This window comes from Phaethon aethereus (genome assembly GCF_964289735.1).
Source record: "Phaethon aethereus genome assembly, chromosome: 1".
NCBI classification, from domain to species: Eukaryota; Metazoa; Chordata; class Aves; order Phaethontiformes; family Phaethontidae; genus Phaethon; species Phaethon aethereus.
The window spans coordinates 191175246-191243550 of record NC_138575.1 but is presented as its reverse complement, the minus strand read 5'-3'; the positions used below and the strand labels follow the sequence as shown (position 1 = coordinate 191243550).

The following is a 68305-nucleotide window of genomic DNA, read 5'->3' as shown; positions in this document are numbered from 1 at the left end:
CTAGTCTTTTCTATCAAAGCAGCCTAGCTGCGTTGTGTTCCTTCTATTTTGTTGCATAGAAAATACTCCCTTTTGTGGCATAATTATGCTTCTATTCAAACGTATGTAGGACAACAAATTATGCCAAGCCATTAGAAAACACTTTTCAAGAGGAAAGGGAAAAAAACAGTAGAAAACTGTGGGCTCCCAACAGGCAAAGCCGTGGAGGATTTTGCCACAGGGGTTTGTCACGATTGCCACCATCAACTCCGCGGCAGCGCGGGCAGGGTGAGCTGAAGCTGCCTGAGCTGCTCAGGTCTGCTTCAGGGTAGTATGTTACTGCAGACTGCTCAGGAAAATTGCCTCCTGTTAAGATGCAGAGTTACGAACTAGAGCAGCTTTGCCCTTTCCCGATTCTGGTTTGCGTGTACGTTATCCTGCCGCAGAAGCGGTAACGGGCAGGGCTGATCTGTGCTGCTGGCTGGGACCCAGAGATCTCCAGCTGCCGCTGCAGCAGCATGAGCAGCTTCTTTTTCAAATGCATTCGTAATGCAGCTTTCTTAGCAGCATACAAGTTTACAAAGGAACATAGGAGCTGTTTTTTTCCAACATATTGGAAAAAATTTTTTAAAAAAAAATATGTTGGGGACATTACAGCCTTGTGTATCACACCTAAGAATATCCAAACCATGATGTTTGTGTTTTTAAATGAAGGCTAAAGTTTTCACTGCTCTCTGCCTTCACCCGTCAGCAGTAAAATCGGGTGAACGACACCATGCAACCTTGGAGGAAAAATGTCTTGGAGGATTTAGGTACCTCGCAGGAAGACTCTTCCCTGGGCACAGTGAGGGAACTGCAGGAGGAGGTTAGTTTTCCATTTGCTCAATGTACATGAAGTAGGGCCCAGGGATGCAGGAAGATGCAGAAGATGGATTAACCATCCTCCTTAGTAAATGGGGTCCTGCAGAACACAGTGGTGGTTGGATCTTTCTAAAGTGCTGAAATGAAGCATAAGGGAGCTCATGCCTCCTTCCTAATTATTTGCAAGCTGACCATCTTTAGTGGCCTTTTTTTCCTTTTGTTTCTGTTTTTAACCCTATCTTGTGAACCCAGATGGTCCCCTATACAAATTCTCTGTACATGAAAAGGGAGCATGAAACTGAAGTATTTTGCCAGTGGCTTCAGCAAGTTCAATTCTAGATTTGTGCAGGGAGATGCTTAGGGAAGCTGCACTTCTTGCCCTGGGATTAGATCCATCACTGTTCCTTTCCTTTTGATATAGTTTACAGCTGTTTTCCTCTGCACTTCGTACTTCTACATCCTGGTAGGTCTCCCTGAAATCTAGATACTGCCTGCATTTTATAATATTGAAAATAAGGGATGAAGTCCTTCTGTTCTTCTTGCTGTAGTGACCCTAGATTATGGGATAAATGACGGCAGGGAGGTCTGTCCCTGTAATTGTGAAAGAGAGCATTTGACATTAGTTCTTTGGAAACAGTTTGTGGGGTCTTGGTTTTTGCTCCTGGGAGCACAGCAGCACATGAGAAATCTCAGGGAATGAAATGTGTGTAGGGGAAGTATTTGGACTTGTCAGATTCTCGCATTTAAATTAAAGACATTCAAACTCTTCCAAAAATGTGTAGCTTCCTCAAAAATGTAGTCTTCCAGCTTTTGCATCCCTCAATCCCTGTCATTTTTTACGTCTCTGAGTTGTTGCCTTTACTGGTTTAGAACAAATATTAAAAATAAAAATGAAAAAAATGAGAGTTTAAAACCCCACCTTTTTTCTGCATGCTTGGAAGTGAAATAAAATGGTTCAACTGCTGATGCCTGCATCTCACAGAAAAAATTCTGTCCAAAGGGCTCGTTTGTGAACACTTACCAGGAGCTGGATATGCAGACACTGCATCAGACACTTAGCAATAATACTCACTTCCAGCTCTGTCTGTAATCTCAGCGTTTCAGGGCTGTGCTGAAATGTTTAACCCTTTGCTAAGAAAAGGGCGCAGTCGAAGGGGAGTATTTGGCAAGGTGGCATCTTGCTTCTGCAGCAGGAGCATTTCCTACTCCTCCCGCTATCAAAGCGCTGGGTTTTTAAACCCGACCTCATTGTCAGCAGCACGGAGCCAAGCGTCTGCACTGAGCTTTGCGTGGCTATCGTTATCCAGGGAGGTGTTTTTAGGGGAGCTCAACCAGAGGTCTGTGCTTGAAATATTAAAAACTGATAGAAAGAGAAGAAATCACTATTTGTAGCAGTCACAGTTTTCTCTGTATTTGGTATTTTAGTCTGCGTCTGAGCTCTTGAAATACTCCAGGAGTTCCACTGACCTAAACAGTTGCATATTAGCCTAAATTTAAGAGCAGAAAGATTTGTCCCTTAACGGTGGGAGAGAAAATTTGAAAACGTGAATCCTACAAGTTCAGAAACAGAAGTTTACTAAACTCCGTGACTCTTCTTTTCATAACCTGGGGACTGCTTCTCATGCTCCCAGTTGCAGGAACACTGCAGCAAGTATTCCTCAGAGCCCTTGAGCCCATCAGTTTTTTGCTCTTACCCTAACACCAATTGCTTTTTCAAAGAGAAACACTGCAAGCATTAAAGTGCTAACCATGAGGACTTGGGGGCTTTTTTCATCTCCCCTCTTAGAAATCATCAAAAGAACAGGTTGCTAACCTGCATCAATGTTCTTCCCAAGCCAAGTTTGTGTGAGAGCTAAAAGTGGTGGCAGAGGGGCAAAAGCTTCTTGCTGGGCAGGTCTCACCGCTGGCTGCGGGCTCCATGCCCGGGGGCTGACCTCCCAAGTCAGGCTCTTCCCCTCCGTTATGCCTAAGAAACTCGGGGTGCACATAACTTGCTCCTGAGTTACTCGCTGCGTAGCTGCTCGGAGTTGCGGAGCAGACGGCTGCGTGGAGGCGGGCTCACTGCTTGTCCCTGGGAACCGCACAACTGACCCGAGGCGGTTTGCTCCTTAAAGGGCTTTCGGTGGCAGTTTGCACCTCAGAGGAGGTGGCTGCTAACTTATAAGAGGTTAAAAACCGTCCCATTGCAACATCTTATGGGGGTGTATCGCCGTGTGAGTTTAGGTTACCATCACCACATTTAGGCCGGTGATAAAAGCCAAGTCAGGAGTTTAGCCGGTCTCAGCTCATGCAGGACTGCTACAGTCAGAGCTCTCATGTGCACTTCTGTTCATTTCACAGATGAAAAGCCTGGGAGAAGTAGCTCAATGACCAGCTGTGTGCCATTGGGACAGGAGGTCTGGCTGTCAGCTGCCTTCCTTCTCCGTGTGACCCGGCCCCTTGGTTTCTGCTAAAAAACAAGGAATAAACTATTCCGCCTTTGCTGGGGGTAAAGGTGGCTACTTGACAGCAATGGACTGTAAAGTGAAGTCTAGCTTCCCTTTTTGTAACCTGCTGACTGCTAATCAGCAAGTATTGGAGCAGGGCACCTTGCACCCAGGGTGTCCTGGAAATCGCAGTCTCCGTGCGGCAGCCTGAGCAGATTGGGGAAAACCCCACACCTCAATATACGTTATTTGAGTACATTTGGGTTTCTTTCTCATGCTCCCAGCAGAAGGGAGGTGAAGAAAGTGTTTTGGGAAGCTTTGTACAGTCGGGCCTTGGGTTTGAGGGTCACAGGTGAGGTCTGGGGCTTCCCCTGGGACTCCTCACTAGGGGAAAACTCCTGGTGGCATCTCCATACACATATTTGAAAGACTGCCTGTCCTGGCATCTTGCAGCTCCGTGACATATGCTCCCGCGTAGGACAACAGCAGGTTGGGACACTTGCCAATGAAGTCCTTGGCCTCAAACACCACATGGTGCAGTGCATTGCCCCATCACCAAGGACCTGCCACCTTCTAAAGAGGCCAGAAGTCTACCTCAAGATGCAACAGCTTTCCTCCAGATCTGCAGGGATCACCATGGTTATCAATGTGGCTTCTGGAGGACATCTCCAGCTTTCTAGCACTGCCACCTCTGCCAGAAAGTGTCTTTTCCATCAGCTGGATGAAGAGGTTGGAGCAAACTCCCACAAGAGATGTGTCCTAGCCTAGACGTCACCTTCTACCTAAACTCAGAGTTTAAAGCCTCTTTAGGTATAATGTCAAAAGAAAATGCTGAGGGGAGGCTTAAATATACAAAAGGCAGCTGCAAAGCTGAAAGGAATGGATTGGTCTCCGTGCCCACTGGGAATAAGACGAGAAATGAGCAAATTGCAATGAGCAAAGGAGTCCAGGAGGGATGCTAGAAAATCTACAGGTAGGGAGAGAGTCACTAGAGAAACGCACAACCTTTATCTTCCACCCTGTTTGAGGACAAGTCAGTGAAGTCCCATGGGAGGGAGCGGGGGAGTGACCAGCAGACCTGGGCCTGACCATGCCTTCTGGTACCCTCTTGCCTGGTGGGTACCAGAAGTTGCGTTTTCCTGGGGCGATGGGAGGTGAGGCCAGTGACTCCTCCAGTCTGGCACCAGACTGTATGAGCTGGGCAGAGAACGTGCAGTTGTGGCCTGGTTGCTGGAGAACAATTTATTTCTGAGGGATCTCCAAAGTCTATCATCGATCTGTCACGCATATTATAGTCATGCCTTTGGCATTCCTGTACCCACAGAGCAATGCCCAAATTTTCTAAAATGGTTTGACGTGCTCAGGGGAACACCACTTTGCAGGCTGCAAACCACCTCTCAGGCAAGAGCTTTGCGTGCTCGCGGCAGAGCCGAGCCCCTTCTCCCCGCTACCTCCCAGCCACCCTGGTGGGAGAAATCCCAGTGCCGCGATGGAGAGCAGAGAGCTCTGTGCAGCCCCGTAGGAAGTGGGGGGATGTGGGACAGACATGTCTGGCCCGTAGCGCAGCAGTGTGGGTGCACAGCCACTTCGGAGGCTTGCAGGGTGTCTGGCTGGAGGCTTGACCACTCCAAACCTGCAGGGCACGCTGGATGGAGAGGTCCCCTTTTTTCGGCTCCTGCATTTCACCTCTGTCTTGCAAAAGGAGCTTGAATTTTTCCCCTCTTGCAGCAGGCAATTCACAGTGCTGCTCCGTTCCTGAGAACACACAATGCTGTGGCCCCAACTAGGTATAAATAAACCAAAATCCAGACAGGACATGACAAAACCAAACAGTCTGACGCCCTAAGTTTCTTGACTCTGCAGTTGATGACTTTAATGAGGCAGCCTCGTTTGGGTGTAGCTTTTGTTTTGCAGCTGAAACTTCCTGCACTGTTCCTGGTTTTTAGGGTTTAGAGGTTTGTTTTTCTTTTTTTGTTGTTGTTTTTAACATGTATTATTTACATTGCTACTTTATCTTTGGACACGCTCCAGCACATCAATGTCCTTCTTGTAGTGAGGGGCCCAAAACTGAACACAGGATTCAAGGTGCGGCCTCACCAGTGCCGAGTACAGGGGCACAATCACTTCCCTACTTCTGCTGGCCACACTATTCCTGATACAGGCCAGGATGCTGTTGGCCTTCTTGGCCACCTGGGCACACTGCCGGCTGAACATGAGCTTCATAACCTTGCCACAGTTCAGTTAAAAAGCAAATATTGCTCCTATGTCCAAGGCAAAACGGAGCATTACTGCAGAGCCGCTGATCACCAAGCGGTTTTTGTTCGTGCGAGTGGTTGTGGCCTGTTGAAAAAACCCGTGTTGCCACATCTAACTGTGGTTAGTCAGCACAGGCCAAAAAAAAAAAAAAAAATCTGAGGCCTAAGGGAGAATTTAAGAACAGTTCATCAACTCTGGGAGCTCCAGGGAGACAGTTTCTCACAGCAATTAGCAGACAAGACACTGACAGTGCCGGGCAGAGTTAAAGCATTCGAGCTTTGGAGGCGACCGTTGTTGGATTGGGTCGGAGCAGAGGTTTACACTTCTGGTCCAACCACAGAGAGGCAGGCAGGGGCACGGGCAGAGGGGGATGCGCTTTCCGGGTCCGGGTTGGCATCGCCTTTCACAGCGGTTGGCTAATTTATCTTTTTTTTTCTTTTTTTTTATATCTTTTTGCAGGAATTTTATACAAGCCGCATTGTGTGAAGTACGAGGTGGGGGGATGATGTGTTCCCAGCTGTGGAACGCCAGCCTTCACCTGGCATTTTTAACAATACCTGGACACCAAGCTCAGGGCTGCGACTCAAGCAAATGCATCATGAAAAAATCAATTATCAGAGAGCTTAGATGAAGGCCAGTTAATTAACCCTGTGAAGGCTGTAATGTCTTGAATTGTAGTTTGTCATTTGTCTTAGTCATAATTGCACGACTGGTTTTTAATACCATTTGGCAAGGGTATTCATTTATTTTAAGAGGTGGCGTCACATGTGGTTTTACTCCTTGTTTTTTCTTGGTGAGTTATATGTGGTGAATTTTTATAGGTGGTATTTCAGGGTTTCTTTAAGAGGAAGAAATTAATTTACAGCTGTTAGTTGTATTAAAGCAATAATTGAGACATTCCACTGCATTATACAGCCTGTCTCCTAACAAAAGGGTTTTGCAATCTTTTTTTTTTTCATGTTGTATTTGAAAACAAAGCTTTTCTTAATTTTTTAAAACTTCTTAATGACCTTTTTTCCCCCAGGCCTTTCCCAGGTCTCTGGTTGCTGCCCTAACACTCTTCTCCTGGTGTTACAGCCAGTCACAGCTCCCTCTTACGCACCCCGTGGTTGCCTGTTCCTTCTTTAAATAGTTTATTGGCAACCGTTCATGCCCTTGCCCTGCACCCCTGGGATTGTCTGGTTCCCCTCTGATCTCAGGACCTTCAGCAAGACCGTGGTGAAACGCATTAGAGAAGCCCCATCAGTAACTGTGGGGCAAATGCCATGTAGGTCCATCCAAAAACAAAGAAACAGTGGAAAGAGCAGAAATCAGCCAACGTGGAAGTAGAAACCATTTTGTGTCAAGGATTGGCTGAAATATGGAAGTTGTGGAAAAAACAGGGAAAAGGTGAATCGTCCTTCCTGTACTAGTGGAGAGAAGAGGAAAAGGTGACTCATCCTTCCTGTACTGGTTTTTAACATTGGTCATTTTTTTTTCCAGCTCACTGCTTTCCTTGTCAGAAATTAAAAAATAAAGCTGTGCTGGGTTCATAGTCATGAAAAGGTTTTGTTGAAGCTGCTTTAAAAACCAGTCCCACAGAAAGGTTAGTAAATCAGTGAGTAATTAGCTGTGTCCTTTCATAAACAGTGTGGTAGATGACCAAAGTGTCTTGGTGTCCTCGAAAGAGGCAGCAGGACCCAGAGGCAGCTCCTGCTGCAGTGATCCCTGCAAAGCAGAGAAGGGATGGGAGGTCCTAGGGCTGGAGGAGCTGATGGCCCTGGACAAGGACGCTGCTCTGACAGCTCCAAGCAAGGGCAGATACTTACCAGTATGGCTTTTCTCGGTGGAGTGGTGACTGGGAAGATTGTTGGGCTGTTGAACCTCCACCCTTGGCGATATTCAAAACGGCTGCACCAGGCCTCGAGTAACCTGATTTAAGCAGGGTAATCAGACCAGATGTCCCTTCCAAACCTTGCAATCCTATGAGTCGGTCACTCTTGCTCACATTTAGCTCATAACCACCAGATTAAATATGATGGAAAAACAGACCATATTAACAACTAAACACTGACCAGGTCAGTAAAAGAAAGCTGATGAAATTGTAGGAAGCTACTAGCAAAGTCTGGAGGTGGGATGCAAGTTGTAACAAAGGTGGTGGGGGAAAAAAAAGCAGTGAAACTATTCCCAAGCAATACTTTTCCTTTATAAAGAGAGCCAAATAAATACTTGTTGCTGAAAAAAACACCAAAAAGGAAATAAAAGAGAACCAGCCTGCTGTTCCAAACATCTCCTTTTGGCTTTGAGACAGCCAATGTCAGGGATAGCAAGTGGATCGACTTAGCATCCAGAAAAGCTGCTTTATCAGCTCAAGGAATCTTGAGCAACCAGAGTGGGCTCTGAGGCCAATAGCCCAACGGATACTTCAAATTTGTGAGGAAACTTGAACAAGAAAGTGTCTGAAGTATTCTTCTTTTGCCTGCTACTAAGAGAGAAGCTGTGTTAATTTAGAAATCAGCACAGAGGCTGTGACACCTGTCACACACCCAGGAAGATGGAAAAGGTAAGTTCGAGAGTGCCCTCCTGGCTGGAGTCTGTAACTGGAGATGTTTAAGGGATTAACACCCGTCCATGTGGCAGCGGCTCTCCTGCAGAATTACCAAGAAAAAGAGGCAACAAACTTCCCTCCCTAGGCCTGGCTTCTTCCCGCAAACCTCCACACTGCTCCCTTTGAACTGGGCAGGAGTTTTGACATTGAAGCATTTAAGTGCTACTGGGTGACTGTCCTGTGAGCATTTGATTAGAGCAGTGCAGGGCTCATCAGGTTGACTTACTTAAAGTTTTAACACTCTTTCCAATGCAGGAGAAAAGAGAAAATAATTAGAAGTAAACTCTGTGTTGCTGTTTCAAATATTATGACCCAGCATTGTTTTGACAGTCTCTAACAATGGCTGAGTAATGTGACCGAGCGTCTAGAAAAGCCTTATTCCAGAAAATAAGGATGGTAAATCACATGATGCCCCATGAGATGTGGAATTTTGCCAAATTACCATTTCAGGGGAAGTGGGAGCACTTTCAGTAACCAGGATGTTGCTTCATCAGTTTCAGGCATTCAGGGTTCCCACTGCCAAGATCAACCCCTTCTTCCCCACCTCCTAACTCTGTATTTTAATTCTTAATTGGTGATATCTACCAAAGGCTGGTGATTACCTCTATTTGCTGCCAGAGGAGCCTATTTTTTCTCTTTAAAGGGCTTAAAAACACTCATGGGGAAATGGGAAGACTTCAGTGCCTTTTCAACCACCAGCAGACAATCCTGTAGAGTCAAACGCACACATCAAGAGCCAAATAAGAGTAAAACATCATCAGGACAACCCTTCAGTCTGTGTTGAGTTTAAACTATTGCTGATCCCCCACCCTAATGTACAATACTCAGCTTTGCCCCACATGAGATGCAAGGACGAAACACCAGCGAACCAAAAGAGAATTTTTTTGGCATGGCGATACGACACAGAGCTTTTTTTGTTGTGCCTCTAGGACTGGTGTTCAGAACAGCTGGATGGGCCCCTGAGAAGATGCGGCTTTTTCATGCACTGGCAACCAGGTCAAATAGATGACCCGAGTTCGTTCATCTCTGTCTAGATACTAGCACATGTACTGTCTCACAAAAACTGCTTGGTCTACCTCTGACAGTCAAATACCCAACACGTGCATTGGAGAATTGTGTGTTAGAAGCAAAAGACGACCACCTACAACAAGCCCAAGGCAGATAACATGCTTATGTTAACTGCAAAGAGTTAAAGACGTGATTTTGTCCTCATTACCACACACACAGCTTTGTCAAATAATTCATTATATGATTCAGTGCTGTTTAAATATACTTATAACCAAGATCACTTAGGCCATATCAACACTGGAGTACTATTTTATAGCATAGAATAGTTCTTATATGTTAACACAGATACAAAATGTGACTTTCTCCACTGGGAAGGATTTCTGTATTGAGACCTTCCTATAAATGTCATACTCTGTTTCTTCGACTGTTTAAGCCTTGTTTTCCAGCTGCTGCATTCTATGAAATGAGGCTAATAACAGCACCAGTAATGGCTGGATGACTAATTCCTTAACAACTGTAAAATGCTCTGGTATGAACAGAAGATGATTTCACCGTGTATTTCTCCTTGGTGTTTCTAGGTTGAATAAGTTCTTCCTTGAAAGCAGCTGCCTTCTGCTGTCTGAAAATTTTGTGTCCTTTCTCTCCCCTTCCCTCACCACTTTCATTCATTTCATAATAAAGTAGGGACTACTATGACATTTCTTAATTTTAACCCCAAATAACAGAATTTTGGGTGCATGGAGCCCTCAGGCACACATTTTATAGGTCTTTCCAGTGGTAGGTTCAGCAGGATCAGACAAAGACCATCACTGCAACAAGGGACCTGACCCCACTGTGAGCTGCCAGGGACATTTCAACTGCTCCAGACACAGCTGAGTGTGAAGAGCCCTTTGGTTACCAACCTGCCTGTGCCCATAGGTGTCCATAGGTGCCCATGGTTACCAATCATTGCCCATAGAGTGGTTTCATCCAGTTTCAAAAAGTCTGAGAGATGGGTCTTTGTCTTGGCTGTTCAGGCCATCATGAGGATATTTAGAGGTTGACTGGCCATGCAGATGTGTTTCCAAGCATCTAGAAGTCAGATTTGATCTCTTTATATTGAAATATAATCCAAGGAAAATGAGGTACTGCTTTCATATAATCAGTATTTGATAAAAATAACAAATGGAAAAGAAAGACCCAAAACAAGAAATGCAGAAATTAATATATACCCATCCTTGAACTGCATTATGCCATCCCATCCTGACTCGTGTCCATGGCTTGAAGATTATACCCATGTACCCATAGATGCTGCATTAAATCCAATTAGGTGTCATCTGTTTGAAGTCCTGCGGTTATGCTGCTCCAGTTCAGCCATTCCCTTTTAGCAGCTGCTGCTTTTCCAGCTGATACAAAGTGTGATTTGAGCTGAGTGAGAAGTGGCATGGGGCATGTTCAAACACCTGCCCCGTGGGGATCACCACATCAGGATAGCTGCATCGGCACCAGGAGCCGCAGAAAGAAAATAACCCCCTCTGTCCCTTGTGTGCATCTCTGGTATAATTTCTATTGCTCTGGAAAAAAGCATCACTGCTGAAGCACTGGACACACACACAATGGATGAGCAGAGCCAGGCAACTTCAGGACAAGCTGTGGCCGGCGATGAGAGTCCAAGAGATGGAGCCAAAAATGCTCCACGGTGGGAGTTTTGCTCAGAGGTCTTCCTGGCGGGCTTTGGTGGCGAGTGGCTGGGTGTTTTTCGGTGTGGCATGTGCCAACTGCAGATCTGCTCATTTCAGGGAGCACCTGGAGGCTGGGATCCTCTGCGGCAAACCTGTGGGCAGCGATGAATGGGAAGGATCCATCTGAAGTTCAGGTTTGCCCCAGGGCTTGCCTCCTCTCCGCCAGCCCTGGGAGGGGCTGCTCTTGGGACAGGGAGCTCTGTTCCAGACCCCGCAGCAGCTCTCCCAGGACAGCCAGGGCTTCCTGCAGGCCCTGTCCAGTGTGGGCGCTGCACCCCCGGAGCACCCAGCGCCGTCCCACCAGCCGCCCCTGCCGCAGCCTCTCCCCCAGCTCAGCGGGAGCCAGCGCTCCTGGCACCTCCTGCTTGTTGGCCAGGAGAAGGACAGGGACGCCAGCCATGCTGGGGTGGCTCAGCGCTTCCTCCAGCGCTGCTGCTGCTTCAGGCAGCCGGGCCGTGTCTGCGCTGTCGAGCACGAAGATGAGAGTGTTGGTGTCCTCCAGGTAGTCAGGCCAGCTTGCCCGCAGGCTGCCTTGTCCACCAACGTCCCAGAGGGTGAAGGATACATGACAGGGCGTTTGCAGAGACTCCACGTTGAAGCCCACCGTTGGGCAGGTCTCCACAGCCTGGCCGCTCTTCAGTTTGTACAGAAGGGTGGATTTGCCAGCGAAGTCGAGCCCCAGCATGACAACTTGAGCATCTCTTTTGCGCTGGCCTTTGGAGAGCAGCTTCCCCATCAAGACGCAGTTGCAACCGTGGCAAAAAAACTGCAGCCAAAAAAAGAAAGCAAGAGTATTTCCTCAATAATGTTGGTTAATAACAGAGTGCTCAGTTTGCCTCTCCAAGAGAGCACCTTAGGTTTGCTGAAGAAAGACACAGGCAGCTTGCTTTTGCCTCTCTTTGTAGCTAAAATGAGGTGAGAGCTATTATTTATGAGATGTGGAACAGAGCCAGGGAACACCGTTGGAAACAGCGGTTTCTATACCCCAGCTCAGCTGCCGCTAACTTCCATTTTCATTTGCGACCTGAAGTGATCAGTGCAAAAGACAGCCAACATTTTGCAGGAAGAGGTGGGGAGATGGCGGAACAAGTTTCCGCCTCATCGCATAGAGAAATAAATTAGCTTTTGTTCATTGGCTTCTCTAGGGGAAAACCACCCCCGGCAGGACAGGACAAGGAGGAACCCGGGTTTCAGACCAGAGTTACTCTGGGAATCGGCTGAATCACAGCTCAAGGGTGTGGATTTAAACATGAACAACAAGACTGCTGACAATTTTTCTGCCAGTCTTACAGTAGAAAGTACAAAACCAATCTCTGCAGCATCAGCTTTCACTACCTGTTGCGCAGATGGTAACGACAACGATTTAAAAAAATGCACATAAGCATGTTTTTTTAATGTCTCATTGAAATATGACCAGTGAAAACACCTTCCCTGGGGTGAAAATCTATAAAATTCTTTACATCAAGGTATTTACTACATTTTACCTTTTGTAAGTGGAGAAAAGTCAGTCCTCTGTGGCTGAGTGGGTAAAAAAGTCCTTTAAAAGAAGGGAAAAATGTTTAACAAGACAGCACCATTTGAACTTTACACGCCAGGGGCAAAAATGTGCTGCTGAAACAGCTCCCAGAGTCGCTTGTGCAAGAGCGGCTGATGGCAGCCAGGCAGAGGCCCAGCAAAGCCGGTATTTACCTTCTTTATCGGTTGGGTTTTGCTCCTTAAAAGGCAGCTCAGAGGCAGGCAGAACTGAAAGCTGCTGTTAATCTCACATTGCAGCGTTAACGCAGAGCCACTCTCCAGCCACCTTTATTCAAGGATGAAGAAGGAAATGTGATTCATCTGCACTTCCCCAGGACTGCGGAGGACTTCCACATGTCTGTGGGAGACGCAGTTTCCCCAGCGATGATCTCTGCATGACGCCTCCATGCTGCAAGCCACCATTGCTGGGGATGAAGTTTAGCCCATGGAAGGGACTATCTGGTCAGTGACCAGGTCACCCGTGGCCAAAGAGAAACGTATTTCTTACCCTGGGGGCAAGCTATGTCAGTTTACCATCTTTTAAAGAAAGGAAGATGAATGAGAAACAAAACAAAACAAGGAGTCCAGCCCAGATGGGCTGCACAGGGTTGCAAGGGGTCCTACAGACCATGTTTGCAAGATATTTCTGTGATCTGTGTCTCTCCCATAGTTAATGCACAGAGCTGGTTGGCACCAAGAGTCTCCACGAGCTTTGTGCAGCTTGTGGATATGTAAGATGTGTTGCTATGGTCAGGCTTTAGGTTAATTTAAAAGCTAATGCTTATTTACAGCAGTTGTTGCAGAGGATCTAAGAATATAAATGCACCACGACGCATGTGATAAATCATGCAGTATAAGTTCATGTGTGATCTTTTCTGAAACCAGTCTATAAATGGAAAAAGGGCAGGAAGCTCTCTAGATGGGAATAAAAAACGAGAACTATGATGTGCAGCGGATCCCAATCCTTCAGGGAACTGTTTGCACACACTGCACTGCACGCTGCTGCCCAACAGTTACCCATTTGTCTGAGTTCTTCATTTTAAAAAATGAGTTAAATTGTCGTCTGGCTCCTTAATCTGCTTGCTCTACATTTTGGGAAAACCTTCCTCCCCATGTTGCATTGTACTGCAAGATTAATGTAGCTGGTAATTTTTTGACATACCAGTGGGTTGAGTGAATGGTCTTTTGATCTTTTTATGTTTCTCCTGCCTTTGCTACTGCTTGTCTTCTCTGAGACTTGATAGGTGGCAGTGGTAAACATCTGTTCATGGCACTGTAATCTCTTTTAAGAAAACTAAAATACAGATACAGGAAGCAAGGGTGGAGATTCTATCATCCGATGAATAATTGAAAGATGATGTCTTTATTGCATCACAATCTAACATGCTACAGAAGTAGGCTGTTTCTGAAAAAAAAAAAAAAAAAGAAGAAATAAAGCCAGAATAAAGAATGCAACTAGGGTATAGTTTTATTGAAGATTGCTTTCAGGTTTTCTATGGCACAGAATAGAGTAATTCATGGGCAAATAGAGGCAACTCTATATTCTTTTTTTTTTTACATTCTCATACCCTATGTATTCAACTGCAGCCTATTTTCTTTCTTCTTGCCAATTATCCCAAATATGGGGTGAAAACTGTGCCTACAGAGTCTGTTCCATCCACAGCTATGCTATAAAAGCATAGTATTTCCAATAAATAATACATAGGAGCAATTGCAAGTCTGTTAAAGAAAGAATGAAAGAAAAGAAAGTAAAAGCAGACGAGATGAGCTGAGTGAGTCTATTGCTGGAGCAGAAAGGCCATACGCTAAATAATTCAGAAACTGTGTTCAAAGACAAGGACAACCCCTACCCCAGCTATGTCTTACGTGGGCAGAACAAATGTTCTTGCCTTGTGTTTCATGTCTCTGAATTCACAGGAGCAAAGCCAGTGGTTGTTAATTCCATTTGTAATTTCATAGAATTTCAGTCAATTTATTTGTTTACTGTTTTTTAAGCTTGCACTTCCCCATTTCCTAGATATTTATCACAAAGAGCAATAATCAGGACTAGTACTATAGGAAAGAATCCCCCCTCCTCCCCATGCCCTAAATATTCCAGTAACTGGAATTTTATCCTGATCACCATATTCACTGTCAAAGCACTTTGCCCTCACTCCATGGGGTGCAAACAGGAGGAAGAAAGAGACTTTAAACTGCAAGAAGTTTATACTGGGTATAAGGAAGACATTTTTCACGGTAAGTGTGGTGAGACACTGGCACAGGTTGCCCAGAGAAGTTGTGGACACCCCATTTTGGAAGTGTTCAAAGTCAGGTTGGATGGAACTTTGAGCAACTTGATCTAGTGAAAGATGCCCCTGCCCATGGCAGGGGGGTTAGACTAGATGATCTTTAAAGGTCTCTTCCAACCCAAACCACTTTACAGTCCTGTGATTCTATGACATGAGATGTAGGCTTTGGAGAACAAGCCAAGAGTTGATAGTTCCCTAGGAAGACCACTTCATCTCAGGGTTAGACCATGACACTCTTAGCATGGCTGTCAAGGTAGTCTTCATGGCTGTGATGCCGTATACCAAAACAGGATGAACTCTGAAGTAGGTAGGTCTAATTTTAACCAATTCACTGGAAATCAGTGTTAATTATGTAGCAAAGATGTGGCTGAGTCCATCAGAAACAGTTCTTGAGAAGGCAGTGCCCCTTATTACACACCCCTAAATCAAGGCAGAAACTTCCAGGAAAACTGTGTACTGATGCTTCCTTTTTATTAGCACAACAGACTTCCCACTAATGGCCTTACAGGCACTGCGCAGCTGCTGCTCCGTCTCTTCCGTTAGACATGCAGTGACCTTTGCATCAAAGAGGTAATTAGAGGCATGTGAAAGCTTAGCTCCCCTTGCCACTGAAACCAAAGGATTGTCTTCACTAAAACTATAAATGGTTTTTCATCATAAACAGTTTTTCATGTAAAACTGAATTTCTTTGTAGATAATATGATAATACCCAAATAATATTCACAATATTATTGTAGATAATATGATAATACCCAAATAATATTCACAATTATCCATGCGAGTATCAAGGCACTGAGGGGCCTCATAGGCCCTAACCAGCTTTCCTGGGGGTGTCCCCGCAGGGTCCCTAGGCACCGTCGCCAGTAGTGATGCTGTGGAGCTCAGGAAACAAGTGCTTTACCCTCAGCACACCCCTCCGACTGGCACAGCCTAGAGGGCATGTCCCTGCCCAGTGGTGGAAAGTGCTGCGGTGGGGTTTTGGTCCAACCCATGTCACCTCTTTGGAAGGCAGCTCTGGGGGACACAACCCTAAGCCTGGAATAACAGTAGATCTGGTCCTTACTGTGAGTGTTTGTCCTAATGGCATCTGCTTGGAGTGACAAGTAGATCTCAGTCCAGCAAAGGCAAAGCGTGCCTCCCCCTCCAGACTTGCTTGTGTCTGAGGAAAGCAACCAAAGCCACCTTTCACCCAGCCTTGCCCATATTTCCTGCAGTATCTCCTCACTATATCATACATGGAGGGCATGTTCAGACTAGCAGCTGGTGAGAAAGCCCACTGGGAGCTGAAGGAGGCCCTGGACACAAGTGGATGTGTTGACCTGGAGAGCTCACCTGTCTACCTGCTGGCAGGCACCTTGAAGGGGACTTCTTCCAAGTTTGGGCTGTGCAAGCTCCTTGTGGATCTGCAGAGGACCACTGGATTTGACCTACCCAGGACCCCAAGCTAAAGCCACGGTAAAGCCAAATGTGATGGTTCGGGCTTAGAGAAGTTTGGCCTTTTTCTTTTCTGCATCCTGATCCATGCCTCTTGTTCTGCCACAGATTTCTGGTGTGCCCCCAGGAAACTCACCCAGTGCTCTCCTGCTAATGGACTAATCCTGGTTCACTTGGTATGTGTCCTGGAAGCTGCCTGTCCCATCAGTGTCAATGAGTAGCTGTGAGAGCTGGCAGCTGAAGGCAAGCTAATTCCTCCAGAGATGAAGTTCCAGAGGCTTGAAAGCTGGCTTAGCGTACTCTGAAAGCTACACCATACAGGCTTTGATGTGCCTTAGAAAAGCCTGCCTGTGGTGATGTCTCTTGCCAACATATGATTGGTCGAAGTTGTTGACCAACTCCCAAAAGTTCAGAGTGAAAAGATTCACATAACAAAACGCACAGCAGATGTTAAGCACCTGCCATTCAGCTGCCCATCAAGCACTCTGAGAGAGATGCTGGTACCTCCTGGTAGAGTTGGAAATCGGACATTGTTCTCTCAGCCCAGGTCATCTCGTAGTCTCTGTTTTGCCCCTGTTCTTGGGACAAACTTTTGATGAAGGAAAATGCTTCTAGGCCACTAGGACACAAACATGCCCACAGGTATGAGGTCCTGCTTCCTGGTCAACACAGTTGGATACCATGAAAGGGGCTGGATGTTTGTTTGCTTTCCATTTTAGAGCACCCTGCTGTCAGTGAGACAGACAAACTGCAAAGAAAAAATATAGCTTGTATGCGTATCAGTTGTCCAAAGGTGTTTTGCCAGGAGCACTGAACTGGCCATGGTTAAAGTCTCAGGAGAAAAGCTTACTTCTGAGCTTTGCCTTGCAGAACAACTACACAAGTTTTACCCCATGTCACAGGTTTGGATTTGAAAACTACAGGATGGGAAAACACAGTCAAATACCTTCGCTACATGTGGCTATGGCCTCCAGCAGCCTCCTGCTTGTGATGAGTTCAGTGGCATGACAGAAGCTCAGCTCCTTCTGTTGTTGGGCTCAGTGTTCACACCAGGTTGAATGGACACAATGAGCTGGTCCTCATACCTGGAAATGTCAAGAGTGCCCAGGACACATCCAAACAGAGTCTCCATTTGAACTTCCATGAGCGATGTTCTTCTCATTGTGACTGACCAGCACTGCCTGAAACAGTGTCAGCAATGACATGGCATTGATTTGTCTTCAGCCCTCCTGAAAAGACATGGTATATGCTCCAGGGTATCTGGGGAAAGGTTTGATGCTATTTTTGGTGTTGTTTAGCAAACATTGCCCTGTTGTTCAATTTCTGTATGCCTCAGATAGCTGGAACAGAAAGTTGTTGAGAAGATGTCAGGGCCCCAAGAGCCTCAGCCCAACCCCTTTCTCAGGAGGGTGCCTGATGCCCAGGGCTGGGGCTGTCACTGCATGCCCCCCAGCCTGTCTCCTCTCTGGCTGGGGACAGTGGGACAGGTCCTGGCTGTCAGACCCTGCCATGATGCCTCTTTGGGAGCCCTCATTGCACCCTGACAGTGAGGTAGATGTGGAGAAATATGGCACAGAGCAAAGACTTCTCCTTCATGTTCTCATCCCTCAGCTGGCAGGTGTTGCAACAGCTGATGAGGAAAGGAAAAGTACTTACCGTGCTTTGGTTTCTGTTTGAACTACTACATCTTCTGTATACGACTGTAAAATATTTTTCATAAATATTGTTACTCCAATCTCTGAATTTACAATTTCCAGAGCTGTTTAGAATTTTACCAGGGTGGAGGTCTTCTCTGTAGACTCATTTATTCAAGCGCTACCCAAATTGTTTTGGTTTTTCCCAGGTAAATTGGCAATGTTCTGTACTCTTCTGTGTATACCACTGGAACTCTCACTCCAGGCCCTTCTTCTTATGTCTTAAATTCACAGATATTTTCCTCCTTGACTCCTAACATCTCAGAATTCAATTCAGAACTGAGCTGCTTAGGCTTCCTTACCTACCCTAACACCATCACTCTCTTTTCTGCAACTATCTGTTACCTCTTCCTCTCACAGCTGGCCTCTATCCCAGTTTAAGTCAGTCATACATTTGTCTATGCTAGATACTGCATACATGCTGTTTTCACCTTAGAAACTAGTTAAAATATAGCTCGGACTATCTTGAAATCGGCAGTAAAATTACAGCTTCGAGGTATGCAGACAAAGCTCAGCTCTCCAGATTAGTCCAGAGGAAATTCTGCTTTACAATGTACAAATCCAGTTCCCCTTAAGGGGCCTGTCCTTCATTTCAGTTCCACAGGAAGAAACGTGATTAAAACGACAATGTAAGCATGGACCTGAAAATGCGCTTTGTACAGCTTGCAAAGTCCCAGAGGACTAGCGGAGTGTCAGTCTCGGTGCTCCTCAGATTTAGGGTTTTTGGGTGCAAGGTTTTGTTTGATCATTGGGTTTTAGTTTTCATCTTAGCTTACATGTTTAGGACATTTTATAACAATAAAGGAAATGTAATGAAAAGGTACCAGAAATTATCAACAAGAATGAAAGCTACAAACTGTTCTTTACTACCTTTTTCTCTGGTAAAACCGATGAAAGCAAAGAAAACCTGTGAAAATTCAGAAATTGCATTTTATCTGTCTAGCCACGGAGTGTCACTGTTCTCCCACACGTTTCTCAATGGAGAGCCTATCTCCAGAGGAATCAAATGGCTCCTGCCAAACCGCAAATGTCAGAGCTCCTACTTTGATTAGAGGGGACGACTTCCTTCTGTAGAGCCCTCAGGCCTTTGGCACCCTTTTGCAGCAGGATCACTTTGAAACAGGTTTTGCTGAACAACAGCTGTACGTATATTTTATGTATCTGTTTTTTTTCACATCCATAGAAAGCCAATGGTGAGGACTGCAGAACACATTTGGAATAAGATGCTGGTTATGTGCAGGTGACATTTAGCTCCAGATTGTTTTTATATCAGATTTAGCTGGCATTGTATTCTAGTACTCTGCACTCTGAATGAAAACATTTAACTGACTGATGGAAAAAACAACGCTGAATGAGGAGGAAAATGCTTCAAAGAATTTTCTTCTTTTAATATCCTTTAACAGGTCACTGACAGTTGCCATCATGACTCTTCACTATGGTCACTTATAGAGCTGCAGATACAGGACAGACCTTTTAATCTACAACTGACAAGTTTATAAATTCTCCTAAACTTAGATTCGTCTGACTGTCCACACCTTTGTAATCTCCAGTTTCGACAATGTATACCTAAGAATGAAACTGCTGATTCAGGTTACATTAGAGCTCGGGGTGTAATCCCATGCCATGCTATTGTCCATTTCAAATCTCAGATAATCACTGTTTGGTTACTTGAGAAAAGCACTTCATGGTCACCTGCTATGGATGTCAAAAGAGATGTAAGATGAGACTCTCAGTGTAAGAGAGAGGGATTGGCATCTGAGCTAACCCAGCAAAGTCGTCAACAAGTTACACGTTATCTATATACTGTCTTAAGCAATAATTCATTTTATTCTACACAACTTGTCTCTGAATATCATTGCTTTGCCTGGTTGACCTATGTAATGCTTTCATAACATTTGCAGTCTGTCATAACTTTTCCAGGATGGATAGAAGGTTTCATATCCCTTTTCCTTCTAGAAGAAAAATAATAGGGGAAGGTTGCTTTTTGTTATTGCTTTTACAAAAACAGGAACTGAAACTAGATATTCGTGAGATTATAAAATTACTTCTGCTCCATACAGAGGACTTTTTTAGTGGTTTCAGCTTATTGTAAAGCTCAAACAGTATGAAGTGCCTGCAACTACTGTTTCAGGACTTGCTGTACATCGTAAAAACTAATTTGTGATCACTAACAAGTAACAAGAAACTTAAACCCACATGAATAAAAAACTTGGGGGCTTATGTTCCAGTACTTTTTAAAACAACTGAGTTTCTGTATAACTAAGCAAGTCTTTTCTACAGTACAAAAAAGGATCAAGGTTCTGTTTACACAGCCCCACCTTTGCACCATTTCCTAGCAGTGTCAGGAAAGGCAGTTGTTCTTGACAGATGATTCCTCTGCGGAGCCACGAACACCAGCAGAAAATAAGTGTTGTGTATGCTCCCTTTCCGGCTCTTTTAGGGCTTCCCACGGAGGCTCTGATGACACTTTTCCACATACCTTCTCATTTATGCCTTCTCTTTTTGTTGCTCTGGAATATGCACAATCTATTCAGCAGTGCCCTCCTGATGCCAGCTAGTCACTCAACAGGGCAGTAAGCAGAAACTTGGCAGGGAAAAATCTCTTTTTACCCTGGACCTACTGCTGTGCTTTCCCCACCACATATTCCAGGCCAGAATTTCTTTAGCATCACTGACTCCCTCTCAGAGCAACCCATCCACATTTGATTCCCTGGGTACTGAAATTGATTTTTCTTTTGTTTTCCCTTTTTAAAATTATAATTTCTTCTTTAAACATCTTTCTCCTAAACTGACCACCCTCAAAGACAGATTGATACTTCTCGTGGGCTCTACCCTACTGCTTTAGATTTCAGATTGATCAGCTCCCCACTTACTGCAAACCCCAGCTGCCTTCTGACCCTTGCACACTGTCAGGAAAATAAGTAAATTTAGGAAAGGCAGAAGCCATTTCCTGGTGACAACTTTGTGTAACAAAAGAGCTCTCTTGGGAGAGCTGGTCTCTGATGTGCCCTTTCCCGGATCTTCCCCCACAGCTCTGCCTCCTACTTGATCTGCGGGTATAGACACAGAGCAAGCTGTAAAGAGACAGGATTATGTCAATGATAAGTTCTAACCGGTACTTACAAACTGCACAAAAACCTTTGAAAGGAGAGAAGCCTTTATGCGACTCTGTGAGAAGCCCGTTAACACTATCTCTAGGGACCAGCTGCTTTCAGACGTTACAGGCAATAGCCTGGCGTATAACCAGCACAGATCCTGCCACAGCCTGCCGGATTCTGCTTGACTGCAGCCAGGGCGGGAAGCTGGGGCTGGTCCCCAGCCGGGGCTGGTTGCAACCCCACCTCGTCTTCCCCTCGGCTTCACGCCAGTGAGGATGCGGGGACACAAAGGTGCTATCCGCCCCTGCCGCGACCACTCCGCGCGAAACCAGACCTCGCAGCTGCTCGCTGGGCCCGCTCGGCCACGGAGCCCCGCTCCGAGGCCTCACGGGAGCCCGCGGCGGGACGAGCCCCTAGGCCCATCCGAGGGCCCGGCTGGCCAGGAGTGGCTGTGCCGGAACAGGAGCCGCAGCTGAGGGGTTAGGAGGGCCCTGTGCGCTCTCGGGCAGGCCCGGGCACCAGGCGCCACGCGCTCCCAACACAGCCCAGGGCCGCCCCAGCGGCGTCCCCGCGTGTGAGGAGACACCGTGTGGGCGGAGGGAAAGTCACGTGGCGACGCTTACAGCGCCCAATGGGCGGCGAGGAAGGGGGGGGAAGAGCCACCTACCGTCGGTCACGTGGCGGCGCGCGCGAACGGTCAACCGGGAGGGCCCCCCCCCGCGAGCATTGGCGTCATGTGACGTGCTTGCCTCACCGCCCCCCCCGACCCCGCCTCTTCCCCGCCTCCTCCCCGGCCCGCTGCTGTCACGTGCGCGGTGCCGGCGCGCGTTGCACACCCTTTCGGCCCTTTGACGTGCGGCGCGCGCCGGCGGAGCAGGCGCCGGGCGCTCGTTTAACGGTCCCAACCGCCGTTAACGGCAGTGGCTCTGGAGAGGGTCGCTCGCGGCGCGAGGGCATCTTGGAGGCAGCGGGAGCGCCCAGCCCATCGGGGCGGAGGGGCCGCAGGGAGCCTGCCGGGGGATGATGTCGCAGGGGCCGGGTGAGAAGCGCTTGGCACCGTAGCGTGTGTGTGGCCGGGTCGGCGCTCCGCCGTCGCCGGGCTCGGTATCCCCTGCGTGGGGCTGCGGGCTCCTCCCGCCCCTGGCTTTTCCATTAGGGAGCTGTGAGGGCTTGCGGTTTGGCGGGGGTGGGGGCCGTCGGCGGTGGGGAGCGGCTGGGCGGAGGTGACCGCGGAGACCCTGGTGAGGGTCTGTAAGGCTGCTGCTGACCATCCGGAGGAGTAAAGGGTCCTTCTCACGTAAATGGGGCTTAGTTAGGGGTCCTCTTCCGAGTGACTTGGCGAAGGTTTCTGTTGGTCCGCCTGTGAATTTCTCCCACACGGCTCTTTGAAAGTCTCTCTTCCTGCTTGGCGTAGCTCACAGTGTGTTCTTACGGTTGTGGTTTTTTTTCCTGATTCCTGGTTTTTCAGTTAATCCTTCCTTTTGTTGTCTGCTTCCTGAAGGATGAGATCTAGCTTACTGGAAAAGCAGGGCTCTCAACAATACTTTTTTTCCCTCACTGGGCTTTACATAAATAATTAGCGTTTCTTCAGTTTTTAATACAGTCCTTCTGAATTAAATATTAAAGGGATATTTACTTTTTTTAAAGGAACTTTCAGAGTTCTACTTCAGACAGTTTAAGTGATCTCTTTTGGAAAGCACATTGTCATCTACTGACAGAAGGTAAAATGGTCTTTAGTCATTTAAACTAGGGGTGAGGTTATGAGAAAAAGATATTAAACATCATAAATGGAAATGTGTTTGGAGCACAAAGTTTTTTAGGAAATACAGTGTTTGGAAGATGTAATTCTTTAGAGCCTTAATATGAATGTTGTCTTTTGAATGCTTATCTCTGTATGCATCAGATTGAAATATAGGTATTGCTTTTGAAGATGTCTTGTCCAGAGTGCATAGCTTCAGTAAGTTGCAGTAATGGCTCAGCTTAAAAAAAAAAGAAAAAGAAGGCATACTGTGATTGTAATTTTGTTATGGTGAGCGGATGACTGTTATTCTACTAAGGAATTTTTCCTATGGCTAAAAGTCTTCTGTTCAATAGTATTCATGTACATGGTGTTTTTGCTTGCTTGTATCTCCTTCAGCTGGTTATTCTAAGCAAATAGGAGGTCTGGTTGTCAGTTCTTAGATCAGCAGGTTTTTCTTTCCCTGTATTGCTCATAGAAGGCATCCAAAAATAAGTCATGCAGAGGTTTGAATACACAGATTTTGTCATAGAACTCCTGCCATATGTAAGGTCTAAGGAAAGTAAGTTAAGGCACGTGATTTCAAGGAGTGCAATATCTTTTTAGTGGCAGGGAGAAAGCTGCAATAGAATCACTTAGTTCATGCATCTGATTAATGTCAATAGTATGTATTGTTTCCCTGTTCTTTTTCAGTACTATAATATGAGATAAAAAAAACCAAACAGAAACTGGAGAAAACATGGGGAACATTAGTGTTATGTGTAGGATTTGACTCTTTCTTGGTTGAGGTGTACATAAAATTAAAAAAAGGATCAAGTGTGCCAGCCGTTTCATGTTCTAAAGCCAGATATCCCAGCTTTTCTGTTCTCACTGCTGTTTATAATTCCCATAGACAATTAGGAGAAATGAAGGCCTGACACTGCAGTTTCTTTCTGTGCAGGAGTAAGTCTGCCCAGCTAGAATAAACTGCAGCATTGGAGCCTGAGGAAAGAGTGAAACAAACAAACATGCAATTGTGTTCAAATAGCCTTTACAAATAAGTGGATAATCTTTGAGGCATTAACTATAGTTTTTTGTTGCTATTACAATTGGTACTGTTTTCCCGGTAGGGTGTTGTGTTAGGCTATTGTCCTCTCCAGCATGGATTTGTATAGCTGTAAAACTTCATAGCTCTGTAAAACTTTACCTCAAATCATTTAACAAAACATTTTGTAAACACTGTCTTTTTTTTTTAAATGTATTTTTATTTAAGACAGGGATTCATGTTTGCCTGTATGCATCGCTGAGAATCAGCCTGCACACTATTCTTTAGAAAGCAGACTAGTGAGAAGTTGAATGCATAGGCAGCAGCTTAGCATAGAATTTTTGAAGGGCGTCTGTCTCTGAAAGCATGTGGCTTTTTTTGTGAGCAGATCTAGATTTTTTCCCCTGATAGTGACAGCTCTGACTTAAATTTCTTTTATCACACTATGTGGCCAGTTCAGTTTCCTTCTCTACAAGTCATCCTTTCTTGCTTATTTTTAGCATCCCTGAAATTCAAACAATCATCTTTGTTTCTGTTCCTGTTTGTATAGTGATATTGTTGGATAATTTCAAAGATGTCAAAGCAGTTAGAAGAGGTATTCTTGACAGAAACTCCCTCTGCTGGTTAGTTCTACAGTAGAAATAAACCTATATGGTGTATAGTTGTTTATCACTGAATCGTGCAGCAGAAATGAAAAGACAGTTAAAAGCACTGACATGCAGTGTTTCTAAAAGCAACTATCTACCAAGTTTAAGCTTATGACTTTCATACTCATAAGACTTTTAATTGCAATTAACTTAAAATCTAGATGTTGATACGTGACACATACTCCTTAGAACTGCTGCTGCCATGTTGCATTCAGAATCTAAACAATAGCTTGAGAGCTAATATATTGAGACAGCTTATTTGCATACAGATTAAAATAACTTCATTACTTTGGACTCCATCTTGTACATTTGCTACTATGTTGCACTTACAAACTTTCAGTTGAGGTGCAGTCCTTGCATAGTATGTAATACAGTTGGGTCCAGGCCTCTACATGATTATCAGGAGAAGTAAACAATAACCTTGGCTCTCTTATTGATGCAGTACAGGAAGGGTGAGTGAAGGACACTGTTTCTTTGTGCCACTGCTTGCAATGAAATGACTGAAGTCTCCTAGATCAGCCTTTCATTAGCAAGGATTTTTCCAGAAGAAACTCTGCACATGCCTTTCACCCCTGTGTTCAGACAAATGTTGTGCAAGGATGACGTTTGAGTGTGGTTAGTGTGAAAGTTCAGTCACAATATTGCAGAGTGACTACACTTTTGGAAAGTGTGCAGTATGTCTTAGAGGGTGCTAAAATTAATTGGGTATCTGTTTTGATAACACTGAGTTACTTTACTGACATCTCCATTTATAGTACTGTATATAAATATTTATTCCTCAAATACTTTTTTCCCACTATAGACCTTTTTTCCCTTCCTGTGGCAACTTGAATTTTTATTGGGAAACTAGGAAAGTGGCTAGGGTTGTTAAGGAATCCATTTTTAGAGAAGAAGAAGGTGGTGCTTATGCCTAGGTTGGGCATTTATTTTCTGCGGAACATAGAAAAAAGTAGTTAAAACAGCTTTGTATGCACAGTTAAAGCTAAGAAACAGTAGTCCACATATAAACTCCGGAACTTTCAGGTTTGTATTTTATTTCACTCATTTAGATGTAAACATAAACAAAAATAGCTGCTGTTGCTAATGTAAAAATGTTGCAACTGAATGGTGATAAGTACTCCAGCAAATGGCAGCATCTAAGGCCAGTAGTTAATATTCGTAGAGGAGAGGAAAAGGTTGTGTGTTTCAGGAGAAACAGTACATATTATATAGAAGGCAAGAGGTGTTTTCTGTTTGGTTGGTTTTTGATTTAGGGATCTTTGTTAACCTTTATTGATTACGAAACCTGGAGAGACTTTAGGATTTATTAAGGAAACTAACCTGCCAGTGTCAGATTTGTCACTCAAAACCTTTTAGGGATGTATTGGGTTTGCGTGGCAAGGTTTTGGTAGCGGGTGAGGTGCAGGGGTGGCTTCTGTGAGAAGCTGCTAGAAGGTTCCCCTGTGTCTGACAGAGCCAATGCCAGCTGGCTACAAGATGGACCCATCGCTGGCCAAGGCCGAGCCCATCAGCGACGGTGGCAGCGCCTCTGGGAGAGCAGAATTAAGAAGAGGGAAAAAACCTGCACAATTGTGGCTGGAGAGAGGAGTGAGAACACGTGAGAGGAACAGCCCTGCAGACCCCCAGGCCGGTGCAGAAGGAGGGGCAGGAGGGGCTCCAGGCGCCGGAGCAGAGATTCCCCGGCAGCCCCTGGGGAAGCCCATGGTGAGGCCGGCTGTGCCCCTGCAGCCCATGGAGCTCCACGCTGGAGCAGACCACCTGCAGCCTGGGGAGGACTCCACGCTAGAGCAGGGGGATGCCCGAAGGAGGCTGTGACCCTGTGGGAAGCCCACGCTGGAACAGGCTCCTGGCAGGACCTGTGGCCCCATGGAGAGAGGAGCCCAGGCTGGAGCAGGGCTGCTGGCAGGACTTGTGACCCCGTGGGGGACCCACGCTGGAGCAGCCTGTTCCTGAAGGATGGCACCCCATGGGAGGGACCCAGGCTGGAGCAGTTTGTGAAGAACTGCAGCCTGTGGGAAGGACTCACGCTGGAGAAGGCCGTGGAGGACTGTCTCCCGTGGGAGGGACCCCACGCTGGAGCAGGGCAGAGTGTGAGGAGTCCTCCCCCTGAGATGGAAGGAGCGGCAGAGTCAAAATGTGATGAACTGACCATAACCCCCATTCCCCGTCCCCCTGCGCTGCTCGGGGGGAGGAGGTAGAGAAAATGGGGAGTGAAGTTGAGCCTGCGAGGAAGGGAGGGTTGGGGGGAAGGTGTTTTAGGATATGGTTTCATTTCTCATTACCCTACTCTGATTTTGATTGGTAATAAATTAAATTAATTTTCCCTAGTTGTGTCTGTTTTGTCCATGACGGTAATCACTGAATGATCTCTCCTTGCCCTTACCTCAGCCCATGAGCGTTTCGTTACATTTTCTCTCCCCTGTCCCACTGAGGAGGGGAGTGATAGAGCAGCTTTGGTGGGCATCTGACGTCCAGCCAGGGTCAACCCACCACAAGGGAAAACTCTTGAAATAACTTTGTAGTCATGTAGTAACACTGAAATTGGAAATGTACAGCATTGTTTTAGATAAAGCAGTGTTACACCTATCAAAAATTGTAAGGTTCTTCATCTGTGGATGGAGTTCATTGCTCATGTCTTCAGTCTGGAAAGTCTTGTGTGCTTGAAAATTTTTCTTTTATCTACTGCTATTAGGTTATCTGACAAGATACCCAGTTGAGCTTTGCGGTATGGGAAATGCAGTGTAACTCACATAGGTTTTGTCAAAGAGGAGTGGTTAACTAGTCATACAGTAGTGGAAAATAATCCCAGCAGATTAAAGACCTAGTGCAAAGATCAGAAGGGGAGAGAGAAAGTAGCTGTCTTTTAACATTTTAAATTGGTTACCTTTAGAGTAGAGCAGGTTCTCAGGAAGGCTGTAAAATTTGTTAATGTTAATTTACTATGACATTCTCCATCAAAATAACATTTTGCCTTCATGTCTTAAATTGACAGGATGTGTTGAAATGAACTTCAGTGAAAAAAATATTTTTTTTATATATACTGTTTGACATGTTTGTGCCTTGCCAATTGTATATTATTTGGAGCAAATTAAATAGGTGAAGTCAGAAGGGACAATTACTTGGTCTGCTCAAAAGAACAAGTCATCGCTGTCTCCTTTTAATTGATTGATAGTGTCATACATTAAAAGATTTGCTAAAGTGAGGTAACAAATCTTAGCAGCTAACTAGCCCGAGTTTGTAACTGCACTAGAAATTAAGAAGGCTTAAATGCATTCAAATCTGTTTAGCTGTGTAGAATGTGCTGTGGTCTTGGCATCAGGTAGGCTTTCAATGTGCCATATGGAGACTTCAGGTGTTTTCAAGACCTTCAAATGTGAAATGTAGGGTGAAGTCAGGCTCTTACTGAGACAGGTGCCTGTAGAGCAGAGCTGGGTTTGTTGGAGCAAAGTTATGAAATTTGATAAGGAGACAAGTCTGGATTTTGTTTGTGTTGGGTTTTTTTGGTACGCATACTTCCACTATGACCTCAGTGGTTCTCAAACTTCTTAAAAAAAATAATAATAAACTCCTTCCAAAAAACATCTACACTGAACAACCTGTATTTCAGTATTGACTGCTGGTCTTGAATAGCTTTTTGAAGCCATGTCTTTGTTGTCAGCAGAGTTTTGAGAACCAAGCATCAGAAGCAAAGAGGCTGTCTTATGTTCTCACTGTTGTCCATACCTCATGCCCAGGCATCATCAAGAAGCCTAATGTGAAAGCAACAAAGCAAAGAATAGTGGGGATGGGATAGGACTGGAGCAAACAAATGAAAAGGAAGGCACTAAATGGGATCTGGATAGATGCTGCTTTACTTACCTATTGAATAGTTCCTTAGCCTCCTTTTTTTTTTTTTTTAAAGGTTTGTTGTGATTTGTATTATGTCACTGACATTCTGTGGAATTCTCCACCTAGTGCTTTTCAGATTTCACAAAACTTGCCAATACCCTTGCGCATGGATCAGAGATTGTCAGTGGCAGAATCCCTTCAGGGTATGAGTGATGTTTAAATTGATTGAAGGCCTAAATAAGCTCTGTAGGTTTGTGTTGACTGCCAGCTTTGTTCTTGAGCTGGTGCAATTGCCCTGAGGAAACTGGAAAGGAGGAGCATTGTGGAAGGATGGATTGTACACATCTGTGTTCATTGGCAAATGATGTCTATACCCGGTCATGTTTCCAGCTTTTGATGTGGTCCATCTTGTTTCTAAGTAACAGATTATGATAATTTCACTTAATCACTTTTCTCTGATGTGTTTCACTGCTTAATTGTACAAACTCGTGAGTTTCTCATGCTTTTGTGCTCTCACAAATAGTTTTTGACCATAATAACAGCTCCTGATTATGCAAGACATGGCAGATTTTGGTCATATGCTCAACAGCCCCAACTTTATTTTTATTTGCAGTATTCACATATATGGCATGTAAGCAAGTTGTTGATGTAAACAAGTTGTAAGACTACAAAAATTTTCACAAGTGAAAATTTTCTAAATGGGAATTTCGGTTGAAATTCCCTCTGAAAATGCCCTCAGAAATCCATTGTGGCACCAGTGGATATTTACTAGATCACCAGCCTTTAACAAACGTGCTTGTAGAACAACAGATGTTCTGTTGTACTGAAAACAGTTTACTTAAATATCCTGTTAAGAAAAGGTCTGGTCTTCCAATGTCCTACCAGTGACTTGCTATTTGTTCACCTTAATACATGGAACCATAATTACATATTTCATATAGCATATTATGTTACACTTTCAGAGATACAACACATGTCCGTCGTTTGAAGGGAATTATCTTACTGCCTGTTGATAAAAGTGCAAAATACACCTTTTTATAAGCTTTTGTTTTTATTACAGCAATGTCATCTTACGTGTAGAAACATCATGACACACAGCAGCATCATGGTGGATGTAGGAAAGTGGCCAATATTTACCTTACTGTCACCTCAAGAAATAGCATCTATTCGGAAGGCATGTGTATTTGGTACATCAGCCAATGAAGCTATATACATAACGCACAATGATGAGGTAAGGCTGTAATAAAGTGGAACATATACTCTACAATTAGTTGTTTTCTGAGTCCACTGAGTATTTGTAATTTAATAGCTTCTCAAAAGCATTGTGTGAAATTTGTGTATTTCAAAACATGTTGTATGTAACTTGTAAATTTTTTTTTTTAGTCTTGTATGGCGACAATATAGATGGAGTATTTAGAAAACTTAGGAATTACAAAGGCCAGGATGGATTACATGCACTTTTGAAGACAGTCAGAATTCAAAAGAAGTTGTGGTAGCTTGAAATTAAGTGCAAGTACTCCAGATATGAAGATATAAAATGAGATTATGGCTTGTTAAGTAACAGTACAGCAGAAAATTATCTGTGGATTTGAATGATTTGGAAACTCAATGCAAATTAGCATTGTGCTGCTGAAAGAAAACAAGCCAGCAGTTCTGGGATGTATTAATGGGAGGATTTCTTGTGAGACTGGGTAGAGTAGGGTTTTGGTTTGGTGTTTGTTTTTTTTCCCCCCTAAGTCCTGTCAGAGCTGCCTGTAGGATGAGCCTCCCAGCTGTGGCTGCTCTGTACAAACTGCCTTTAACAGAAAGTGGTGTCTTTCACTTTCACAGTTTAATACTTTTTTATAGTACAGTTCCTGCAAATGAGAAGCCTACCTTCCAGGCTTGCATGGATCTGAAGAATTCAGACTCATCAGTTAACTTCCAAAGTGTCCCCATGCTAACTCTTGAGCTTGTTAACTTCCAAGCTGGAAGGCTGGAAGTCTCCAGCCCTCAAGAATCCATGGCAAAACTCTGTCCTGGCTTTATGAACACCTGGATGTTACCACATCTGTGCATACCTGAGTATAAATCACTTGAAATGAGTGTTCCTCTGTTTTTCAGGTATTTGTTTTTGGACTGAATTGCAGTAATTGTTTGGGAACTGGAGATAATCAGAGCACAATAGTACCAAAGAAATTAGAAGCCTTATGTGGAAAGAAAATTTCCAGTCTCAGTTATGGAAGTGGACCCCATGTTGTACTTTGCACTGAAGGTAGAAAGTTAACATTTAGTATAGAAACATAAGTTACAGATTTTAAGTTCCACTTGCATTTAACAAGAGTGGATTAAGGTGTAATTGTATTAACTTGTTAATTGGATAATGTACACTAAGGGGTTCTCATGTGTCTTAAGTGGAACTAAACATACTCTGTAATTGGTAAAGTAAGTTTCTGTTACATTTCCATTATGTTGTGACTGTAGAGTTTCACACTTATCATTTATAACATACTCAGTCTTACCTGTACACTTTCATGTATTTCCACAACAAATCTAGAGGTTTAACTGTGATATATGTATATAAAAGTTGTATACGAAGTATATAATTTTTTTAGTATACAGATAATTCTTGTAATGATTTAACTATTTGTTAATGTCCTTTCACTTTCATGTTGGCATTTTCTAATTTCTTAGAAATCTGTCTATCTTAATGTCCTTGGAATTTTTGGTGGTTTTTTATCACAAACTTAAATCTTTTGCAGATGGTGAAGTGTATGCTTGGGGACATAATGGTTACAGCCAGCTTGGGAATGGCACAACCAATCAGGGCATTACTCCTGTTCAAGTTTGCACAAATCTGTTAATAAAGAAAGTGGTGGAAGTAGCATGTGGCTCTCATCATTCTATGGCGCTGTCATTTGATGGGGATGTAAGTTGAAACCTGTTCAAACCTCTTAATCTCCTTCTTGAATGGAATAGTGCAGGTGACCTTGCAGTCTGAAGTTCTCTCTCTACAGAATAGTTACAACATAACCTTTTCTCCTACCGCCTCAAACTAGGGTATGCTTTTCTTCAGAGCAGACTGGAAAACAACTCCCCCCCTCTCCCCCGCCAACCCCAACAAAAAACCCCACAAAAACAAGGGAATAAAAGCTAGTAAACTTTTGTGTCTTTCATTTGTTGTATGTCTCACAGGGATGAGACCAGAAAGCTGTGCCACTTACAGGTAAAAGAATGGTTATAATGTGCATAATGTAACCTTTTTATTTGCTTGCAGTTCAGTTATTTAAGGGTATATTGAGTTGTTTGTATTCGCTGGTTAGCGTTTAGTCTGTTTCTTGTAGTCTTCATGATTTCCACACCGGTATTGGTGAAAGAATGTTGCTGTGCACACCTCTGAATACCTTTGTGTGTAGGTAATGAAAGAGCACTTGGTTTATATCTAAGTCTGCTTTATGCTTTTTTTGTTTACATGACTTAAGACTATGTGTCATGGGAAACATGTACAACTAGTTTCCAGTTAGTCACATTTGACCACTGTGTGTGTATCTGATTTGAGTTGCATGTTACTGCATGGAGGAACGCCTGGTTTCAGCTCTGCTTTAGCAAAAGAAGAGGTCTATTTTTAAAACCTTCCTAACAATGAAAATGGAAACTAGCATTCTTTCCATCCTGGTAATCTGAGCGAGTCTGTCTTATGGTTCAGTATGGAGTCATAGTGCAACAGTAATACAAAGTAGCAAATCAGTATTTTGAGGGTAGGAAAGCGACATTGGGTTAATTTAAGTGGTCTGTGTTGTGTCTCTGAAAAGAGAGCCTGTGCTTAGGAAAGATTTTCATGTTGTAGTGTTTGACTTGGTTAAACTATAACATTGGGTTTGCATGCGGGAAGGTGAGGATGTTCATGCGTTAGTTAAACTAGTGATGCCAGCTGCTGTGTGGTGGCTGCCTGCAATGGCCGTGCTGTCTCTTGTAATAAATGTAACTTGCTTGAAATCTCAATGGAAGCGAGGAAGTTTCTTTGTATTTACCATGCAGTCCGTATTTGCAGCTCACTCACCATTGTGGCTAGTTAATGTACTATAAATCCATCCCTAGCGTACCTTGCAGTAGCTTAGTCTATTTGTGCTCTGAGTTTTTCATCTGTACTAGAACTGATTATACTGAAAGCAGTGAAATGTGTTAAATGGAATTTTATTTACAGAAAGATTTTGTTGCAAAAACCCTTGTGACTTGATATATCTGGAGTTTCAGAGACACACTGAAGTTGGAAGTATTTGTGCAAATACTTGGCATAATTGATGTGTACAGTTAGTTCAGTGCAAGTTTAAAAAAAAAGTATCTTAATGATAGACTTGAAGGACTTCAGACATTCGTGCCTCTGAGAGAAGAAGCTGATTAGCTCTTTGACATTTTGACCTACCCTCTGAGATGCTCTTCCTTAATTTTTTTCTGTGTTGTTGAAATTAAGATATCTTATAGATCATCTTCAAATATGCAGTAGGAATCAAAGATCCAGCAAATACAAGTAACAAAAAGCAAAGGACTAATGCTTTCTTTTGTTCCTATTAGATGTGGTAAGTGAGTTGTATTGGTGGCAGGTTTTTTGTTCTTGTCTTTGGTGTTTGGGTTTGGGGTTTTTTTGGTTGGTGTGGGTTTTTGGGGTTGGTTGGTTTGAGGTTTTTTTTGGTGGTGGGACAGGTGTTTGTTTCTAATGACTGATGTTTGGTTTGGTGGCTTCTGATACCAAAGGATGTGCAGACTTCATATGAGAGTATCTGTCGGTGTGCTTTTAGTGGCTAGCATGTCTGTGACTAGGTATTTCTAAACGGACAAACTTTTTAACTGGGTGAAGCACCAGAGAACGAACTATCGGAAATAGTTGTAGGCCAGCCTATGGGTGTGTATGCACATAACAAAAAATTAAGAAATTGAAAATACAAAGCTATAAATATTTTTTTATAGCAAACAACTTCCCTGTCTTCTGGACTTTTAGATGAAAGGAACCAATATTTTTGTTTTCATTATTATTAGTTTGCCACTGGCAAATATTGAACTGTCAGAGATGGTGCTTTTTTGTTAATGCCATTGTGTCAGAGAGTTTTGCTACTGTGAAACATGGGCTGACAAAACCATCTCCTTTCACAGCTCTTGAAAGATATAAAAGAAGTATGATGAGTGTCCAGCAATAACCTGGTTTAGAGTTATGTGAAGAAAACTAAATAGCTGTAAATTGGGGAGTTCAGCTTGTCTGGGAAACAAATGGTCTTCTGGCTTGCATTCCTTTTTCCAATGTCATGAAAGTATAAAGACAGTCCAGTGATTATGCTCTTTGTCTTATAGTTTGACTTATATTTAATATGGAAATACATTCCTTTTGTTTCCTGTTGTAGTCAGATGCTCCAATTCTGTAGCAAGAAGCTGAAAAAAGTGCTATGTTGACATTTGCTAGATCAGTCCTATTGCTGTTTATAATTTTAATCTGTTGAAAATTAATTTAAACATTTTAGCTTATTAAATAGGATTGTTTACCCAATCTGATGCTGACTACAGTAAGATTATAATTTATTACTATCCTTACTATTACTAAGGCTTAAACTACAGTTTTTTGTTTGTTTGTTTTTATGGGCAGCTGTATGCTTGGGGCTATAATAACTGTGGTCAAGTTGGATCTGGATCTACAGCAAACCAGCCAACTCCTCGCAGAGTTTCAAACTGTTTACAGGGTAAAATGGTAGTTGGCATTGCTTGTGGTCAGACTTCCTCCATGGCTGTAGTGAACAATGGTGAGGTAAGCATTACTGCATTCTCACGTTCTCTCTGTTACCCAAACTTAAGAGGTTAATGTCTGCACATGGAGAAATGCTGACATGCAGTGCTCAAGTTATAGAGTTGTATTGATAGAGTTATACTGATAACTTCTGTGATACCAATTGAAGGAAAACCCTGCAATTAACTGGAGATGCTGTCTTTACACTAAATGTTCCTTCTTATAGCAAAGACTGTATTGGAACATAATTATTACTGAGTCTGCAACTGCAAGAATTTGAACAGTTGTATTAGGCATGTCTGTCTTCCTTATTTCAATAGATTGTTTAACATGTGTCTTAGATTTTTTGAAAGCATACACAAGTAAATAGTTAATCTTTCTGCAAGAATACACTGACTGATCCTGGTTCTTAAACACATTGCTTAATTGCCAGCAACAAAACCAAACCAAGCTGTTGAACGTTGCCCAAGTATTGTGCAACTGTTCCTTTTCACATAAGTTTATGGTGCTATCTTGCTTCTAGGTATGAACTGTAACCTCAATTTTACTACACTTCACCAAACTCAGAGTGTAGCATTTCTTTGTGACTAGAGGGACTGAAAAATCCCTGAGGTTGAGATGAGCTTTCATTGTACATAGTTTTGTCTTGATGTGTCCACCATAACAAAACTAAAGAAAAAAGTAGAGCTAAACGGGGGACTTCAGTTTAAACCAATCCAATAGCTAATCAGCTGATCAGAATAACTAATTTCTTGTTTTCTGTAAAAAATGAAAAGTAATAAGGAGAAAGGAAGCAGTAAAAGTCAGCTAAAATGTTTATGCTGCGGGAGACATTTTGGTGTATTGTAAGTTTATTGTAAAATTCCCAGTACCTCAAAGACAAATATATTTTAGAAAGCTTCTTTAAAAGGTAAATGCAGGATTGGAAAGTTGAATAGAGTCAGTCATTGCAGTATATTTAATATGTTTTAGGCTTCTCTATATTGCTCTTGAAATAGTGTACAGTTTTTTAATAAGACGTAGTTTTTTGACTGTTGCTTGATACTAAGTCTTAAATGTTCTGTAACTCTACAGAGGAGTGGCTTAATTTTGTTTTCCTTTTGCAATCAGGTTTATGGCTGGGGTTACAATGGTAATGGTCAGCTGGGTCTTGGAAACAATGGCAATCAACTAACACCATGCAGAGTGGCAGCCTTACATGGTGTGTGTATCCTCCAGGTACGTCTGACATGGAAGTGAAAATGCACTCATGTTTCTAGCATCTGCTAAAACTGTATCTTTGGAATCTTACACCTGCTTCTAGATTTCACAGTTCAGATACTGAATTTTTTTAGCTCCTAAAAGTTATATTAGGCTTATAAAAAGTGCAGGTACGCTGTAAAATACTGGCTTTTGTAAATGTTCTGAATGATTTAAAATTAGCTAGTGTACCTATAAGTAAATTATGCTATGGATGCAATTTGCATCTTTGTTACACAGCTGAATGAATGAAATGCAGTAGGCAAAGACAAGAAATGAAGGGGAACAAGATGTCCAAATTAGATTCTACATTAATATTCTCATTAGCCCTTCAGAAGTGAGGGGAGGGGGAAAATGAGAGTTATGAGTGTGGGTTTAGTTGTTTGGTCGTTGGGGTTTGGTTGGTTGTTTTTTTCCACGTAAAGAATGAAACTAAAAATTAGGATTTCCTGGGGTTTTATTAAGGTTCTGTGGAATTTCATGTGATAACTTGGGTTGAATTGTTGTTGGCTGTTGAACTGCAGCTCTCATAGTTTGTATAGTACTCAGAATACCAAATGCTGAAAGTATTTCAGAGTTGCAAGACATGATCATAGAATCACAGCATCATTAAAGTTGGAAAGGACCTCTAAGATCATCAGGTCCAACCATCAACCCAGCACCACCATGCCCAATAAACCATGTCCCGTTCTGTTCTTTGTGTGAAGAGTCTGCAACTGAAAGCAAGTAAAGGCTAGGGAAACTTTGCAAGAGTGCAGTAAACTATTTAGGAGTAACCAATGAACACTAAATTAATGAAGCTGGGACTTTTCCAGTACCTACAGTTAATGTATTTTCTGTTAGCTTTAAGTACTGGGAAATAAGACATGCTAAATGAAGAATGCCTGAGATATTTAACATCAGATAGACTAAGGTAATGCGTGCAATAATTTTGTTTCTCATCTGTTTTGTTTAGTTAGTAATGCTTATACATTTACTTACAGATTGCCTGTGGCTATGCGCACACACTAGCACTAACAGATGAGGGTTTGCTCTATGCCTGGGGAGCTAACACTTACGGGCAGCTGGGAACTGGCAATAAAAGTAACCAGCTAAGCCCGGTGCAGATCATGATGGAAAAAGAAAGGTAATCTTGCTGAAGCTGTTTCTGGATTGATAAGTCTGAGCATGTGTTATGCAGTCTCTAGCACTGGAAGCATGCATGTTTAGGGCTTGGTGGATTGTTTTTCTATCGCTAATGTTAAAAGCATAGGAAAGGATGGTAACTTACTGGTTACTGTAGGCTGAGTGGTTTTTGCTATGTGTAATGACTATTGAAAGTAAACATACTTTGTATTTAACTGATACTGAAAGATAATGAATAAGTGTTAGACTATGCTAAATATGGTTCCTTTAATTAAAAATTTGGAGCTATGAAATTGATAAACTAAGCTTTTAAGCTATATTGAGGCCTACATTAAAAAAAGAGGGGGGAAAAAAGCACCACCTGTGTAAGAAGTGACATGTGAGGAAAAAACAATTTTCTGAAAGGCTGACAGTAGCAAACCATGGAAACAGAACTCGATTTGCAAGCTTGTTAGAGCTAAAGACAGATAATACTACTTTTATCAGTGGTACAAGTCAGTACTTTGTAGTTTCTTAGCTTCCTAGATTCATAAAAGAATAACCCTAACCCTTGTCCACCCTCTTTCAGCACCTTTGTCATCCTCATCTTTGGGATGGCTCTTCTGCTGTTCCCCCACAAACCTGGACCTCAGTCCCGCCCTCTGGACCCATGTGTATACCTATAGATTAATGTACCTCAGTTTGGAAACCTCTTAGTCTATAAATCCCTTAACCTGTAAATCTCTTAATTTGTAATCTCCTCTTAACTACGAATCACTTGTGGTTGGGTTTTCTCCTCCATTTCTGAACGGTCTTTCTGGGAAGTCATTCCTATTTTTTCTGGTTTCTCACACTTAAGTTAAAAGCTGCACAGTACCGAGATTATTTAAGAGCTTAAAAAGCAGCTGGGGGGAAAGAAGAAAGGAACCATCACAGTAGAAACCACTGAGGTGAGGCTGGCTTGTCTGTGAAGAAACTGACACTAGCAAAGCAAAATGAAATATTCTTTAAAAAAGCACTGGAAGAGAAATGTGTATGTTTGCAAATAGATCAACTTTGTTTTCTTAGCAATTTATTTCTTGAGTGAACTAAGAGGACCTGTTGCCTTAGAATTGTATGTGAACTCAAGCATGAGATTATAAAAAAACCTGGCATTTGTTCAGTGACTAAAGGAGGGAGAAAATACCATAGAACTTCTGATTGGAATCTAAGGGAGAGATAAGTCACTTGAACTTATCTTGCTTGACTTGGCTCCCTTGGAAAGAGTCCTGTAAGTGGATGAGCTGTCATTTCCAATGAAGCATGCTAATGCTGCTTTTCCTGGTCCTTTCATTTATATAACTCTTTTGTCATTTATATGTAATGCTGGTGACAGTTCCTTAGGAGGTAGCATTTGATGCTGTCTTGAAGAATATTGCAGATACTCAGATAAGGAACTTTTAGACTTTATTTTGTGTTAGCGTGGAGGAGCAGTTATGAAGGTCAGCTTCCTGAACTTTGATGTTAAGTATATGCTTACCATGTTATCCTGTACGTGTACTATACATGTGTTATAGTGCATGTTCTACTATGCTTCTTAACTGTAGTACAGTTACTCTAAAAATAAGAATCTGTTCTGCTAAGGAAAGAAAGTTTGGGGAACGAAGTAGTTTAGGCGGATAGCTATGATGGGCAATAAGTTGTCCCTAAAATTACTTTATGATGTCTGATGCAGAGGCGCTGTAAGATATCAGTGTTGCATAGAGGTTAATAAGTTGATAATGGTGTAAAACAACCCATTAGTCTTTTATTTGCCAGAAATCAATACATGTACTGAAAGTGAGTGTAGATTCCTTCTGTGTTTTGTCTAGAAATGATTTTTGCACTTAAAACGTGGGCTTTGTGCTAAAAATTTTTTTTTGCCTAAAAAGCTAACTCTTCATGGATGTTGTTCTGTAAAGGAATAAACATTTTGATACGTATATTCTTAGGGTGCTTGGAAAGACATTTATTTCTCCCAGTTGATCTGTTTCTGGCACAAAAGCATGAAATCCTCTGGTGTATTTTTAGCATGGAGAAAGAACAGGAAAGTATAGCTTTTATTTTGAACTAACACCGGAACTTCCCTTGGTTTTTGCATATTGTGTGAACAGAGATACTGGAAACGTCCTTGCAGCCCTTTCAATGCAATGGCAATTCTTCTCAGTTCTTGTAATGTTTCAGGTAGCAAGATAGGGATTGCGTGAGCAATGGGAGAACAGAATAAATAAGTGTGCATCAGCAGCTCTAGTATTTTAAGGAAGTATGTGAGGTGGATGAAAATACTATATAGACTTTATTTAAAAAACAACCATAGCTCTTCAAGAATGTGGACTTAGTGCGTGTATGAAATGAAGCACTGTCCATGTTCCATGGTGAGCCTCAATGTTGAAGAAAGGAAGCTAACAGCAAAATAAGAACTCAGAAATACAGGCAGTAGGTCAGATCTCTGCCTACATATGAACAACAGATTAAAAGTGGGGTAGAAGGGTTTCTTAATAAAGGACTTATTGAAAAATACATAGGATCTAAATCTCAAAATGAGAGAATTCTTACAACATTTTTGCATTTTACAACAATTTGAAAGAAGTTCTGAAAAATGCTCTGCAAAAATCTTAGTAGTATAACTTTCCTGCCAGTTCCCTAACTGGAATTTTCATAAGCTCCATAAGCATTTCTTCTTGAGAGTGTGTCTGATGTGCATCGGTTTTAAAGGGGAAAAACAAAACTTTGTTTTGCTTTACCCCTTTCCCATGGTTATGGAAGAAAAGGAGGAATGTGAGCTGATGAGAATGACATAATTAAAGCAATATCTGATTGCAGTAAAATCTGCAAGTAATCTGAAAATTTCATTGCAGTTTTAAAATATTGATCCATTCAGTGTCATATTCATGCAGGACAAAGTACAGGAGTGTAGATGCATAGTTTGGTTGGCTGTTATTTTGGTGAGGCATTTGGAAAGTCACTTGATTCTATACCTGTCAGTATCTTACAAGTTTTCTTCTGTTTCCAGGGTTGTGGAGATTGCAGCCTGCCACTCTGCTCATACGTCAGCTGCCAAGACCCAGAGCGGCCAAGTGTACATGTGGGGCCAATGCCGTGGGCAGTCAGTGATCCTTCCCCACCTCACTCACTTTGCCTGCACCGACGACGTGTTTGCTTGCTTTGCTACCCCAGCTGTTATGTGGCGTCTTCTATCCGTAGGTGAGAACAACCTCCAATATGGCAGCCAGTGCTATAATCTCTGTCTACATTTGTAGTGATTACTATAAGATGCCACTTCTGTGGCAGGATGGTTCCTCCTTTAAGGAGAACCAGAAATTAAAACTAGCTCTTTTAGCTAGGTTTTTTCTTTCTGAAGAAAATAGTCTACTTCAGCAGCTAAGGATCCAGAATAGAACTAACAAGATTGTTTGCCAGTATACATCTGGGGAGAACCCGGTTTTGCCATTGCACTGTGACTATTATGTATTTCCTACGTTTTTACTGTTTGAGATCCAGCTCAGGACTGGGAGGGACTCCTAGATCATTAAACATAACTTTTTTCTCTTAAAACTATTCCTACTTGGAAGACTGCTCCTGATGCTTCTTACTTTGGTATCTAACAACTTTGAATTATAAGTGTTGACTCCAGCTTTCCCTCCTTAGTATTTACGCTTCCAATATGAATATGAAGGAGCGAATCTCTCTCCTATGTGTCATGGTTTAGCCCCAGCCAGCAACTAAGCACCACGTAGCCACTCACTCACTCCCCCATGGTGGGACGGGGGAGAGAATCAGAAGAATAAATGTGAGGAAACTCATGGTTTGAGATAAAGACAGTTTAATAGGTAAAGCAAAAGTCACACACACAAGCAAAGCAAAACAAGGAATTCATTCACTACTCCACATTGTCAGGCAGGTGTTCAGCCATGTCCAGGGAAGCAGGGCTTGATCACATGTAATGGTTTCTTGGGAAGATGGATTCCATAAAATCCCTCCACCCCTTCCTTCTTCTTCGTCTCAGCTTTATATACTGAGAATGATGTCATATGGTATGGAATATCTCTTTTGTCAGCCTGGTCAGCTGTCCTGGCTGTGTCCCCTCACAGCTTCCCGTGCACCCCCAGCCTTCTTGCCAGCAGGCCAGCACGAGAAGCTGGACTGTCCTTGACTGCTTAGCAACAACTCAAAACATCAGCAGGTTATCAACATTTTCTCATCCCAAATCCAAAACATAGCCTCACACTAGCTTCTCTGAAGAAAATTAACTCTATCCTGGCTGAAACCAGGACACTATTTCATGTTAGGAAAGTAAAGTAATGGAATAACAAGATTTTGTTTTGTGAGATGATTTCTCTCAACATGATTTAGTTTGACTTTCCCCAAAGACAGGCAGACTTGTAAATAATAGTCCATGTATAACAAGACCCTAATATAATTGTTTTCTCTGTTGGAACTCTCTTCCTACGCTGCCTTGGATTATACTTTGGGATGCAGTCTCTGTGACCAGCAAATAAGCCCAAGCCTTTCATGTTGATAATCTTTGATTCACATGCTGCTAATTCATATTTGACCCCAAGTATGTTATAAAGTGCTTAACTTGCACTTCCTTAAGAACATGAACATGTTTTCATGTTCAAAACGTGAAGATCTTTTCAGCTTAGATCTGCCATTTCCGTTCTCAAGATCATTTAGGAGATCTAATCTGTTTTCATCTTGACAGCAGATCCTAATTTTGTTAGTCCCTGTACGTAATTGGTTTTGTGGAGGGATCACATCTGAAGTAACCTTTCTCCAGACTCAGACTTTATCTTTGCATGTGGCTTGTCCTACCCAGCTTCTCCATCTTAACTTCTCATTTAGCATGTTATAACATATACAGAGGTCCAGATAACAGCATCTCATCTATAGAGGAAAACTGAATAGTTTAGTGAGATAAACAGTGAGAGAAGATTAGCTTGGAGTGATCTGCTTCTGGGTAAATCCAAGTCTTGTTTTATCCCACTTCTCACTTTCTCCATTCTCTAATCCTCTGCCATATGTGTTAGTCTTGCCCTCTGTAGAGGTCTGATGGCTGTCCAGGACTATTGCCTTTTGCTAATAGTGAAGGCTGTTTAAATGACATCTCCTCGGTCTCAGTACCTTTCAAGTTCCTGAATTTTATGAAGTATTCCCAGACTGAATATAACAAGATATTTGAATTTTGTACCTGCATTTTAATTCCTCTTAGCCTTTTAGGGTTCTTCCCCTCTTATTCTGATAATCCTACTTACTGAGTATTTAAATCAAAAGCATTAATTCTGGAGGCATTTTTAATCTCCATTTTCCATATGCATTTTTTCCTTTCCCACCTTTTTTATTCATATAGGTTAAAAAAACCCTCTTTTCTTTTTACCTTTTTTTTTTTTTCTCTTAGTGAGAGCTAACTCTACATAAAAGTTATTGTTCTACTTCCAGTTATGATGGCTTTGCCAAAAAAATGAATCAGTCACTCAGGATTGGCTGTGGTGAAGTACAAATCTGCAGCCTTTTTTGAGGAATGAACTTAAGGTATTTGGAGTGAAAGTTGATCGGCTGTGTAGCTTAAGCTAAGCTGATGACCTAGAAAAAAAATCACATGAGCAAATGGAGGGGGATTGGAGTATGGTTTATTTAACCCTGATGAGATGCAGGTTCTGTGGATGATCCATGTAAATTGGAGGATTGTATGGTCTTTTGTGGCATAAACGTGACTTGTCTGTTACAGGAGTTTGTTATAGCAGTATTTCTTTTTAAATACAAACTAATTTAGCTGTCCCTAATGGTGAAGAGTAATTTGTGGATTGTATGTGGATGAAGAGTACGCAGTCCTGTGGTACACAGGAGACAGACCACATCCCATTATAGTGGAAATCCACTTACTTTTCTTCTCCATACTTTGCTTCTTAGAAGCCACAAGTTTTGAAACATGCTTTTAAGATGCATCAACAGAAGCTTCAAATCGTGGGTCAAATTAGGTTTTCTAAAACTTCAGAGTTGTTGCTTTACCGCAAGCCTTAGCCAACTTGTGCTGCAACTCTTGTGTGATTTCTAGAGACACAGAGTGGGACCCCTGTGGGATGAGTGCCATAGGCCATAATATAAAGAACTGTCCAAGAGCTGTGATACCTCAGCTTTAATGCACTTTGAAAATTGCTGAAGTCCTGTGTCCTTTGTAGTAGATACTGTGTTCATGGTACAGTCTCTCTTCTTCAGAATACTGAACATTGTTGGATTTTGTGTTACCATAACTGACTAAAACCAAGTATAATGGTGTTAGTGATAGTTCACTTTAGTGAGCCCTGGCAAAGACCTTAACAGACAACCTGCAGGCTATATCCAATCTGCTAGCTCAAAGGAGTGGCCAACTGGTGACGTGTTTTCTTACTATTTAGGCTCAGATCACACCATGTCAGTGCAGCTGAAGTACTGTACACTTGAGACCCGTGTCTCAAGTGAGTTGCAGGTGATGCTGTAGATGCCCATAACCAGCAGCTTGCAGGTGGCAGAGCTGAGCTGACCCAACACTAGCACAGCTGTGAGGAGGCTGGCAATTTTATGGATGGTGGCCAGGTGGAGAATGAGAAAGGAAGTTCTCCAGGTACTTTCCTTGGTGCTGTGCTACCTCTATGTAATGAGCTGGAACAGGAGCTTCTGACCATTGCTGCCTGTAGCTGTTGTGGAGCACTCCTTGCCAACAGGATTGGTATTGGATTAATTCATTCTTCTTGTTTCAGCCCTTAAGCCAATGGAGCCCTGATACTGACCTGTTTTCCTTGACACGCTCTTAGTTGAGCTGATAGCTTTAGTTAGTGATGTGTGTGTTCCATTTAAGATGATTAACTTTTTTTGTTGTTTTTTTTAAATTTTTTCTGTAGAGCATGAAGACTTTTTAACAGTAGCAGAATCTCTGAAGAAAGAGTTTGACAGCCCAGAAACCTCAGACCTAAAGTTCCGTGTGGATGGAAAGTACATCCATGTTCACAAAGCGGTTCTGAAAATCAGGTAGTGGTCGTATTTCACAGCTCTTGCCTATACAGAATGACCTCTTAGTGTCACATCTTAAGAGGGGGTGGAGGGAGGTAAGAGGCAGGGGGACACCCCTAAACCTGTAATATATAGCATCTATGTATCTATAATCACTTTAAATGAAGTGATTGTAAAAGGAGTTGAATCAAAAATCGGTCTTAAAATGGTCCATATTCAGTTTTCACTAAGCCTATTTGTTGCTCCCAGGACAATAAATTCTGTTAAGTTGGTCTGTCTGCAACGTATTCACAGACGGTTCTGTAGCATAGATCAAATAAGAGTCTTAGCTTGATGTGTAGCAATGCCCACAGTATTGGGAACCAAAATGTGGAGCACTGGCTGTGATGGGGTATGGTAAAATATTTGTGAACATTGCAGAGTGCACCAAATACGTATTTCAGTGGGACTGTAATGTAACATTCATGTCTACATATAATAGTGTTCCAGATGATGTCTTTGTCTCTTAGGTGTGAACACTTCAGAACAATGTTCCAGTCATACTGGAATGAGGATATGAAGGAAGTGATAGAAATAGACCAGTTTTCTTATCCTGTGTATCGTGCCTTTCTTGAGTACTTGTATACAGACAGTGTTGACCTTCCGCCTGAAGATGCAATAGGTATTGCTTATGGTCCAATTATGTTAGAAAACAGCATCCCAAAAAACTGAGGCAGGGGATGCAGAATAAATGTATTTGTATAGACTTCTAGTCTAGCCTGAAATGCATTTTACTGGTGATTAAGTAAGCTGCCTTTAAAATACTGTTGTAGCAAACTTACTACAGCAAAAGCGATGCATATTTAGAAATAAACTCTGAGCAGTTTTTTCAAGGTTGGGAGAGAAACTTATTTCTCTGGGTTAAAATACTTACATGTTTTACTAAATCGAGTCACTTATTGTTTGGGATAATATGCAAGAATCTCAGTAGATCTAATAGGGGAAACTTGGACACCAGAGTGAAGAGCAAGCTGTAATTCAAGCACAGATTTTTATAGTGGTAGCTTTTTGCTCGTGTTGTGGTGCCTATTTTGTGACAGTCCCACTCTCGCAAGCAGTTAGGTATGCAAATCTGTGTAACAGCTTGCGTATTTACAGAGATTAACAGGATTGAGGCTTGAGGTGATAAAAGGCCTTTCTTCCTGTGTAATGGTAAAATACATTTTTCTGAATAGTGACCTACTTGCAAAAAGCATGTTATAGACATATAGAACATTGCATACAGAATACAGATGCAGCTGTACCCCAGCAGCATAAATTGTTGTTGAAAGAGCAGAGATCATGACAACTGACTAATACAATGGTGTTTTAATTGCAGGGCTTTTGGATTTGGCTACTTCATACTGTGAAAATAGACTGAAAAAACTGTGTCAGCACATTATCAAGAGAGGAATTACTGTGGAAAATGCATTTTCATTGCTCTCTGCTGCTGTCAGATATGATGCAGAGGTAAACTTCTAAACTTAAATCTCTTAAATGGGTGGCTGCCTTCTGACTTAACTGTGGAGAAAAGCAGCCAGTTATATTTTCATAGAAGCTCTCTCTCACTTACTATCAGATAATACTGTTTGCCATTTTTGGAATTTGAGAATGTTGGACTTAAAAACTGCATTTGCCATGAAACATGTATTTTTTAAATTTTTTTTCCTCCCTATAAACCAGTACTGGAAAGGTGAACTGGTACGGAGATAGCTAAAGATGACTTGAGTCCCAGGCTGAGACTCAATATCTGTAAATGTTTACATTGCTTAATTTAATGGTAAAAGGTTATGACACTATACCAAGCTTCATGAATTACTGGTTTGTTTGTTTGTTTTTCTTTTTTGGAAGAAAACACTAACTCTGGAACAAGGGAAGGGTTTAAATACAAAGCAAAAAACGTTACATTACAAAAAGCAGTCTTGTAAGCCTTAAGTTACTTAGTTGTAAGGTTGTGTGTTGTGTGTGATGACATGTGGTGGTAGGTTTGGGGATTGAGTACATTTGGACTTTTTGTGGTTGGTGGGGTGTTTTTTTGTTGGCTTTTTTTTGTTTCTTTTTTAGCTCCAGTCAAATACACTTTCAGTCTTCCCAGTATGCTAATGAAATATCAGGATAAGGACTGCTTTATGGGCCTACTAAATTTTAAAGACAGAGAAACAGTGTGTGAAAAGGAGGGAAGGCTAGTGAAACTTCCCTACTGCATAATGTCTGATTTCTCTACTAGATCACTAACATGCTGCTTTGTGAACTAATCGGTTATTATTCCTGGGCTTGCTTCGGCTACTTGTGTTCAGCATAGTATCTGTGCATCATGTTTGTGCAACCTGGCAATTTGTTAGTTTTTACCTTTCTACTTATGCTTATAAAGCACTTTTGGTACTCAGTAAATCAACTCATTGCTTTTTTTTGTACTTAGTATCCAGCAACTGGCATGCAGATGCCCTAACTTATTTCAGAGCCTTGTAGCGTGTTGCTTGTTTGATATACCTTACCCAAAGGGCTGTTTTAGTGTCTGAATTGCGGCTTCAGCTCTATTGTGAATGATTTCTTTGGTGGGAGTTCATGGAAAATAAGATTTCCATATTTTAGCCTCGAGAGATTGTTTGCAGGATGGGTCTTCAGTGATTGATTCCGTTTGTAAAGGGTAGAAGAAATCCAGTTATGATGTCTTGGCTGTACCTTGCTAGCTAAATGAAGTTAGAACCGTAGGCTTAAATGCTACATCAAGGAGAGAATGGGTGACGCTGTGGGGTTGGTTTTAAGTAAAAGGTGTTTTTTACATGCAGTAATGCTAGATAGGGGCTTGAAATTGCTGGGGTGATGTAGTTCATTCAAGGGACTGTGTGTCTGGAAGACTACAGTTAAAAAAAGCTGCTTCACTAATTTAAAATACCTCCGTGACATGAAACTCTCCTATACTTTCTTTTGGTGACTGCCTGAATTGAAGTGACTAGAATTAGGTCAGGTCTGGCTTCTTATTGTAAATTTTAAAATAATCATTGGATGTACCTTGTGCCTTTATTCACTCAAGTCTATATTAAGTACGGTTTGCTGAGAGTGCATCCATTTACAAGTGAAATTCAGCCTTTTTCTACAGAACTTTAAATTTTCCAGAGTTTCTTGCTAATACTACAATATTTCTGTTTATTGTACACTTCTGTTGCCTTGACTTGGAATATGAATTTTTTTAAATAAAGCAGTGCAAAATATTGTAATGTGTACGATGTAATTTTGTTTAACATGCTAGTTCATTCTGTTATTTAAAAAAAAGAAGAAAATCCTCAGTGTTCAGTTCTAATAAGCTTGTCTTTTTTTGTTGCACAGATGCCACACAAGTCAAGATCTGCAGCTTCAGAATGCCTGGTTTTAGGCTAGGATATATTTTTGTATTATTGTGGTGTCAAGAACTCTCACTGGCACACAGTTGCTCTAGCTTTCAGTATTGACCTTAAGTGAAAACATGAATTAATCTGTTTTTCATACCTCATGTGGCTTAAAGAGCTCTGCAAATTTGTTATGCCTTACTGCAGCGCCCAGCCTGCGGAGCAGCTAAGGAGGGGTGTGTTCTCGCGTATAAAGTACCAGTCCTACAAGCTTACAAAGAAATTAGAACAGGGTGGGGAGTTGCTCTTTTGTAAGGGCTGCAGCATCCTCCTCGTAGCAGCTTAGGTCTGCACCAAGCTACAAAGAGTAGATTTTATCCTCAAAAGAGATGGAAACAAATAATCTGAGTGAAAATCTGCAGTCAATGTTATATTGATGATGACTGTCTCTTTTTTTTTTTTCTTTTTTTTTTTTTTTAGACATCCTTTCATTCTGACATCATGTGGGTGCAATGATGCTTGTCTGTGAGGCTTTTCCAACCCTTAAAGGGAAGGCACTTCTAAGTAGACTCAAATATCCAGAGCCCACTTTCTGCAAGAATTGCTGTGCTGTTTTATGCCACAGTACTTTTGAAGCATTTTTGGGACATCTGTGAAATATTTTGTAACATGAGTCTGTTTCTAATGCACAGAAAGGAAGCGCTGACTGAACGGTGCTTTAAAACTGGCGTCGAGCCCTGTGATACATGACTTCAAGGCTTTAGTTAAGCCCTGAACTAAGCAGGGAGTCAAGCAACCTTACGTATAGATTTGAGTTTATATAATGGAACAAAAGAGCTGAATTTCCTTAAGCCACAGTCTGGGTTGTATATCATTACCCCAAGATCCCCTGTTTGTATTGGGTTTTAATAGCTGGCAGTGAATGCAGGTGAAGCTCTTCAAGTGGGGAAAACTTTTAAAATATATATTGCTTGGAACAATGTTTTATGTGACTGTAGCTACATAGTGAGAACCAAATTATGGTTACTTTTTCCTCTGCAACCATGTTATGTGGGTAGAATTACTATTTGCTGTTGCATTTACATAGTGACTGTGTGGGGAAAAATATCAAGAGCCACTGGGTTAATGCTTTAGTCTAATTCTCTGCAAAAACAAACCATATACAGGCATTTGTGCCTGAATGTAATCTTCTGCGATGGAAGCAAAAATAGTAAGGTTTTTTTCCTTCTTTTTTTTTTTTTTTCTTTCTGTTTAGGACTTAGAGGAATTCTGCTTTAAGTTTTGTGTCAATCATTTGACGGAAGTGACACAAACTACAGCATTTTGGCAAATGGATGGTCCCCTGCTAAAGGAATTCATTGCTAAAGCCAGTAAATGTGGAGCCTTTAAGAACTGAAATGAGGCTGTAAGTTACGGGCGTTTGTAGGGGTTTTTTGCAGTTATAACAGGGTGTCACAACTGTATGGGTAAAAGTGAGTGTTACCTGGTCTCTGGTACCAGAAGATGTGAAAGGCCACAGTGAAAACAAATGTTTTCTGTGCTCAAGAGCGAACTGTTGTAAAAATGTCAAGCAAAATAACTCACTTGCATTTTGCAAACCTGGATCGCGGAATCAGCTCGAGATTTCAGGCAGCAAGAGGAAAGATGGCCCTGGGCAAAACGGGTTCCAGACAGCACCAAGGACTTGCCTCCTTAGCCTAGGAAATCTCAATTCTAGCACCGCCTGTTGGTATTTTCGATTTCTTTTTTGGGGTTGGAGAATAGTCTGACCCGAGCCACTGAATGATGGATGTCACTTAAATCATGAACTCCCTGGGATTGTAGAGGAGCAAATGGCATGGATATATCTTGCCACGTTTGCATGATTGTGAATGAATTTGCCATTTGCTGTGTGTAATTAACCAAGTGTATCCGGTGCTTAGAAAAGTGTGCAAAAATAATATATCCTCAAAGCCTATGCAAGTGACTTTGGAGAAAGGGGTAACTAGCAAACCTAATTGGAAGTAAGTCTTTATATTTGGGTATACCTTAATATAAGTCATAACATGTACTCTGTGTAATCTGTTCAAGCAACATTTCTAATGGTTAATGGAAAAAAAACCCTCTTTGGTGACTGCAGATTACATTGGTTTCTGCAGAGGGGAAGGGATACGCTCTTCTGAAAGTAGGGGGTATGCATTTAAGTGTTGTATAAATTTAAACTACATATAATAAAATTGACTTTTTTGTACCTGTTTGACAGCAAACTTCTTTGAAGAAAGTTCCAAGCTTTTTCTGTTACATATAGCATGGAAGTTGCTTTATTTAAAAAAAAAACAAACAACTGAACCCAAACAAAAAACAATGCCAAAACCCTATGTGATGATGTGTTACTGAATCTTACTGATTTCACTGGGCTTGACAAATGCCTGTGATCTCAATTTCAGAAAACAGCAAATTGAGTGGTAGGCACTAATTTAGACCCCTGTGATTATAATCTATGGATCTGATTTTTTTTTTCCCCACTAAGAAGTCCATATGTGCCTGTAACCTTACAGCAGGTATGTACTATTACAATAAAAATAGACTATTTCTGTTGTGCACTTTTAAGGCGTTGTGTCCCCAGGTTAGAGAAGAGAACGTGGAATTTCAGATTTGAAGTTTAGGTTAACTACAGGTCTAATTCCAGGGTTTTCCAAAGCCTAGAATTTTGTACTGTTGATAGAGGCCAGGGAGCTGCTGTCGCGGGACTTTGGGAGTTCAGTCCAGGGTAGTCTGACAAAATGCTTCCAAATGTGTTGTAAACATTTCCAATAAACATCTTGGCTTGGATTGCAAGCACTAGACTAAAGGTCGAGCCTGGTGGGGGGTGTACAGTACTTCTCCAGGCTGCTGGGAGGCTTGTCAGAAATTCAGACTGCAGCTGTACAGAAAAAGGGCTCATGTGAGCTTTCATGTCCTTCCTCTGACAGTAGATCTGCATCTTTTGCTGTTCCCTGGTAACAGCTACATCCAGGCTCCGTGTTAACAGGTGTTTGTTTTAGATGAGAGCTTTGTAGGCAGCACAGCTGTCAGTGGTGCTTGAGTCTACCTTTGTATGGAACAAGCTCAAGTTGTGGATTTTGTTACAGAGCCTGTCATGATGAGCGGTGTTTGACATCATCATTAGGGCAGTGGATCCCTCAAGTCCTGCTCTGCATGCTACCACGAGGCAAGGTGTAGTTAAACTATGCTGTGACAGCATAGCCCCATCTCTGCCGTACCCCCTGCAACAGTGGGGTGAGCAAGCATGACTAAATACACAGCTTTCTTAAAAAGGTTTTATTTCATTAACTTATCCTTTTGTAGCTAAACAATGCTTTTCTGTATTCAAACAATTTTTTTAAAGACAAAACACATGGTTGTCATATCCTTTCTTAACAGAGAAAGGAAGATACAGTCCATTGTTTGATCCATTTTACATTGTACATGGTGTTTAAGAGTATGATGCCCAACTGTTTCTGGTCTGCCTGGAAACACTGGTTCACCACTGCCCTTACAGCAGAACTAGTTATACATTAAGCAGTCACTTGAGAATCATTTAATTTAAAAAGCCAAACTCCTGTTTATAATTCAGAAGGCTTTTTTGAGTGCAAGTTCTGCTAATTTATCTTCTTTGGAAAGCCAAAGCAGCCACATCACCGCCACCTTGGTGCAGGCCACAAAGCAGCTGCAGCACACAGTCAGGAGAGGGCTCCCATTAACAGGACTTTAACGAGCTGTCTGCAGCAGCCGATGCTCCCTTCTCTTTGAGGAAAAAGTCTTGTTGAGCTTTAAAAAAAACCCCACTAAATGTGGTGTATAACACTCATTGATCCACAGTAAAATTTAAAGAAAAGGGATAAATTAAAATTATTGCAACAGTGAGGTATAAAAATGAGTAAAACACCCAGTTCTTGCTCATGTCCCTGACTTGGAGGGGGGAGAGACTGACTTGGACACTGACCAGACGTGCTCTAGGGTTTCTATCATTAGAAAATCCTAAATATTGACACCATTACAGACAGGTTAGAGGTTATTCAGACACTGTACTAGACGTACTAGCGGTGTTCTCCGGGGGAGGAAGGACGACTTCTTTTAAGTCCTGCAGTAGCTCAATCTTGTTATCCAGTCTTTTTCTGCTTTCCAGAAGTTCCTGGATTTTTTCTTCTGTTCCTATGGTGAAAAAGAAAGGGATACAAGTTTTTATTCAGAGCAGAGTTACATGCTTCGCCACCCAGGCACTGTCATCTCAAAACAAGCTACATGAATGTTTAATTTAAACCATCACAGCAAATGTAAAGGAGCTCAAAAGCTACCGGATGGCCTGCTGACCAGCAAAAAGAGGAGATGAAAGCTGACTGAGGCATTGTCCCAAGCAGGACATGTGGCAACAGGACAGAAAGCAAAACTAAGAGAAGTCACTTGTCCTTGGAGGAGAGAAGGAGAACCTCCAACCTAGAAATTGGACATTACTGATGAAGCGATAGCAGGGTCCCCTATGAGAAGTTTTAAATGCAGTTGTGTTTGCAGTAAAGCCTTGTACTGCAAAAGAACTCTTTATCCCTATATATAAAAGGGATTTAAAAAAGCAGTATCAACAGTTACAGCTCAGAGTAACCTTGCTGTGCTGACGCGCAAGGCTTTAGAACAGATTTTGCAGGATGATTCAAGAAGCGGAAAAAAAAGATAAAATGAAGAAAATGGATTGAAGATAAAGCATGTCAGATCACCCAAAATCATCAGTTCCAGGAGAATGATCAAAGACAACACAGTACTTATACTAGTCCTACTTTATTTAGTCCTAGACTTTTATGTCATCACAGAGACCCGCTAGCTAGAGCTTGGAAGATCCAAAAAAAAAAAAAAAAAAAAAGCTGGTGATTTTCCTCCCCTCCCTACAGTTTCACTTGTCACTAACATGGTTTTCGTTCCTTTCTCACTGGTTCATTTTAAGAGCTCCTCTTGGATAAGTTGTGGAACCAACCTTGGCATACATTTTCATGATTGACCTTGAAATTAAAGGTAGGCTGATGGTATCAGAAGAGAAGACTGTGTGGTACAGGAAGAACTGAGCTGCCCAAGTAGTGAGGAACTGAAGAGGGGACAACTTTTACACAAGAATCACATGGTTGTGTGCACGTAGGTGCCAATATCAAGAATTTCTCCTGTAAGCTGAGAAGAGGATGAAATAATTAATGCAGCTGTCAAAGAAACAAGTGTGATCCAGGGTTGTGTCACATGAGGAGTTCTGAGCAGAGATGTTCTAATGCCCTCAAAGGACGCACTGGTGGAACCTCATGTCAGATAACTCGGCAACACCAGTCACTCCCATTTCCAAAAAAGGAATTTAAATGCCAGAACAGGAGACTGAAGAGAGGAGCCTGGCTTTTTCAGCTGAGTGAAGGGGAAACAGCAAACATCACCTTCACGCACCAAACCTCAGTGTTAGCTAATTAAAACCCATTTCCCTTTTCACAGAGATAAATTGAAGCAGAAGTTAGAACAAGGCTGCTGTTAGAGGGGGAAATGGGAGCAAGAGACTTGCGTATCTGTCTGAAAAACAGTTTTAACCTTGTCGCTTACAATAGCTGAGACTGGAGACCAAGCCCCAGAGCTTCCTTCCACACTGGTGGTGGTACCAAGCATCCGCTCCTGCCCTTGTTTTCCTTTCACCCTGAGCATTCTCAGCTTGCTGTTCAAAGCACGTTACAATTCCCGTCAGGTCCAGGTAGGTTCTGCTCATGGCGTTTAATGCCCTTGACTGAAACACAACAGCCAGTCTGAACAGCATTCATCAGAAAGCAGCAGAGCTGTGATGCAGGCAAGCTGCGGAGAAGGAAGAGAGATAACCTGCAGAAATAGGACAGGAGAACAGCCTGCAGGGGAGGGAAGTGCCTCTGGGGCAGAGACCCTTTGGTTTTCTAAAGCTGTGGAACTGTCACTTGTCTCCCCACTTGAGGTCAGCCAGCCAGATTTGACATACTGTATTCCTAAAGATTCAGGTAGCAATGGCTTCTATTCAATTATTTATAGAACGTTGAGGAAAAGAAGTTCCTATGATTTTTTTTAATTTTAAGTGGTAATTTTATCAAAATGCTCAGAAGAGTAACCCCAATGCCAAAAACCATACCAACTGCTACTGCTCCGACAGCTTTTTTCACGTACCTGAATGAATATTTGTCAGTATATTTTCAAAGAGTCCACAGTCAAAGAGTGACGTTACTGTCTCTTCATACTCTGGGGAAAGAGATTAATTTGATTTAATATTACTGAGTAAAGGCTTACAGAACCCTCGCGTTAATGCGGGGACCTACATTAGAAGTAGCACAAAACAGTAATTATGTATTTTGTATCACAGAATCATATAACAGTTTGGGTTGGAAGGGACCTTTCAAGGCCACCTAGTCCAACCCCCCTGCAATGAGCAGGGATATCTTCAACTAGATCAGGTTGCTCAGAGCCCCGTCCAAGAGATGGGGCATCTACCACCTCTCTGGGCAACCTGTGCCAGTGTTTCACCACCCTCCTTGTGAAAAATTTCTTCCTTATATCTAGTGAAAATCTGCACTCGTTTAGTTTAAAACTATTACCCCTTGTCCTACAACAACAGGCCCATATCATACTGATTGCTTAAGGTTTTAAAATGTCTTCCTTCTCATATAATCTATATTGAGAAAGAATGGTCAATTTGTCAATTCTACTTTTTAGTTTCATACAGAAAATAGGAAAGGGGACCTACCCGTAATTCCCTTTTTGGGTCTGCACCACGTGAACAGTCCCTTTAAAAATGAGCGACATACTTAAGTCATATTTTATTTATTGCATCAGGACTGTACATGTAGCAGCAGGGCGGACCATACCAATTCCTCTTGACAGATCACGTGACGTGTGGGACAGTGCTATCACTGTTCAATGTTAAAAAACAGCCCAGAATTAGGCCTCAGCTCCACAGCTGAGGCTTCCAATGAAACAAAATACAAAATGCCTGGAGAATTCACGTGACCATTAAGAGGCTTGCTTAATGGCGAAGACCTTTGAACTGCTAACGTGTCCTGGACTTCATAACTGTTCCTGGGAGCTGCTGTCATGTTACACACAAGCTGCTCGTGAGGAAGATTTAGCCAGGTGGGACATTTCACTTCCCATGCACGTGGCTTCAAGTTACTTTGCATAAATTAGCATTCTTTATCCAACAGTATTATTCATAACTTTGTAAAGCTGGGAGGAGAATAGGAGAGGAAGGTTTGAAGTTTTATTTTTTAACTGTGTTGTGGACAAAGCAACATTAGAGTGGAATCGTCTGAGTACAAAGTGCTTCATACAAGCTAATACTTAAACCGATGAAACCCCCAAATACACACTGACAGTTGACAGTAAAGATCTAACTAATCATCCCAAGACTTAAAATGCACATATTCAGGGATTTTTCCCTCAAAAGAGAGTGCTGATATTAACAGATAGCTGATCCCTCTGTGAAGCTGTAAAAACAACACAGTCCCATGATCCAAACAAAACCTTCTGGTTCTCTTCAGGACCTCTCTCTTCCTCAGTGCCTGGAAGAAGAGGTCAGGCCAAACCTACCTATGCTTATGCCAATGGGTAAAAGGTGGCTTCAAAAATATGAAGTCAGAAGGCCTTACTAGAGCATGCTGAGTTGGCAGCTCTTCACCTCTACTCACACGGGTATACCAAAAAGTACTCACTCTCCACCTGCTGTGCAGCTGCAGAAATAAGGCAGGACCCAGTTATTTAGCATGGAAGAAGCATCTTTAGCACCATTTAGCACCAGGGCCGAGTGTCTGGCATTCAGATCAGCATTTCTGCTCCGAGAACGGAGTCCCCCGTGGGTGTCCATACCTGTTTCTGAAGTGTTGTCATCCATCAGTTTTTCCTGTGCCAGGTGAAGCGTGTCCAGCATTTCTTCAAATATGTCATCCAGAAGCCCAGCTTGCTTGCATTTCCTAAGAAAATCTATTCGGACTGTTGAAACACAAAACCACACTCTTACACAGAAGTTACCTGTGAAGTGGGCTTCACTCGCTCGCTTCAGAAACTAAAACTTGGGCTAAAGTCCCCCTTCCCATAACAAATACTTATGCAAATCCCTGGCTCCTCCAGCTACCCACTCAGCCCTTTTCAGTGGGAACAAAAACTGTGGTCAGGCACACGTAAGCATTGCGCTGGGTGTTACAATTACCTAAGCTCTAGATTTGGCTTCATTCATCAAAAGCAATTATCTCCACAACTCTAAATGTACCATTCCTAGAGCCTCCTGATACCCCCTAGTACAGGAAAGCAAGTGGTTTGTCTTGCTTTTTTATCTTCCAGCCCTCAGGACCACACCATGGACTGAACAGGCTAAAGGACAGAAAATAGCACAGGAAGTAATCAGTATTGGATTTGGTAAGAGAATTAAGGCTCCTTTTACTCCAAGTGATCCAGGCATTACATTCATTTATTACAGCCCATTTTATATGCCTACTTTGTCAGATTTGGATTCCTAGGGAAAGAACTACTTATTTTTTTCTTTATCTCAGAGCAGCAGGTCAGTGACAGGTTTCAGGAAGATCAATTCAATGGGCTGTTCAAAAAGGAAAGAGCTATCAGACAGCTCACAGAAGTCTGCCGGTCTACGTTACAAACAGTTACTTTTCACCAGAGACATTTGTGAGAAAAGAAACGTCATTTCACTTATGCTAGATGCCCTACAAGTATTCCAGGATTCTTTAGAGGTTCCCTGTTCTTTATAGTGGTAGTAAAAATTCAGAAAAAAATACTACGCAGCCACCTACTGTACAATACCATGCCCATATGCTAAGCACAGCCATGGGAAGGTGAATAATCACCACTAATGCGTTCCAAACGACAGCGTAGTCCCAACAAGCAATTGCAGCAGCACCGTTGGGGCAAAACACAAACTGCAGAACTGAAGGATGGGTCCAGTGGTTGATTTCACTGTTGCAATACTGTATTTATGCAGTAAAATACTACATTGTGTTAAGTGCCCTATGTGCACCTAGGGTTCAAAAAGTAAGACAAGCATGTGGTGGCAGCAGTAACTGTAGCAGCGTTTAGGGAGCCCCCCTGAGCTGGAGCTCCTGCTCAAGGTGTGCCAAACTCCTCTCTCACTGCTGGGTCATGGCTCAGCCCCCCCTCCTCACAGCACCTCCTCTGCTAACCCATTCCAGAGTTCCCCCTGTCAGAACTACCCCACTCTCCTTCAAGAGGGGCTCCATGCAAGGAGACCCAGGTGAAGGAGGACCAATTCCTTTTTAAATGTAACCATACTGCTAGGGAGGAGGGGGGGCCAGGCAGAGGCACCCCTGTTTGCTGGAGATGCACAGCTGAACACAGAAGCCAGGCAGAGCAGGGGCATTCCCAGGTGAATTCACCAGCTCGCATCACACAGCAAGTCTTGGCCAAAGCACAGAGTTTGTGTTAGCTGCACAATTATTAAAACCTGCACAGTCATTCTGCAAATCAGACTTCCGCTCCCTTGCCAGAGCTTGGAGAGTCACTTGTCTCGGGAGAATAAAAGACACTTCTGCAGCAGTGCTGCTGTCAACCATCTCCAAGCTCTGAACTTCAACATAACAGATCACAGTATCTCCTAGTCATTCTACAAAGTGAGTCACACCTTTATGCCTGTTGTTTTTTCTTTTTAGTATTTGTAAACTGTTTTCTTCTGTTGTCTCTTCTGTGTTCTGCAAGAAAAATCAAAACAACATATTTTTACATCATACTGATATTTACTGTTTTCGTAGATAAAAAACAGCCCCTATTTCTGTGAATACAGTCAACTTCTCCACACAGCTGACAATACTCCTCTCCACACATTCCATTTTTAGAAAGGGAAGCAAAAATTACCTCAAAGCAAGAACTCTTCAAGAAAAGCCCAACATCTGGGACACCACCCTCCTCCATTTGCAAATAGCACAGATGTTAACAAATGCCTGCTGCTAACTCCCAGTGCAAATGATGTTTAGTTCCCTAGACCTGATTTAATACTAGAAGGGATTTGAGAGAAGCAGGGAAAGTATTTTTCTTTTCCTTTGGACAGGACGCAGTCATTGTCTGCTGTTCCATGTCATACCACAGTACTACAAATAAGTCTTAAGATCTGTCACAAAATTTCACCAGCGTAAAAATGTATTGCTTACACAATGGTAAACAACTTATGCCGCAGTGATAAATCCTGGAGCCCCTTAGCTTCTTATTTGCAGTGTTTGTATTGATTTCTGAGATCGCTAGCACTGGACAGCAGCAGAAACGGCACATTACTGTGGGTCACAGGTCAAATGAATCTCAGTTATAATACCCGGAACGTAAGTGGATTTACAGCTGAGAAGTTCTTGGACACAAATAACCTACCCAGATGAGAGTACTACATGAATACTACATAAAAGCTGCCACATCCCCTCACATGACCACTCTCTAATCTCAAGACCTGGGAAAGGCAGAAGTTTTTCCCAAGGAAAGCTGGATGCTAATTCTTCTAGAAAGGAGAAATCCCAACTCCCCCAAGGGTCCATGGGAGTTCCCATGCATACTTCCGTGGAATAAGCTGTATTTACAGGTTTTCTAACAACAGCCTCTAAAACAACATCCCCTGCAACCAGAGGGATGCTTCGCTTGATAGGCCCCGAACCCTTCGGAAGGCCATCTTCACCGGCAGAGCTGAGAGCTGCCTGATCTGCAACGAAGATCTGCCACATTTACCATGAGCACAGGCTCAGAAACGAGTTAGCGCCAGTTTAAAAAGCCATGTGACTCATCAAAAGCAGTTTTTCATGGAAACTGCGTCAAGCTCTAAGCCAATCTGAGAGACATAGTACTTCCAAAGAAAGGGAGCCCCCAAAAGGAAGCTCTTTCTGTTCACATCAAGATCACAGCCACCGACTCAGCCTGGTTTGGAGGTTTGTATTGTATTTGCGCTACGTTATCCAAGGGCAGCACTGGCTCTGCCTGAAACAGCTCCACATGCAAAGGGTTTTGTTTTGACAGAATAATAAGATCAAAACAGGGCAGCTGTAAAGGAAAAGTTATTGCTTCTGTGAGGAAGTCTCTTTCTGAACACACTGTCAAAATACTTCACTTAAGAAGTCTTTTGCTGTAGTAGATGTGGGTTCCTGTTTTAGAATGACTTAAATTCAGGATTACCATTTGTTCCGTGATGGTGGAAGATTTCAATGCGTGTCTTCTCCTCTTATTAGCTGCATCTAGGAATCAAGAAACAACAAAGTAACAAGTGTACCAACCTCAGACTGACAATTTCACATCATTCAGACTCTCTCTTTCCCCAAAAAGCTACAGAAGTGAGGCACTCTGGGTGGCAAGACAAGAGCATGTTTCAGCTTCCCCAAATACCTGACATTTCAGTGGAATTCACATTATTTCTGTGTAAGAAAAATTACAAGCCTGAGCCACTACAAAGAAGTGCAAATCACTGTAGCATTAGGCTATACTGAGTTTAAAAGGCAAAGTGATAAAGCAAACGTCAGTTTTTAATGAAGATTTTAGATTGTGGCAGAGTGAACTTACTCTCCCCAGCAGCAGCACCACCTCTAGACGGTAAAAACTTCAGGCAAATTTATGAAAGATGACTGCTGATTTTTTTCAGTCAGTTCTTGTTTACATTAATAGACCCTCAAAACTAAGACTACATAAAGAATTATTTTAGGTGTCCCAAAGACATACAAATGGCATTAGGTTTTTCATCAATATAATGACCCTCCTAGAAAGCCTCCAGAAACAATTTTACTGGTAAATTTAATATTTACGCTACAAAGTGTTTTTAGTAATGTGGTATGATCCGCAAAATCATCTGCTTTCACTCTGTCCTTTCTATCAGCATGCACCACCCTGTCTCCAACATCATAACTGGCAGCTGCTGGAAACAGCTACCGCATAACAGGCAGAGAAGGATAGCTCTAGCAAGGAAGACATGGCAGGAGCAGAGAAAGCCAGAGAAGAGTTCAACCACCCACCAAAACCCGAAGGTTTTAAATGCAGTGGGGCAATATGCCCCCTTCCTATTTAACTCTACATCCTCTGGGCAGCACTTAGCAAGCTTTTTCCCATTCGAAATCATCCTATTAGAATGAGGAGTTACCATTGGTACAGGAGTTACCATTGGTACAGGAAGGCTGTTGAAACAAGTTTGGGTTTGGGGTACTTGGTGCTGTACATTTGCATTTTTCATGGCTTGAAAGGAAATCATAGCCTCTCACTTCATCCAAAACAAAGCTGGGTTGTCTAATTTGGAGCAGACTGGGAGATATTGGTGTAAGCACAAAGAGTTCCTTGCTGTCTAGCACAACATCTTTGACCTATGGCAGGATTTTCTCAGCTCTTCCTGATGTTTTGCCCAACTCTTTCTGCTCCCCACAGTGTTCTTCCACTCTTCTACGTTTGTCAGCCTTTACTCTGGGCACATCCAACATTTCCAGTTAAGCAGAGGTTGGAGCCTGTTTCCAAGTCCCAACTGCCCTCCCACCCCTGCTGCACAGAGCTGCAAAGAGGCCTCTTGGCTTCTAAGGCACCCTATCCCCTTCCAATCGCACGTCAGAGCCCTGACATTTCAGCACAGGAATGCTGTCTAGACCAACAACAAGGGGATGTTCCTCAACCCCATTTTCTCCAAGCTACCGAGGAAAACAATCCTGGAGAGGCAGCCCTTTTGTACCAGCTCCTGCTCCCACACAGCCCAGCGCTGGCTCAGCCTGCCCCAGGGGAACAGCTGAGCTACTTCACCCAAGTTGGATCCTGAAAGTCAAAACTCTGTTGTGGAGCCAATGCGCTTCCATCCCAGCTTGTCTTGCTCTCCACCCTGTGCAGACCTGCAAACACACTCAGCACAGGTGTCCCCTGCCTGCCCAGATGGGACAGGAGTGGGCCAGAGTACCTGCTACTTCAGCCAACTAACCAGCAGATATCCCTGGCAATTCTGAGTGCCAGGCATGCATCCAAGAGCTGCTCAGAGGCAGGGGACGTTGGGTTTGGGGAACAAAGTGTCATTTACCGAACTCTCACAGCTGCTCCCCACCTCCTGGGGTATGCTACTTTCTCAGATAGAGGTGAAAGAAGCTCATTCAGGAGGCAGGGCAGACACTGCCAGCAGAACCTGTCATAAACAGAGGGTCTCCAAATTAAGTGTCTCTGGAAGATCTCCTCTAAGAGAAAACTCTCTTCTCAGGGAACAGGCCATATATTGTACATGCAGCACTTGAAGACGCTAAGACCTTCAACCTCATAAGACTTAAGCCTTCCTTATGAAGGAGGTGGTCTACAGAGCTGGACTTAATTCATTAATCTCATCTCATACTGGAAACGAAGCAATCCTGGCCCTCTCTAGTACTTGGGCAAGAGACCACCTGGGACCCTGGACAGACCCAACAGACTGACAACCATTAGACCACAGATATCAAATTCATTTTAAAAAGGGAGGGAATGTCAGGCCTCAGAACTACAGGTAAGTAAAAAGCAAAACTGCTAAGTGAAATAAGAAGCTGCATTTGGTTAGTGAATCACAGCAATATCACATGTTAAACAGACTCTATGTCTAGCTAAGAAGTCCCAGACCCTATGACTAAAAGTTTAAATGATAATCACCTAACCCACACCTTGAGTGGCATCAGGGTGGAGCCAGACCTTGTCAAGAAGATTAAACAAGGTTTGCTAGACTTCAGTGGGAGCACACCACTCTTAGCATTAGTGCTCGCAGTTCAACTTCTAGGACCCGCTCTCTTTTGAGCGGGATGCATTAGGTTAAAAAATTCACAGCTTTGGCTGGTTAATTCAGGGAGACTCCTGACTACTTCTGAATCAGCAAGGACCAGGACTGCCAAATTAAGCTGCATTTCTGTAGCAAAGGAAGCAATCCTTAAACAGGTGTTGTATAACCCTTTTGTTACACTTAAAAAGCTCTTTGGGATCCTTCAGAATGAAAGGCCCTATTTAAAAAACTACTGCAGTGAATATGAAGATGAATGGAAGATGCAAATGTGAACATTTTAACGCAACTACAGATAAAAATCCCAAGGTATTACACTCCTGTAACAGCCCTCTCTTTGGCTAATCAAGTGCAAGCTTGTGCATCACTCATTAGCGTGGCTCTCATCTCTTATATGGATTTTACAACCTGCTTGGGCTACCTGCCCACACACGGTCAGAATAATTCCATGAAGGATCAGGTCCACAGTGTTTTAAGTCAGTTTTGAGGGAGATCAGGGAAGGTAAAATATAAACATTTCCTGCTTCGAAAAACCTTCTTGATTTTTGTGCATACGCATGGATCTCAACCAAACCACTCCTGCAAGGTTAGAAATCCACCACTTAATACAAAGGTGGAATAACATTTATTTTGTTCAAATGAGTTATTGACTGTAGGATGCAAACTTTTAAAATAAATGAAATCAATGAAGCCATTAAAGAAACTCACCATAGTGATTGGTCCTATTGCCTGGGTCATGTTTTGGGCAGAACACTCTAAAATTTAAGTTCAATTTTAAGAAAAAGAGAAAAAGTATTAATAAATATGTAAACAGATTTATGCTGGATGATTTTAACAGATATTTTCCCCTCTTTTCATTGAATGTAAATTGAAAGACTCTTAAAAAAATTATAAGGATTTTTGTTCAACATTACCCACCTAGGAAAGCACCTGCTGTAAAGTCACATACATGCACAAGCTTGTATTTGTACTTTTAGAGCCTCAGTGGACTCTGAACACTGAAGCTTTGAATTATCAGTTCCATTACCACACTCTGGACTTGCTCACTGTTCATATCCTGAGTCAGACACATTTCATCTGGTGTGGCAATCAAACACTGCAGCAGAGGTACTCTTATTGAAAATGTCTTATTAAATGACATTCATGCTGTCAAGATGAAATACCACAGTACTAGTATTGCTTGATCGTAGCTACTGCTGTTCTGCCCCCTTGCCCTGTGCCACTCAGGCCAGGCCCAGAACCTCTTTAGATGCATCTGCTTACCAGTCAGCTTGAACTTATAAGCCCTGCCTGACATGCTGGCACAGCCACACAGCACTGCACCACCACATATAGTACCAGTTACTTGCTTGGACATCAATGTGTCCCTCCCTTTCCCCTGCCCAGTGCTGATGAGGTGGTCCCCAAATCCTGAGGAAGTAGGGCACCCCGTTTGAGATCCAGTAGCTTAAAGCTGTTCAATCCACTCATGCCTTAAAGACTTTGGTAACATGTGAGATGGGAATATTTTCTCTGGTTCTAGGAGAGCAATGTGAATTCCTTGGAAGAGGCCAAATGCAACAAATACAGCTGGAAATACTCCTTATCTTCTGGATACAATAATGTGTAGAGAACGTGGACCAGCTTCTATAATATGCCTTTCTTACAGAAGGATCCCAAATCACTTTTTAAGCAAAATTGCTTTGTTAAGAGTGTGGTTTAGCTGATCACTACAAACCTGTTTGCCAAGGCTAATGCTCAAGTGTTTGGAAGCAATTTTTAGAGGAAACTACATTTGCTAGGACATTTTCTAATTATTGTCATTCTTTTATTTTAACAAAATAGAAGCACTGACCTTAGAAACGCAGTCTGTTTCCTTGACGAGCCATCTTTTTTTCATGAAATTCATTTTGATGCACGAAAAAACAGATTTATGCATGCCTAACAATTCTATCAGAAAGCTAAGTAGTGAAGGCACCTTATTTATACCTCTGAATTTCTAATACTGCCCTTTGGAGGTTGTTTTTTTTCCTCCCCTCCCTTTAATTCTATTCTTTCACAGTTAAAAACAACCTTCCTGAGTACAAGAACTTCTTATAAAGAACAGACAATACCTTTTACTACTCAGGCCACTTTATTTGGAAGCACTTCCTTGCTCTCATTCTTGCAAGATGGCGATACAAACTGCACTTACTTCCCCACCTCTGTTCTTACTAGCCACTTCCATAGTACTGTATGCCTTCTCTTTTTTGTTCCGCTCTATTTGTTTTGATAATCACTGCTCATCATCACAACGATGGCAACTCAGAATTTAAAAACACCATCTCTCTTTCTCGAAGGAATTCTCTCTTTTGATATGCTTTGCAGTATGTTGTATTTCACCATGAAAAAGTACAGGGGGCTGTCAATCTACATCCTTTCAAGTCTTGCTCGTCTTCTCTCCAATAATTTCAGGCTAGCTACAAATTTTGTGCTTTATTTATGCCACCGATACTGTGCAAAAGTCTTTGGGTTCAAACCCCTGAAACCTGCCTTGCCATCTTTCCATAATCCAGTCCTTTTTCATCTCTTCAGTAGAGGTTGCTACAGCCTAGTTTCCTGTATTTCTAGACAGGACAAGCAACTACTCTCACACAGTGACTTAATACAAGGCATTTTTAAGGGTCCCTCTTCCAAACCTCCAAGGTCACCAGCTCAGAAAACCACCAAATCAAACTATATATTCAACCACTTCTTTACCAGTTTGTATCTAGGCTGTTACCAGTCCCATTCATTTTTCAACACCTTGAGAGTTCAGTCTTCTTCAGCCTAAGATATCCTTTCTAAAGCTATATGATGAGAGCCATTTATTTGGTGATCATGGAAAGTTTCCATCTTTCCAGCTACTCTCTTTCATGAGCTCTGGAGAATCCTGAAGACTTTATAAGCATAAACTAAACATATCATCTTCCCCATACACCTGGGTTTACAGTCTTGCAGAAAGATGTATTTTGGACTGAGAGCCCTAGTGAAGCAGCCAGAAGCACAAGTGTTTTGATGCAAAAGGACTCATCTTCTACTACTACTGACTGCACCAGTCCACCTCTTCCTAAAACAAGTAGTGATTAGATGGTCTACCAGATTAATCTAAGACTGACATGGCCTGTGATCTCTCTGGCCTTGCACAGAAATGGTCATCAGGGGTTTTATGCACCTCAGACTTTACTATAACTACAGCACTCCAAAAGGTCCCTAAAGTCCTAATTTCTCAACCCCTTCATCTGCACCCTCCAAACAACTCGTTCCATCTACTAATGGCAATGCAGTCAGCCTGAGGGCAGCGGACACCAGGGCTAGCATGATCAGGACAGAAAATTTACTTCAAGTCTGTTTAATTGTGTTAATGCTAGCAACGTACTTGAAATATGAGAAGGTCTTTGGCGGACTTACAAAGTTCTCTGCTAGCATATGGAGGGAAAGTTACCAGAATTTGCCTAATGTGAACAGATCTAGAAGGGTTATAGCCTGCTCTGTGCTCAGACCACATTTACTGAAGCTTCTGAACCAACAGAACTTGAGAATTTCAGTGACATGAATAAAAATCTTGGTCCTTGAAGACTAGCTAGATAGCCAGTAAGGACTGACTTCCTTGGTTTTGGTCTAGTGATCTTTCAGGTGTGTTGCAGGCTCAAACACTGAACAGATTCCTTCCCACTGCTGTGATGTTTTCCTGTGAAAGGAAAATATTTCCCACATTGCTTGTGAAAAGAGGATCAAGCATCACTTTAAGAGAGGAGAACGTATTTCCTTTTTAAAAAACTTTAAAAAACACACAATTTTTAAGTCTGTCTTCCTGACACCACTACCAAAACCTTGACAACAATGAGTTAGAAAATACTTGGTTAAATACCGGTAGACTCCATTTACTTCATCTGTTTCTATTGCTGCATCATCGCAGAGTGCACAGAAGTAGTGATAACTTCTGCGACAGGCTCTTTCCTCGCATCCCACAGTAGCTCCTTTCTTGCGACAGAAGTTGCACACCTAGAACAGGATGAGGTTTAGCAAGTAAGCATTACAAACAGCTACTGAAAATCTTGCCATATGAGGCAAATACTATTCTCTGTGGGAAAAACAAATCTTTTGTTGCAAGTCTCCTCTGTATAACTCATGAGGCAAGTTCACTCCCGTAAACTCCTACCCTGGTCATTATTTCAGCCACCTTTTTGCTTTTTTACCTCTATTTCATTCTGATAAATTTGTAAAATGATGCAGAGCCATGTGAGGGCACTGAACAACTTCCAACCTCCCTCCCCTAAATCTTGCCCAAGTTATTTCAATGCATATTGATATTAGCGCTTGTATTTATGTTTTCTAGACTAACTTAGTAATGAAAAGAGTTCCACCAAGGATGTAAGGGAATAGGGCAGTTGAGGACAAAGCCAATAAAACAACCTTATATAAATAACCTTCCTTCTGCTAAAACCAGAATGTGTTTCCCTTTACACTTATGGACTGCATAATTTTGTTTCAGGCACTGGCTTTACCAAAGTCTCTTAGGAAACTTAGACTAAGGACTTGAAGGCCAGAAAACCCAACACATTTTAATACAAAATAAACTAAATTTCACCAAATATAATGTCTCTATTGGGTTTGTGCGGCAAGGTTTTGGTAGTGGGGGGCTACCCCACAACAGGCTCAACCCACCACAATATCAAATCAATGTTTCTAACTCTAAATCTGTAATTCCCCTCATCTTAGTAGATCAGAGGGACCAATTGCTTTTCTGCATTTTTTTTCAAGCATAGAATGGGCCAGACAACCTTCAGTACTATGAGACAGGACCAAGTGCAGATTCAGAAAGAAGCTCCTTACCAGCCGCTTTCCTCTCTTGAGTTCTTTCAACACTGATGCCACATCAAACCTTATATCCAGATTATCTGGGTTATACTCTTCAGATTCCACAAATCCTGAGGAAAATAACTAGAGACAAAAGAGATGATATCACGAATTAATAGAGGGACTCAATCACTAGTGCATTCCAGAGAAAAGAGAGGAAAGAAAGGAAATCTTTTCTTCTTGCACTTGCCCTACCTAAGAAAGGCTGATTTGTCTCTGTGTTTTTAAGAGGTTTCATCTTCATTGAACAAGGAGCTGTGCTTAAACCTTTTCCCAGACAAAAGAAGTTTCTCTGTCTATATACATTTCACATGACCTGAAGGTGAACTAAGAAAAGATAATTAGGTCTTACTAAGTGAACTTAGTAAGAAGTGTGAATGAAGAAAGTCTGGAAGTCCAGGCTGCCCAGAGTAAGGAGAGGCAGCTCTTCAGCTGACAGACCTCTACACCTTGAGCATCTTGTTATCTGCCCCGCTGTTCAGGCTTACAGCTGGACGCAACATTTCTCTGTAATAAAGTTTCCACACAGTCCAATGCTGACAACAGTTGACTGCATGAGAAACACAGGAACATTGTACAAAGCCTGGGAGAAACCCACAAAAAATGCATACATGCACATTCAGGCCACTTTAATTCCCATAGAAGTGCCGATCCATGACAATAACTGAGGAAGGGGAAATTCTTAGCAACTTTTTTCTAATCGCTATCTATCTATCTATCTATCTATCTATCTATCTATCTATCTATCTATCTATCTATCTATCTCCAAACGAAAGTGAGTCACCCTTACGTCAACTGGCAGGCACAGTCTGTCTGCTCAGGTGATAGCTAACTACAAAAAAGCCAAACAGTGCAGAGAAGCCTAAGGCAGAGAAATTAGTAAAGTTATTGCGCACAAAAAAAAAAAGAAAAAAAAGAGAGAGAAAAACAACATTGAAGCAACATTATAGCCCTTACAAAACCCATTTCAAACAAAACATCCAAGTAACACTGTAGAATAGGTATCAGATGTTTCTGAAACATCCTGTTAATAATAACAATAATAAAAAAGAAGTAGTAGAAAAACAAAGTTGTAAACATAAAACCCGCAAGAGTAAGAAGGCTGGAACAGTGAAAGCCAGAAAGCTATTCCAGCACTAGACACATCTCCTGCACTAAGCAACCCTCACTGAAGGGAGAATATGGTATTGGTAATCGATTCTGCACACCAAGAACCAGCTCCACTAAGATATTTTTTTTTTTTCCTTATTTTATATAAGGGACGGACTGGGAAGTTTTTTACCTTGATATACCAAGTGATGTGAATATTTTCCTGCAAAGGTTTAACTAAGTACACAACTTGCTGCGGTCTGAGAAGCTTCATCCAATTTAGTGTCTCAAGAAGACCTATTCCTACTGCTAGACTGTATGTCTGTCTAGAACCGCTGATCAGGAACAGACATGCATGAAAACACCACAAATCAACACGTCCAGCTGTGCAGCCCTGTCCTCCTCCTCCTCTCCAATATTCTGGCCAAGCCCTGTTGCTTTTCAATCTAACATAAGCTTGCTGGTTTGGGTAAACAGACTTTTAATTCATACGCCACTGTAAAGTCAAAAATAGACAAGCAGCGGAAACTTCCCCTTTAGCCCTTCTTCATTCCTCTTAGGTACCGACCACCTAAAAGCCACTCACCAGACAATCCTGATGAGCTGCAATGTTTCGCTCTTTGGCAATATACATTACAGAACCAGCCTCCCCTTCTGAACAAAACGCACATGTTCTTCTCACCATCTTCGCCATTATCCAGAAAACACCTAGAGCAGGAAAACTGGGACAAAACACAAAGCAATTGATGCAACTATCATACACCAAGCAGGATGAACAGAGGAAAGCAGAGCTTGCTAGCACTTGCCCTCTAACTGCTCCTTCACCTACATGCCCTGAACCTTGGTGCTTTGCTCCTTCAGCAACTACTAGTAGTAGAATAGGCAAAGCCCGCTCTTGGGACAGCAGCGGGATGGAAAACAGCTCCCAGGAACTCCAGCAGTTAGAGCAGGAGGAAAACTAGTTTATTTCCTCCTGGAAAGTCACTAACAAGTCATAAGGGGTAATACAAGAGTTTTCAAACTTGTTCGACAATAGCTGCTCCAACAACAGGCCCAAGAAGTCATGCCCTAGATGTGAAACCCCTTTTATTTGGAGGAGGTCAATCATTCATAGCAGTGCTTTCCTTAAGCTAGCTCTGCCACATGTGGGTCTGCAGGTCAGCCAAGGAGAGAAAAACAGCCATCCCCAAACTCATTCAGTGCCTTCCAGGAGTTCACAGAAATCAAGGAAGAAATATTAATCCTTTACTGTAAAAAGGATGTAGCAAAGAAGTGCGGAGAGGCTTGCAAGTAAATGGGGGCAGAAGACAGGGTCAGAAATGCGAGATTTGAACATTCTTGCTCAATGAGGTGAAGCGCTAACATGAGCGACATAATTTTCTTTATACCCTGGGATTTTTCCCATGGACGTCTGTTCTCTTTTTCTGGCCATATCCACTCAACTCATAATTTTCTTCTTCACACAGTCTCTCTTTTCCCCAGCAGCTGCAAAATTCGAAGGCCAGCTACTTATTTCACAAAACAGTCTAAATGTTTCTGGATAAGCCTTTACTGCATCCCCCACCAGTAGTTTAAAGCATCACGCCACACATCAGTAGCAGAAGTTTTACTTTGTCTGTGGTTTCTGTGCAAGTCCACCGCAGAAATCTTCAACAATTTCTCACTCCTACTAGATGTGATGCTCCAAACTGCCTTTTGCTACAGATGTCACCTCAGACAGCACAAAATCCTGTAGGATAAGGGTAAGAAAAGTCTGCTTTTACTTTCAAGAAAGAAGATTCTAGTGAGAGAGAAGCAGTAAGGTCCAAGCAAAAAACATGCAGGAAATTTCAGAGTCCAGCAAATCTTGCAACCTTTCTGTGACTTTCAACAGCCAGCCTCTGTTTTCATCTCCCTTCCATAAAACAGAGAGTGTAGTCTCAAGTGAGAACACCACCAGAGTAGAAGGGGATTTTTGTTTGGTTTTTGTTTTTTACTCTGGCTATGCCACTCAGAATTTACTTAATCCCAGCAAGTGCCTTCACCTCCACACACATCTGCGTTTTCTCCCCATCCTTCTATTTCACTGAATCATGGAATCAT

At 42.4% G+C, this 68305-nt stretch overlaps 3 protein-coding genes across 3 annotated transcripts; 1 reads left to right on the top strand and 2 right to left on the bottom strand.

The window, feature by feature from the left end:
* Positions 1–10968: 10968 nt before the first annotated feature.
* On the bottom strand, positions 10969–11574 carry ARL11 (ARF like GTPase 11; the record flags this gene model as incomplete). Its single annotated transcript, XM_081996932.1, has 1 exon — positions 10969–11574. One exon carries the CDS (start codon positions 11572–11574, stop codon positions 10969–10971), a length of 606 nt encoding a protein of 201 aa, XP_081853058.1.
* Positions 11575–29191: 17617 nt separating this feature from the next.
* On the top strand, positions 29192–48234 carry RCBTB1 (RCC1 and BTB domain containing protein 1; the record flags this gene model as incomplete). The annotated part of the gene is made up of 11 exons (XM_082008213.1): positions 29192–29335; positions 30208–30358; positions 30846–31012; positions 33716–33874; positions 34964–35071; positions 36076–36218; positions 39228–39418; positions 43093–43219; positions 43711–43862; positions 44559–44689; positions 47801–48234. 11 exons carry the CDS (start codon positions 29192–29194, stop codon positions 47939–47941), a joined length of 1614 nt encoding a protein of 537 aa, XP_081864339.1. The 3' UTR covers positions 47942–48234.
* Positions 48235–50578: 2344 nt separating this feature from the next.
* Positions 50579–66938, bottom strand: PHF11 (PHD finger protein 11; the record flags this gene model as incomplete). The annotated part of the gene is made up of 9 exons (XM_081999753.1): positions 66810–66938; positions 65111–65218; positions 64146–64279; positions 60986–61032; positions 57706–57764; positions 56183–56249; positions 54403–54525; positions 52711–52782; positions 50579–50718 (listed from the first exon to the last, which is right to left on the bottom strand). Exons 1-9 carry the CDS (start codon positions 66915–66917, stop codon positions 50579–50581), a joined length of 858 nt encoding a protein of 285 aa, XP_081855879.1. The 5' UTR covers positions 66918–66938.
* Between the last annotated feature and the right edge of the window lie 1367 nt (positions 66939–68305).